This window comes from Cibotium barometz, chromosome 12, assembly GCF_041138505.1.
Source record: "Cibotium barometz isolate CiBa-2024 chromosome 12, ASM4113850v1, whole genome shotgun sequence".
NCBI lineage: Eukaryota > Viridiplantae > Streptophyta > Polypodiopsida > Cyatheales > Cibotiaceae > Cibotium > Cibotium barometz.
The window spans coordinates 48,101,076-48,173,164 of record NC_141057.1 but is presented as its reverse complement, the minus strand read 5'-3'; the positions used below and the strand labels follow the sequence as shown (position 1 = coordinate 48,173,164).

At 43.0% G+C, this 72,089-nt stretch overlaps 2 protein-coding genes across 4 annotated transcripts; both read left to right on the top strand.

Moving 5' to 3' along the window:
- The first annotated feature begins 7,351 nt into the window (after nucleotides 1-7,351).
- On the top strand, nucleotides 7,352-11,836 carry LOC147633516 (pentatricopeptide repeat-containing protein At2g33680-like). The gene is made up of 3 exons (XM_086806602.1): nucleotides 7,352-7,807; nucleotides 7,912-11,235; nucleotides 11,464-11,836. The coding sequence occupies exons 1-2, from the start codon at nucleotides 7,721-7,723 to the stop codon at nucleotides 10,654-10,656; spliced, it is 2,832 nt and encodes a 943-aa protein (XP_086662728.1). The 5' UTR covers nucleotides 7,352-7,720; the 3' UTR covers nucleotides 10,657-11,235; nucleotides 11,464-11,836.
- A 36,772-nt stretch (nucleotides 11,837-48,608) lies between these two features.
- On the top strand, nucleotides 48,609-68,798 carry LOC147633515 (pentatricopeptide repeat-containing protein At5g39350-like). 3 transcript variants are annotated; one of them, XR_015267135.1, is made up of 4 exons: nucleotides 48,609-49,152; nucleotides 49,244-52,684; nucleotides 58,320-58,452; nucleotides 68,574-68,798. XR_015267135.1 is itself a non-coding variant. In XM_086806601.1 (3 exons), exons 2-3 carry the CDS (start codon nucleotides 49,434-49,436, stop codon nucleotides 58,324-58,326), a joined length of 3,258 nt encoding a protein of 1,085 aa, XP_086662727.1. In that variant the 5' UTR covers nucleotides 48,609-49,152; nucleotides 49,244-49,433; the 3' UTR covers nucleotides 58,327-58,526. The 3 variants fall into 3 exon arrangements, 1 of the variants encoding a protein (XP_086662727.1); XR_015267134.1 differs by having other exon boundaries at nucleotides 67,962-68,798; XM_086806601.1 differs by lacking the exon at nucleotides 68,574-68,798 and having other exon boundaries at nucleotides 58,320-58,526.
- Nucleotides 68,799-72,089: the final 3,291 nt, after the last annotated feature.

Genomic DNA, 72,089 nt, shown 5'->3' with positions numbered 1-72,089 from the left:
AGTACGGCCCAAAAGAAGTTCTTTATCTATTGGGGAGTTTAAGAAGTTATCCCCCAGATATTGTGAGCCTTATCTGAATTCAAAGAAAGTAAGCGACTTAGCTTACAAGCTTCTTTTATCTCCTCATCTCAAAGTTCTTAATGTATTTCATAGAAATATGTGCCAAACCCAAATCATGGAAAGACGGTAAAACTTCAGTGGCAAGTTACCGTTGGCTTCTAAGTTACGCTAGCTCCTTCCTTTATATAAGTCGTAACTTTTACTTGTCGTTCACAGTAATCTTACTTCCATCGATCTTCTTTCTTTCTTAATCTCCTTCATGGCTTGGCAACAAGAATTAGTTTTATCCATGATGATTTCTCACCTTCAAGACGCAAGGGAGTCTGTGAAGAAAGATTTTATAGAGCAGTATGAGCGCTCACTTTTCCCTCACTTGGGAACTTCTGTAGCGCAGACAAAATGGCGGACCTATCAAGACATAACTAGGGTAACACCCTGGGGTCAGCAGCACTTTCGTAACAATGTTCGCTTGGCCATGGTTATTGAAGCTTTGGGTTTGGGTCCCCGATACTACTGCGTCATGAGATCAAGGCATCTTGGGTTTTCTGAGCGGGTCTTCTTACTGGCGTGTTTTCTTCCTCATGAGAAGATATGCCTTTACCCCGTTTTTGGCTTGCCTCTCAGAGGTCCTTTTGTTAGAACACCTCATACCACTGAGATAGGCGCAGCAATAACCCACAGAATCATTCCCATAGATGAGTTACCTTATACTTGTGCAGCTTGTGAGGACTGCTTTTGTGACCATATGATGGACGGGCTTATGGAAGTGTAAAGAGTTCCTCTATCTTTACTGTATAAGTTCCGAGAATGAATAAAGTTTAAATCTTGTTCGTATTTTGAATCTTGCTCTCTTTAAGACTTATCTTGGTGGTTAATCTGATTAAAATTTTTCCTAAGTCTCATATTCGTGAATCTTGCGAAATTATCACAAGTTGCGAGATGAGGACATCTCGCGTTTTTTAAGTGGGGTAGAATGTAAGATTCCTCCCTCAACCCCTTTTTGATGTCTAGTATCTTCCCCTGTGATCAACCCTCTTCAGAAATATACAGACCCTGTTGCTAACTATTTTAGCCTAGAGAGAGAAAAATTATTCTAGAGAGAGAATATTCAGATTTTGAATATTTTTGGATAGAAAAATATCTCTTATAATTCAGATGAGTTCCCCTGAAACAGAAATTCAAAAAGAATTTTCCAATGTGCAATTGGAATTATATGGAAATAGGTATAAAGAACCTTAGTCTAAGGGTCTAGATTTTCAGAAATCTTTAGACTATGGTCCAATTAAGGTTCCTATGGGCCAATAGCATCAATCCATGTGTAGGGAAGAGATAAATCCATATTTGTAAAAAGAAGATACCCAAAAATGAGTAAATGCTCACATAAGGTGAAGAGTTAAAAATGTACAAGGTTTATTAGTAAAAAACTATGAGCAATATTAAAAATATGAGATATTTTGGGTATCCAAAAATGAGTAAATGCTCACATAAGATGAAGAGTTGAAAATGTACAAGGTTTATTAGTAAAAAACTATGAGCAATATTAAAATGATTCTATTATGACACATATGTAAGGAAGGGGAATTCTTTAAAGGAGGTGCATATTTCACATAAGATGAAGAGTTGAAAATGTACAAGGTTTATTAGTAAAAAAACTATGAGCAATATTAAAATGATTCCATTATGACACATATGTAAGGAAGGGGAGTTCTTTAAAGGAGGTGCATATTTCACATGCTTGAATGAGTTTTAAACTCATAAAAATTGAGATATTTCATCTCTCCTCTCTCCTCATTCAAGTCTAGTTCCAAAAAGTTAGCTTAACTGACCTAAAAATGGTTAAATATTGACCAAACTGATTTAGAAAATTCTAGAATCAGTTTGTTTGGTTAGAAGCTCAATTTTTCCTATAAATAGAAGCCTCCCCCTTGTTGAAAAATAGTTAGTGTTTATGCATCGTTACTCTACTCCACCTAAGCCAAGAACTGTGACTTCATTTAATAATTCACTAGTTTTTGGAGCTTCCCTCTTTCTTCAATCTCCATTAGTGGCTCCATCAACATACTTAACCAATTGATTGGTTGGGGGCCTCTACCGTGAACAAAGAATCAAGCAAGTTGTAAGGTAATTAGTGAATATTGATCTTTCTATAAATTCTCAATGTTTCTCTCTTCTCAACCCCTCTCAAGCTTGAGAAGTTTAATTGGTATGGTTTTTTTTAAATGCTATTGAAGTTTGAATAGTAGTGAAGAGTTACATAATGCTATTGAAGTTAATTTTCATTTATGTTTAAATTCTAATGATTTTTATGTAAATTCTCTCTCTCACTCAAGAAATGGTCATACTCATGACCCGTTCTCAATCCAAATCAAGCTTTTCATAAAGTTTTTCCTTAACCCAAGATTAAGCTATGCTTGAGGCCAAATTAATGGCTTTTTTCTATGCTTTTAGTTTATGTATATTAATGATTCAATCCATTATGGATTAATAATCCAATTAGAGATTATTTTAATTATTTCCTTAATGATAAGCATTATCCCTTAGAAAAATTGAGATTTATCAGTCATAGCAGCGGAGCTATGGCAAAATTTTTATAAAAATTATGCATAAAATAATCTCATTCAAAGCATAAAAAGAGGACTTCCTACCATATTCTAGGAATTATCATCCTAGATTAATTGAAAGAATTTCATTATAATCATAGAGAAATTGAATTTTTATCATGCATAAAGGATAAGTTTTTATATCAAAAGTGTTATTTTTACCATTTTTATTTCATGCATAGAAGTATGCATAATGCTTAAATTTTTATATCAAAAGTGTTACTTTTATTATTTTTATTTTCATGCATAGAAGTATGCATAATGGATAAATTTTTATATCAAAAGTGTTACTTTTATTATTTTTATTTTCATGCATAGAAGTATGCATAAAGGATAAATTTTTATATCAAAAGTGTTACTTTTATCATTTTTATTTCATGCATAGAAGTATACATAATGGATAAATTTTTATATCAAAAGTGTTACTTTTATCAAATTTGAATTTCATGCATAGAGGTATGCATAAAAAGTTGATTATTTTATTGTAAGGGTGTTACTTTTATCATATTGGATTTCATGCATAGAGGTATGCATAAAAGATATTCTTTTTATACTAAAAGTGTGATTTTCCTCATAAATGGATTTTATGCATAACTTAGATGCATAAGAGAAATTCTTTTATTCTAAAAGTGTAATTCCTACTAAATTGAATTTATGCATAAGAAGATGCATTAAAAAATTGATTTTTAATTCAAAAGTGTCATTCTCATCTAAATTGAATTTATGCATAGGAAGATGCATAAAAGATTGAATTTTAATTCAAAAGTGTCATTTTCATTTAAAATGAATTTATGCATAGGAAGATGCATAAAAGATTGATTTTACTTCGGAAGTATTAATCTCCTTAAATAGAAATTTATGGATAAGTAAATGTGTAAAGAAATCTTATATCAAATATAAGAATTCTCTTGTATTCTATAAATAGATATGAGATGTGATAGGATGTGATAAGAGGTGTATAAGAGGTGATAAGATGAATTAAGATGTGATAGGATGTGATAAGAGGTGTATAAGAGGTGATAAGAGGTAATAAGATGAATTAAGATGTGATAAGATGTGTATGGGATGAGGTAAGAAGTGTATGTGATAGGATAAGATGTATATGGGTTGTGATAGGGCAAGAATGGATGTGATGTAAAAGATTAGATGTGAAGGCATATGGGGTTATATGAATGGGAATGTGGAAATGGATGTATGTATATGGATGTGTGGATGTGGAGATGGGAGTATGGATGTATGAATGTGAAAATAGATGTGTATACATGAAGATGTATATGCAGAGATGTGAATGTGGATGTAGATGTGGATGTATAGATGTGAATGGGAATGTGGATGTGAATGTGGATGTAGATGTGGATGTATAGATGTGAATGGGAATGTGGATATGGATGTATGGATGTATGGATGCGAATGTGGATGTAGATGTGGATGTAGATGTGGATGTATAGATGTGAATGGGAATGTGGATGTGAATGTGGATGTAGATGTGGATGAATAGATGTGAATGGGAATGTGGATGTGGATGTATGTATGTATGTATGTGGATGTATGTATGTATGTGGATGTAGATGTGGATGTATAGATGTGAATGGGAATGTGGATGTGGATGTATGTGAATGTGGATGTAGATGTGGATGTATAGATGTGAATGGGAATGTGGATGTGGATGTATGTATGTATGTGGATGTGGATGTATGAATGAGGACGTGATAATGAATGTATGCATGTGGATGTGGATATGGATGTGTATGTATGAATGCGGATATGGATGTGGATATGGATGTGTATGTATGAATGTGGATATGGGATGTGGATGTATAAATGAGGATGTGAAAATGGAGATAAGCATGTAGATGTGGATGTATGGATGTGAATGTGGATGTGGATGTGGATGTATGGATGTGGATATGGATGTGAATATATGATATGTGACGTGAAGGAATCTGAAGTAAAGAGATGGAAAATGATGTGATTGGATGAGTACACATATAAATGAAATGTGGAATAAGTAATGTGGATTGTATGAGGGATAATGTGGAAAAATGAGAGTTAACATAGAAATTGTATTTGTAAACTGTTTGTAAATGCTGTTTGTAAATGGCTGTTTTACGTCAAGAATGCTGGGAAAGCATTTTGACCGTCTTGTGATTAAGGTCGTGGAGACCTAACTGATAAAGTTGCAACTGCTGACGGAGAGTCAATGGAGGACGTCTCACGTAGCAAGGTCGGCCGAGGTCTTGACCAGCCTCGGTTCGATTAAAATGGTGAGCTTCCGGTACGGTGGATGAGGGACCAAGGAAGCGGCCTATGAGTGAAGCGCTAGGTCACCTGCGAAGGATCCTAGAGGGTGCTGACCATACGGTGCTCGGGCTCTGGGTCGCCTAGGATACCCACGCGTGCGTCGAGGAAGATATTGGAACAAGGAGTAAGAGTTGTTTTCTGGAACCGGGCATGGATCTGGTTGACTGACCTTGCTGGTCCTCAACGGATGAGTCCATGGCTCTTTTATATGGATCTGTTGGTTGATCTTGCTGATCTTCAACGAGAGTCCATCTTGATAAGTGATTATATTGTTGAGTATTATGGGCTAGGAACTATTGAAACGGCCCCTGTGTGGACAGGTGGTGAGCGTTCTAGTTGCCAATGATGCCATAGATACTCTGATGAAGGAATGATGGGAAATCATGAATCAACTGGATAAATTGGGAGATTGTGATCAGTGGTACTATGGTTTCATTAAAGGATTGTTTTAAAGTTAGCTGATGCTAAGAAAAAGGCAATTTTCATATTGGGTGTGTAAGTGGTGTGGCTAGTTTTATGTTTGCATGAAATTCCGGCTAGGGGGCCTTGGAACTCTTTTCCTTGGTACCCGGGACAAAACCCATCCAAATTCCAAATTGGATCCCATCACTACAGTGGTTGGGCGGTTGGCTAACCCATGGGATTGGATGGGGTTAGGCTGGACTGATGGATCCGTAAATCGAGACTCAAACTTTTGTTTTTACGATAGTAAAAAAAAAAAAATAAATCCCGGACAGAAACTGTTCTATGGATAGGAATCAACGGCTGTGCCTCTTGAATGGGGAAAAAAGCGTTGATCCTAATGATCCAAGTGCAAGTTTCTTCCTTGAACTGACAAGTATCTTATAGATGTAATCGGATCATCTCGATCAGAAATGATCTTGACTACGTTAGAGTAAAAAGTTATCCTGGTGGAATCGCCCGTGCTTTCCGGTAGAGGAAGTTTTTCTGGGTTCGGTTTTGGAACAACCGACGGATTAGTCTCTTATCCGGATATCCGTGGGCGAGGCCCCGAGTGTGGGACCCCTGTCCCGCGCGAGAAGCGCTACTTCCGCTGCCAGTACCCTGAATCCGTTGCTCGGTGGGAACAGGGATCTTACATGGTTCACATTACTTCATGTATGACACTTTCCTAAAGTTTAGGGGCAAGGCCCAAAGTGGAGTGTAAAAGTCATTTTTGACTCACAAAATAATATATCTAAATACACTTGCTTGAAAGCATGAGCCATCAAGTAAGTGGGAGATTGTACCCAATGTGTGTGTTGTGCATCTTCTCTTCTTTCATGTTTATGTAAGTGTATTTCTCAATAAGCTATGGTGTTTGGAGAGAGGTAGAGTGAGATTTGCCCATTATTTTATTGAATTTGTGCATGAGGACCACAACCCTCTTGCAACAATTGGATAGTGGCCAAGTGTGGCCAAATGGTTTGGAGATGCCTTATGTAGACTTGGCACTCTACCAAGTAGGATGTATGCTTGTGCGGGATACGTGACAGCACTAGTGAGTGGACAGCAAACCGAGGACACACTGTTCTTGTGCAGGCTATGTGATTGCACTAGTGAGTGCTCCGCAAACTGAGGACACAATGTTCTTGGGTTACGGGGCCCGTTTGAGGGTCTTGATGATCTCCGATGGCCATGGGAGCTGCACAAAGTTCTTATGAATTACAACGTAGTCTAATATCATTTTAGTCAAATGATAAGGTTAGTTGGTCATTTTGGACCAAGTCGTGGGTTAGCTGATGTGGCTGACCTATGTCCATGTCGACCCTAGGTACTATATATAGACTAGTTCCGTAGCCTTATTTCATCATCGAGTTCATTGTGTTCAAGCACTCTTGTAAACAAGACATCATCCATTTAGATCACCATCAAAGCTCCTTACTCGGAGTACCCAGGTGGGCGGATGCCATCACTTCGCTTTGGAGTCACAAGGAAGCTCAAAGATACTAATTCTACCCGAGCTCTTGTGTGAACCCTTACCAAAAGCCACATAAATGGACTCTTGAACAATGACAATCTCATAAATGGACTCTTAGACAAGGGCAATCTCTAGATTATGATTTTTGGCGAGAAAGCTTGCGAGCTCTCCATCACTTTTGCGTGGCCTTGTTTGATTGAGAAGTTTCTTGAGTGGAACATAAAATTGCTAGGGAATAGTATTATTGATTATGTGTGGAATAAAGCAAACACAATTTAAAAAAAGTCATATTGACTATCAACAACCATTATTATCAACGATTGAGTATTAACAACTATAAATTATTAACCATTATCATTAGCAAAAAAATATGAGGGCCATTGTAGCCTCACCCTGTCCGAGCGAAAAGACACAAGACTTAACAAAATCCAATGATGGATGGGGAGTGGCAGGGCATTCTTCTCCTCCCATCTCTAACACTCTCGCCACCCATGACGGGGAGTTTGTAAAGCCTGAGCAAGGTTCTGGTCGCTTTATCTTGAAGCACGCTCAACTTATGGAAAATCCGTCTCATTTTGAGAGGAGAAGGAAAGTTACTTCATCCAAATTTTTCTTTAAAAAATAATAATTGCGCAACGAATTCCTAGTTAATGAGAGGACTCATGTCAGGGATTTTACTATAACAAGACACCCATGGGCAACATTACAAGGTAGCATCATTTAGGGAATTGAGGAGGGTTTAAACCCATAACCTTAACAGCCTCCAATTCTTTCAAAAAAATCATGGTAAATTTCCAGAACATTAACTTGGGTAGTTGTGCTTGTTCAGGTACCGGAGATGCAGGCATCGCGAGCACGGGCTGAACGTTTGTGGAAGGACTTCATGAGGGAGCCCTCTCTGTGGTTGGACAACCGAAGGCGCAAAGTATGTGTCTGTCTCCCCTTTCTTTAAGTAAGTGGTGACGCTCTCTTATTTAGCTAGATCGGGGCTCACCCACGATCAGTCTTTTTCCTGCGTGCGTGCTGCAGACACACCCAAGTGCCCCAGATTTCAAGCATAAACTTACCGAGGAGTCTCTGTGGATGGACGGCTGCTACAATCCAAGTTGGGTTAAAGACAGGCTTAGGCTCGATGAAACAAAAGAGCCTTGTGCGATTGCCAGAATGCACACGGAACAAGAAGAAGTGAAGAGCAGTACTGGCAGCTCTTGGAAGATGCTTAGCTTAGAGGAGGCCCTGCCTTTCCTGGAAGAAGGGGTGCTGCCCCAGCCTTCCGTTGAGGACATTGCATGCATCTTACACAGATGCAGGAAGGAGAGAGACCGAGCATATGCACTGCGCTTGCATGCTTACATGCAGGAAAATGGGCTTGAAGCTCATACATCACTGGGGAACTACCTCGTCTCGTTGTTGGTGGAAGTTGGAAGCATGCACGATGCCCAGCAGGTTTTTGACAGGTTGATGTATCGGAATGAGTGGTCCTGGAATTCCCTCATCACAGGTTATATTAAATGTAGGAAACCGCAGCATGCTTTCACCCTGTACCAGAAAATGCAAAAGGATGATTCTGTACACCCCACTGGGTATACTTTTGTAGCCTTATTGAAGGCTTGTGCGGAGCTGAAAGATCTGGAAAGAGGCCGTGAAATACATGCCGTGGTTGCCAGAACAGGGTTATTGGAAAGAGACCTTTTTGTTGGCAGCACCTTGGTGGATATGTATGCCAAATGTGGCTTGCTTGCCAAAGCGCATCAAGTGTTTGACAACCTTCCAGTTCAAAATGTAGTCTCATGGAATGCACTCATCACAGCATATGCCAAACACGGGCGTGGCCAGGAAGCCCTCAAGTGTTTTGAACAGATGCAACTTGAGGGTGTCTCTCCTGATCCTGTCACATTTGCTTGCAGTTTGAAAGCTTGTGGCAGCTTAGGAGCCACACACAAGGGCCAAGAAATACATGCTGAGATTGAAAGAAAGGGGTTATTGGAAACAGACTTTGTTGTTGGCAGTGCGTTGGTTGATATGTATGCCAAATGTGGCTTACTTGCCAAAGCACAACAAGTGTTTGACAAGCTTCCAGTTCGAGATGCTGTCTCATGGACTGCACTAATCGCAGGATATGCTGAACATGGGCAAGGTGAGGAGGCACTGAGGTGTTTCGAACAGATGCAACTTGAAGGTGTCTCTCCAGATGCTGTCACCCTTGTTTGCAGCTTGAAAGCTTGTGGCAGCATAGGAGCCACAGACAAAGGTCGACAAATACATGCTGAGATTGCCAGAAAGGGGTTACTGGAAAGGGACCTTGTTGTTGGCAACATGTTGGTTAACATGTATGTCAAATGTGGTTTGCTTGCCTTGGCACATCAAGTGTTTGACAAGCTTCCAGCTCGAGACATAGTCTCGTGGAATTCACTAATTGCAGGATATGCTGAACATGGGCATAGTGAGGAAGTACTCAAGTGTTTTGAAGAGATGCAACTCGAGGGTGTCTCTCCAAATGCAGTCACGTTTGTTTGCAGCTTGAAGGCTTGTGGCTGCATAGGAGCCACAGACAAGGGCCAAGAAATACATGCTGAGATTGAAAGAAAGGGTTTGTTGGAAAGAGACCTTCTGGTAGGCAACACCTTGGTTGATCTATATGCGAAATGTGGCTTGCTCGCCAAAGCACAACAGGTTTTTGACAAGCTTCCAGTTCGAAACGTAGTCTCGTGGACCTCACTCATTGCAGGATATGTTGAACATGGGCATGGTGAGGAAGCACTCAAGTGTTTTGAACAGATGCTACTTGAGGGTGTCTCTCCAGATGCTGTCACGTTTGTTTGTAGCTTGAAAGCTTGTGGCAGCATAGGAGCCACAGACAAGGGCCAAGAAATACATGCTGAGATTGAAAGAAAGGGTTTGTTAGAGAGAGATCTTCTTGTTGGCAGCACCTTGGTTGATATGTATGCTAAATGTGGTTCGCTTGCAAAAGCACATGAAGTGTTTGACAAACTTCCAGTTCGAAACGTTTTTTCATGGACTGCACTAATTGCAGGATATGCTGAACAAGGGCATGGTGAGGAAGCACTCAAGTGTTTTGAACAGATGTCACTGGAGGGTGTCTCTCCAGATGATGTCACGTTTGTTTGCAGCTTGAAAGCTTGTGGCAACATAGGAGCCACAGACAAGGGCCGAGAAATACATGCTGAGATTGCCAGGAAGGGGTTACTGGAAAGAGACCCTGTTGTTGGCAACACATTGGTTGACATGTATGCCAAATGTGGCTCACTTGCCTTAGCAAAACAAGTGTTTGACAAGCTTGCAGTCCAGGACGTAGTCTCATGGAATTCACTAATTGCAGGGTATGCCCAGATTGGAGAAAGCGAAAATGTTTTCCATATCTTTGACAGAATGCTAAAAGAAGGTATAAAGCCAGATCCAGTCACTTTCATTATTGTTCTTAATGCATGCAGTCGCACAGGTCTATTTGATAAGAGCTTGACGTACCTTGAGGCCATGAGTAAAGATTATGGTATTGTTCCAACCCTTGAGCACCACACGTGCATAGTTGATCTTCTTGGCCGGGCAGGCCAATTAGACCAGGCAATAGCAATGATCAAGAAGATGCCATTCTGCCCTGATCTTACGGCATGGCATACCGTGTTAAGTGCTTGCAGAAATTGGGGAAACGTGGAGCTTGGAAAACAGGCTTTTGAACATGCAGTGTGTGTGGATAAAAAGCATGCTGCAGCTTATGTCTTAATGTCTCACATCTATATGCAGGTCATGTCTTAATATATCACATCTATGCAGGTGCTGACATGTAGGTTGTAGCGAACAAGAGACAATGAGATTGGAAGAACAGGCACAAAGAGGCCAGGACATTGTTGGGGTACGGATGCTGCGGCAGGAATTGTGCATTCATTTTTTATTGGAGATACGTATTCTAAAAGCAAATGTACCGATGCCAGGCTAGAAGATCTTTCCCTCAAAATTAGGAAGGAAGGGCATGCCCCAAGTTTGCATTGGGTGCTACAGGACATTTCTGATGCTGCAAAGAAAGATGTGTTATGCAGGCAGAGTGGGAGGTTAGGGTTTATTAACACCCAAGCTGATACCAATAGATGTTCAAAATCTCCGGGTTCGTAAAGACTGGCATTTGGCTACAGCAATTATATCCAAGGTAGAGCAGCAAAGGATGCTAGAATGATGGAGAGGGCTCTTTCCCTGCCTTGTCAGGTTGGTAATGATACCTCCAATTTGAGGAGTTTGATCCTGTTGTGCTTCCTGGGTGGCTTGGGAGTTGGCTTCTGCTCTGCTCCAGAATTGATGGTTCTCCCTGTTCATGTTCGAGTTGGCATCCATTGTTTTCAGGTTTGCTTGCCAGAAAATATTACATTAGGTAGTAAGGAATAAGGAACATCAGGAACAACTAAAATTAGTGTGTGTGTGTATGTGTGACTCCCAACTCTTAACTAGATTATAACAGTCATTTAGAACTAAGGCTAGACTCGCTGATTATACTTAACTGCAAGTGCTCAACCTACACAAATGGGAGTCCTCATACTTTATGTTGATAAGGTCACATTTTATTTTGAGCAGGTTTTTAATCAGCAACAGTATGCCATGGGTGGTGATAACATGCTTTGAAAGGGCTGGAGTCAAGTATCATGCTGAGCTGGCTAAGGCTGCTAGTCATCAGCAAAAGGAATTCTCTAAAAACAAGAAAATGGCAGTAGCGTATCTGAGAGAGGCAGCTAACCTTTTCTTCTCGCTGGGTAGGGCTGAGATGGCTTCAAAGTGTTGTGTAAAAGTTGGAGACCTTCATTAAGCAGTAAAACACCATGACTAATTCCAGGAGCTTTTCCATTCTTTGGCTCTGCATCTGGAACTTTTTTCTATTCCGAGTCGTTTTTTGTCATTAATCCAAGGTCATCAGATGTGGGTTCCTCTTCCCATTGTCTGTTGAAGAAAAGTCCTTCCTCCAAGTGTTTTCCCAGGAGGCATGCATTCAAGCATTTCTTGACACATTTTGAAGTATGGATTTGCAGCTTCCATCCAGCTCTTTGCTTCCAGAAAGCAATCAGCTGCATCTGTATACCTCGGAAGTGATTCAAATTCCACAAACGTAAGAATTAAGCAGACAAATAAAAACATCCGGTTATCATATAAAGGGAGTCTGTTAGCTAAAGGGTGCAAGGGATTTTGCTGCTATAGTGAGCAGGTGGCCACCTTACCACGAAACATGCAATGAGATAAATCACATGAACACACTCAACTGTAGAGTGCATATTCACAAAATAATGTATCTTGCATAACTCTATGTTAATATGGTTTTTGTGCTGGCTGCATGAAGTGGATACAAATGTGACAAAGTGACTTTAGAGCGGTTATGTGATTAATCATCACCTCCAGCTGCACTCTAAAGTTTGGGGATCCTCTGCTTTTACATCTTTGAGTACTATTCCTCGAGCACCTTGCCCTCATATATATATATATGACTTGGAGCCATATTTACCCCACACGCCTGTAGGGGCTATTCAGTGGTGCTTTCTTGGCAGCAAGTGGCCCCTATGGCCACCTGCTCCTCATATAAGCAGCATCACGCACGTCTTCAAAGCCAAGCGTGCACATGTCGTCATTGTCAAGCGTGCATTTTCCATACAACATAGAAGCAACTAAGAAGATTTGCAGTAAACGAGATTGGGTCCAACATCATATTTGCAAAGCCATCTCATTTTCCCAGCCAATTACTATAGGGCTACTGATTGGTGAGTTGCCATACCATGTCTAAACGCACTACCCATGTCCTCATGTCTGCAGATATATGCCCACATAGCCATACATGTAGCTAAGGATGTACTTGAAGCTAAGGCCGTTCATGAAGCTAGTGCCACTCATCTATATCAATGTCTTTGAGGGCTCACACAAACCCATTGCAATCATGCCAAACATCATAATTGTGTCCCACAATTTTTCCATTCATATCCATGCCTACTCATTGGGCCATCAAACCTACAGAAATATGCCTTTAGGGGTACATGCCTTTAGGTTGTATTTGGTGGTGAGATCCCCTCGTGATCAACCTTACATACATTCCATGCACTCCTTAGTTGTTGCCATATGTACTTACACAGATTCTATCCTTGTACACTTCTCATACAGTTCCCATACACCAAACTTATGTAGATTTCGTCCTTGTACTCTTTCCACGTACCTTGCTTACCACAAATGCCTATAGGGGATACTTGACTGCAAGTAGCGCCCTTGCTTCTAGCCCATGCATGCCCACAAGCCACACACACATGCTATAGCCATACATTATGTCTATCATGTTTGTTGCCATAGGTTAGTGTATTGTTGATGGAATTGTGGATGATGCAAAGGGGAGGCATACAAGCATACACGCATATGTTGAAATGGCTAGTATAGACATTGTGGGATAGCAAATTAGCTACTCCTTTGCCTAGCAAGACGTGTATATTCTCATCATGTATCTTATTCTTATGTGGATCATGCTCTCATTACCAATATATGCAATGAAGAGGAGCATGTTTCTTTAAGGAAGCACATAAAAATGATAATCGGATGCAAGCCATGTAGTATGCACACTACTCAATCTTAAAAAATGACACGTGGTATTTGGTAAGTTTACCTAATGGTAAAAAGATCTTTAGTATGAAGTGAGGTTCATAAGCTTAAACATAAATCTGATGTCAACATCGACCACTACAAGGCAAGGCTTGTTACAAAGGGTCATGCTAAAAAAAGAGCATAAGTTATGATGAGACCTTTGTTCCCACATCTTGTATGACTATAATCAGGTGTAGTATTACATTAGTAGCATAACATGGATGGAATGCACATATCAAGACTTCCTTCTTGAATGGTGATTTGTATGAGGAGGTTTATGTATCCCAACCTCATGGTTTTGTTTAAAAGAGGAAAAGAGTCTAAAGTATGTAGGATAAGAGAAGATTTATATGACTTTAAGTAGGCTCTTAGAGCATGATATGAGAAGATATATGCATACTTGGTTGCAAGTGGTTTTTGTAATAGTCCAAGTAAAAGTACCCAAATGAAAGGACCCTCTGTATGTAAAGAGGAGTAAGAATTTTCTATTGGTCATCATTTAATATATTGATGAGATGCTGCTCACACAGAGCCTAATGAGGAGAAAATTTCAACCTTTAAGGCTAAATTACATGTGTCACTTAAGATGAGAGATTTGGGCTCATTGTATTATTATTTGGGCATATAGTTTATGCAGCAAGCCGATGGTATTGTGTTGTTGTAGTCAAAGTACTTAGAAAGTCTGGTTATACAGTTTGTTCTTAAAGATTGTAAGCATGTTACTACTACACCAGTGGAGATAGGTGATACGCTCAGTCTCTAGGATGTAGGTGAAGTATTTGATGCATCACTTTATCAGGCAAGTTGTTGGGTGTCTCATTTATCTATGCAATACAAGGCCAGGCATTTAGTTTGATGTCTTCCAATTGAGCAAGTTTATACATAGTCCCGAAAGTAAGCATTGAGAGGCTGCCGCCGCAAGTATTCTAATACTTACAAGTCCCTATGCTAAGGGGGAGGGAGGGGTGATATTCAATTGCATGCTTTCATAGTGACTTTGATTGAGCTAGATGTTATAACACGCGAGTGTCTGCTAGTGGATTTCATCTTGGTGATTCACGTATATCATGGCATAACAAGAAGAAGTGGCAGATGGTTGCCACTTTGAGCTATGAAGCTGAGTATAGGGTAACTTTTACAATAATTGTGGAGTACTTATGGCTTATATACCTTTTGGTAGATCTTGGTGTTGGTCCACTACCTCTCTCTTATTGAGACAACCAAAGTGCATTGGCAGTTGGGTGTTTCATGCTTGCATAAAGCGCATTAAGGTGCATTATCCTTATGTAAGGCTTATGTGTCTACACACATCAATGTGACATATATGTTAATGAAGGCTCTCTCACGAGAGAAGTTAGAATATTTTTGCAAAGATTTGGGCTTATTGCCATTTGGGAATTGTTCAGCCACATAATCCTTCTACATGTTCATATCTTCACTATAAGAGGGGTTTGTAGCCATGCATATGGTAGTGATGTGTGGATGTGTAGGCATTATAATGGGTGAGGGAACTAGTTGCCTCTTTATAGGAGGTTTTGCCTCCCAACAGTGTGTACATACTCTTATGAGTGAGTGTGTAAGTGACCTTATCATATCACTTCACTTGTCCCTTACTCATTCTTATCAATCTACTTTGAGTGTTATGCTTCTCTATATCTTTGCTTGCTTGTTGTATACGTGGGTGTGTGTGTGTGTGTGTGTGTGTGTGTGTGTGTGTTGCTACCTTTGTCTCCACTTCAACAGTGAGATGAGTTCCTCAATAATCCATATCTTTGTACCCTCAAGTTTATTCGATTGTTTTGGGACTCTAATCTTATCATTTTTGTTATGATAAGTGATTATTACATGATTATCCTATCTTAAAATTAAGCTGAATACTAGCTCCTAATCATTGGCTATGCCTCACATAGTTTCTCACCTAAGTATCAAAATGCCCACATGGATTGGAAGGGCCTTTTACTAGCTTAGTTCTTTTTTCTTTTCAACTTTGATTGTGACTTTTGATTTGATGTGTTCTCTTAAATATTCCTTGGCGATTATCTTGATATGCTATTGACGATCTTGTGCAAATCTTGCCTCATCTCTTCTTTCACCTCAGCACAATTTTGGCTCTGAGAGGTGCCCTAGCTATAAAGCTTTCTAGAGTCATGAATTGATCTTCTACCTCATAAAGTTGCCCTTAGATTTTTTTAAGTAGGTAAATTGAGACACAATTTGGGCTCTGTGGTATCCCAACTATAGGGCTTGGATTGTTTTCTAGAGTAATGAATCAATATTCTATCTCATAAAGTTGTACTTTGTTTTATTTAAGTAGGTAAATTGAGAGAGAGAGAGAGAGAGAGAGAGAGAGAGAGAGAGAGAGAGAGAGAGAGTCACTCTAAAATAAAAACAAAGAGTTTACTTTTACAACAAGATAATGATTAGAGAGTTTACTTTTACTTCAGAGAGTCACCCATGACATGATATTTGGAAAAATATCCACCTCTATTTGTTTATATGAGATAACTCACTGGACCAAAAAGGGTAAGATAATTTAAAAAAGGAGTAATAAAAATAATCTATTAGATTAGTAGTAATTTTTAAAGCTCTTTAATTAAGCTAGCACATTTCTATAAATTTGAGGTAATAGTCAAAATTTCAAATATGTGTATATGATAGAAATATACAAAAATTACTTGAAAGTTTATCTTGTATTTGGTTTGATATTTTTTAAAATTAATTAAAATTTATAGTTAAAACATACTAGAAGTAATTTGGCATCATGTGTTAGGCTTGCTTCACACTTGTCAAGTTGCTTTAGGATAGATTAGAAGTATTTTGGCATGTGATGAAAGATTGCTTCTACCATGCTTGTCAAGTTACTTAACACTAGTTTGGTAGCTTAGTAGGACATAAATATGCCTTTTCAAGGGTTTGCTAAAAAATTCATATTTTGTTAATAGAAGCAGTATTTTAGTATTTCTCTTCTAAGGCATGTCTTTATGAATGTGAAAACCTTAGAAAACTATTAAAATAATAAAAATAACCTTAAATAAAATTGAGAAATCACCATAAGTAGAGGTATATCTTGCACTATAATTCAAACAAGTTACAAAATTACAAAGTAGGTTCATACACACAAGAAACCAATGATCTTGACTCATTATAAATTTCTCCTAAACCTTACATAGTATTTAAGAGATGAGAGATAGATTTTTCATGATTAAAAGAATTATTACATTAATAATTAATTATTACATTAATAATTAATCTCTTTTTAGCTATTGAGTCTTTGACACCCGAAACACTACAATAGTGTGAGCTTATATGGTGATTTACTTTGGTTATACTAATAAATCAATGTCTCCACTAAAGTAATTGGTCAACAAATCATATCTAAACATTTAATTTAGTTAAAAAACAAAGTGATGTTCTCAACTTTTAAAATTGCATTGATAACAAAATAGCATATATGAACCCTTGCTTATATTTGGATTATCTAGTGAGAAACTTATGAAAATAGTATTTATTATATATTAAATTACTAGATATTCCACTTAAAGCCTTATGAGGTGTTTAAAAATACGTGAAGTAGTCTCTTATTCTATAGTAATGAATATGGTTCAAAATTTCTAAACTTTCATCTCAAACAAAGTGCCTAAAAAAGGATATGTGTATATGTGATTAGCTCTCGTAAAATGCACCAGCAAAGCATAACATTGTATAGAAAATGTGTGTAAGATTTGGTCCTAATTGATTAGCTATAAAATCCTCAAAGTTGTTTTTTTAAAAGACTTTAGAAATTTCATTAAAACCTAGATTGCGGATGTTCTTATTGATTTTTAAGCCTACAAGGGATTGTATTATACCATAGATATGTTTGTGAAGCAATACACATCCAAAAATTTTGGAAAGCAATGAGAAATTATCTAATTAAAGCCTTTGATCCAAATATAGCCTAAATAGCTTTGCGTTATGACTGTAATTAGGTCTATGAATTCTTATGGAATTGAAATCCTAGATCTAACCAAGATCCCAAAAAGTCTCAATTTTCCTTTCCTATATACCTGATGATATGAAAAAAGGAAACTTTTGATGTGCACTATGCACCTACCACACCACCCTCACATTTTGAGGGTGGTGATGATCATGTTTATGCATGTTAAACACCTGCGTCGCATATGCACCTACCACACCACCTATAGTACTATATATATGCACATAGTTATCAGAAGCTAAGGAATCCAATGCTTGTGAGTATCCCCACCCTCTACAATCCAATGCTTGTGAGTATCCCCTCTACAATTCATACATCCTCTATCTAGAGTTTGTTTAGATTGCCATCTAAGCTCTACTTATTGTGAGAGCGCACGGGTGGGTGCAACACCATCACATTGTACCAATCTTAGAATTCTAAATTCTCTCCATTCTCTATCCATTGCACTTTGTTTTACTATCTATCTTTTTGCTGTGCTATATTCTTGTATGGTATCATAGCATAGGTGCTTTAGTAGAAATTTGGCGTACATTCTAGTGTTTCTTTGCATAGATTACTAGGAGCATAGGTGCTTTCCATTCTGTGCTATATTCTTGAATGGTATTAGAACATAGGTTCTTTTAGTAGAAATAGTGTATACAATCTACTCTTTCTTTACATAGAATACTAGGATAAATGGTTTCTACCTCGTTACTATTGTGCTGTTGTTGCTACTGCATCACTCATGTGCATTCATCAAACAGACTTCACAGAAGGAAAGCTTGATGGGACAAACTACACTCTTTAGAAATTCAAAAATCAACGCTACTCTAGACTCTTATGAGCTTCTAGAAACCGCTCTACGAACAGATGCAAATCCAATGGGAATCCCCAACCCCCCCGACAGTGCAAACACACTTCCACCAACAAATGCTACACTTCTTTGGTAATGGAAGAGACACAATGCTGATGCATCGTCACTAGCATAAGTGATTTTGTCCTTACTCTGATTTACAGATAACTAAGGCATCAGTAGAGGCCAGGCCATAATGAGGAATCAATATGAGACTCGAATTCAGACTAGGATTCAGAATGTGGAAAATCAGCTTACTATTGAGAAGTTTACTAAAGGAGAAGCTACTTAAGCATTTATCACGTGGATTAAAAATCTATGGGATCAAATGGCTTCTATGGGGATTACAAAGACCAGTGTGAGGAACTAGCCCGTAGGTGCATCCGAGTCCTTCTGATAGAAGTACAATAGCTTGGTAACCTCACTAAACACTTAAGTAAGGGTATCACCTCTAGCATTTAAAGAATTTAGTATTATGTTGCTTAAGAGGAGATGCAATTGAAGACCCATGATGGCGATGATGCCACATTTTTAGCCAATGCTAAAGGCAAAGGTGTGGCTTCTGAATGACGAGTTAAAGAAGAAGAAGCTTCAAGGGCACTGCTATTACTGTGACAAGAAGGGTTATGCTATCAAAGACTACAAAAAGAAGTAGGCTGATGAAAGGCACCCTAAAGTCTTCATAGAAGGGAAAGGAGTTAGTTAACAATGCCAAGACCGAGCTTGAACTTTGGGTTGCCATTGAAGAGGTATGCTTATCTGCTCAGGCTCTAGTTGTTAATGATTCATGGATTTTAGATAGTGGAGCATCTCGACATATGACGTGTAAAAAGGGCTAGTATAGTTCTTGGAAGCCTCTACAGGAACCTGTTGATGTTGATGTTAGGAATAATGCTAAAATGTTTAGCTAAAGGTTCTCGAACCATCTCCTTTGTGGTAGTTGTTTAGATGTCAAGCTCAACATGAGCTGACACTCATGAGACGCCTATATGACCATTTGACATTTATATCACTCGCGGGTTTGGTAATTGGCACCGACATATCTTCACCAGAGATTCTACACCTTGACTACACCGACTAGTCCACATCTACGCACTCTTCTTAGCGTGTTCACATTCTGGACCGCTTGTATATACTCTATTATGTGTGTTAGTCACTTTATCTTCTTTGTAGACCTCTTTTGTTGTGTGAAGAAGAAGAAGATTTTCAGCCTCTCACCTTGTGTGCTCTCTTCTAAGGTTTGTGTGAGTGTGTGTGTGTGTGTTTGTGCAAGAGCTCAAGCTATCTTCTCTCCCTACATCTTTTCATGGTATTAGAGCCTGGTTCATGCTAAGGGCTGAGTAGCAAGCAAGAGAAGCACAGGAAGCGGTACGAGGGTAAGAGCTTCATCTACTCTTCCCCCTTCGTGTTGGCTACTACACCCTTGTCGTCGGGAGCTCTTCGGGAGGCATCGGCAAAACGAACTCTGATTGAGGAGATTTCTTCGCGGGAGGAAAGCTACAGGGAAACTATATTGTCTTGTTGGACAAAGTTTTTCAAGCTGAAAACACGTTTCGAGCGCATGTGGATCTTTGCTTTTCAGTTCGTAAAGTGTTCACCAGCACTACGTCGGGTAAGTTTTGATTCTCTGCAGAACTCTATTTTTAGAACTGCAGGAAGGGTGATTGGTTGTGTAGACACTGTTGTGCTGCAAAGAGGTCTCAAAGTTGCCATTGGGTGTATGTACACAAAGGAAGGTCACAGGTTGTGACAATTTGGGTGTAGTATAGTACCACTGCAGAGAATACAATAGTTTGTGCAGGTCAAGCAAGAGTGCTGTTGCTTCTAAATTTGTGTTGCAAAAAAGATATCAAATCATAGAATAAACTAGATTGTTGCAGATAAGCTTGACAAAAACAACTTCCATGCTTGGAGGTTTAGATGGACAAATTTCTTGATCGGAAAAGATTATTTTGGACTACATTGAAGGTGAACATGAGGAGGCATCGGAGATACCAGAGATTAATCCAACTGTTGTAGATATAAAGAGTTCAAGGATTGGAATCAAGGAGTAAGGAAAGTCATGTATTGGCTTTCTATCAGCATACATGACACTATGATTAGGACTACATTGAAGGTGAACATGAGGAGACATCGGAGATACCGGAGATTAATCTAACTGCTATAGATATAAAGAGTTCAAGGATTGGAATCAAGGAGCAAGGAAAGTCATATATTGGCTTTCTATCAGCATACATGACACTATGATTGGGAATATACAGGATACCAAGTCACCTAAGGAGGGCATGGGACACCTTGGTGAAGCTGTATGAAACCAACACCAAGGCACAAAAAATTCAATTGAAGAATGAGCTTCATAATGTGGAAAAGAAGAATATGTCTGTGAATGATTATGCTTTGAAGATCAAGGGCATTGTGGAATCCCTTATACATTAATTGGTGTTTCTATTGATGATGATGATAAGGTGGAAGTGTGTCTGTGTGGTCTCGAGCCATGATAAAAGGCATTCAAGACATCTATTCAGACTCGGGAGAACATTCCCAACTTCACAGATTTGGTGTCAATGTTGATCATTGAAGAGAAGAGCTTGGGTGAAGATCAACAGTCTTCACAAAACAGAAATAGTTCAGAGCAGCATGCCTTCTACACAAGTGCGGGTAGAGGTCGTGGACGTGGCCAAGGTGGTGGTTGAACAAGTAATCATAATTATGGTCAGCCCAGCAGCAGCAATAGTCATTGGATTCACAACAACATACATGTGGAAGAGGCCAGTTTAGAGGCAGGGAGAGTCAACGAGATCGTGGTAATTGGCAAAGGCATCATAATGATACATGAGGCTATTTTTACTGTGGTAAGCTTGGGCATGTGTAGGCAGATTAGATCATGGGAGATATGCGGCCAGTGGGATGACAGGCTGTGTGACAGCCATTCTAGAGACTGGCATAGTTATAGCGCCAGCTCATTAAAGTCGGGTTCACACTATAGAGAACCCGTGTATGTATTTGGTTGAGTACCTTTCATATTGTGTGTACTCTTATTCTTGTATATGGTGTGTTGAGTGTTGAGTAGAGAAGAAGAAGATTTCAGCCTCTCACCTTGTGTGTTCTCTATTAGGGTTTTGTGAGTGTGTGTGTGTGCTTGCAAGAGCTCAAGCTCTCCTCCCCCCCTGCATCTTTTCATGGTATCAGAGCCTAGTTCGTGCTAAGGAGTTGCAAGCAAGAGAACCACAGGAAGCGGTACGAGGGTAAGAGCTTCAACTACTCTTCCCTATTTGTGTTGGTGACTACACCCTTGTCGGGAGCTCTACGGGAGGCACCGGCAAACGATCTCTGATTGAGGAGCTTTCTTCGCGGGAGTAATGCTATAGGGCAACTATACAATCCTATCGGACTAATATTTTCGGGCCGAAAACGCGTTTCGGGTGCGTCTGGACCTCCGTTTTTCAGAAAGCAGGCAATTTCGAGCACTGCGGGTAAGTCATCGATTCTCTGCAGAACTCTGTTTTAAGAACTGCAGGAAGACAGATTGACTGTGTAGACACTGTGGGTGCTGCAAAGAGGTCTACAGTTGCCATTAGGTGTATGTATACACATTGAAGTCACTGGTTGTGACATTTGAGAGTACTACAGTACCGCTGTGCAGAAAATCCAGCAGTTTGTGCAAAAAAACCAGAGTGCAGTTTCTGGTAAAATTGTGTGTTTGGCAAGATGTTAAATGATGGGATAACTCAGATTGTGGCTGAGAAGCTTGATAAGAATAACTTCCATGCTTGGAGGTTCAGGTTGACGAATTTCCTGATGGGAAAAGGCTATTGGGACTACATAGAAGGTGAGCATGAAGAGGCACCGGAGATACCGGATATAAATCCGACTACTGCAGATGTGAAAGAGTTTAAATACTGGAACCAAGGAGCCAGGAAGGTTATGTATTGGCTATCCATTAGTATACAGGACACCATGATTGGGCACATTCAGGATGCCAAGTCCCCCAAGGAGGCGTGGGACACCTTGGTAAAGCTCTATGAAACAAATACCAAGGCACATAAGATACAGTTGAAGAATGAACTTCATACTATGGAGAAAAAGAGCATGTCTGTGAATGACTATGCGTTGAAGATAAAGGGTATTGTGGAATCCCTTGCATCTATTGGTGTGTCAGTAGATGATGATGACAAGGTGGAAGTCTGTCTACGTGGTCTCGGGCCACAATACAAGGCGTTCAAGACGTCTATTCAGACTCGGGAAAACATTCCCAACTTTACAGATTTGGTGTCTATGCTGATTATCGAAGAGAAGAACTTGGGTGAAGACTAACAGTCTTCACAAAGCAAAAACAGTTCAGAGCAACAGGCCTTCTACACGAGTTCAGGAAGAGGACGAGGTAGAGGAGGCCGTGGACGTGGTCAAGGAGGTGGCCGAATAGGTAATCAGAATTATGGCCAGCAGCAGCAGCAACAACAACAGTCCCAGAATCAACAACAACAACACGCAGGTGGAAGAGGCAAATTCAGAGGCAGGGGGAGTCAAAGAGGCCGTGGAAATTGGCAAAGGCAATATAATGATGCACGTGAATGCTATTATTGTGGTAAGCCTAGACATGTGCAGGCAGAATGTTATAAGAAGCAGGCTGACATGCAAAATGGAAAAGTGCAACAAAACAACTATGCATCCTCCTCAAGCAGAAATAATGAGGATAATGAAAGGTTGTTTGTTATGCAGCATGTCGTGAATGCCATGTCTGAAAATGTTGATGCAGCACAAAAAGATAATGTATGGTATGTGGATTCAGGCACTTCGAACCACATGACGAGTCATGGGGAGTGGTTCAAGGAGATGAAAAACCCAGAAAGACCAGGTTTTATGGAAACAGGGGATGACACTGCTCATCCAATTGCCCATGTTGGAGATGTGCCATTGTCTATGCAAGATGGCAAAGTGAAGTACCTTGCAGATGTACTTCATGTACCGAACATAACAAAGAATCTGGTTTCAGTTGGCCAGATGATTGAGCAGGGTTTGCAGGTTCGGTTTAGCCCTGATGGATGTTATGTTGAAGATTTTAAAGACAAGTGCAGGTTGGTTGCAAAAGGCAACAGAGTGGGCAGAATGTTTACATTGAATGTAGACATGCCTGAAATGAGTGCTGCGTGGGTTTAGGAGTTGTTGCAAACACAGACATATGGCATAAAAGAATTGGACATGTAAATGTGCAGAGATTGAAGTCTATGCAGACAAAAGGAATTGTGACAGGGCTGCCAAAATTTAAAGTGGAAGGTATGCAGAAAATATTTGAAGCATGCCAATTTGGGAAGCAAACAAAGCATGTGTTTCCACGTAACAGATATGTGAGCAGAAATGCACTAGATGTTGTGCATTCAGATGTATGGGGTCCTACGAAGACCATATCTATGGGAGGCTGCAAGTATTATGTGACTTTCATTGATGACCACACAAGGAAAGTGTGGGTATATTTCATGAAAGAGAAGAGTGAGGTGTTCACTCACTTTCAGAATTTCAGAGTTTTGGTTGAAAAGCAAACAGGGAAATATGTCAAGTGCCTAAGGTCAGATGGAGGGGGAGAATACTTCTCCAATGAGTTCTCTGAATTTTTGAAGAAGAATGGTATTCGGAGACAGTTTACATGCAGATACACTCCGCAGCAAAATGGAGTTGCTGAGCGGAAAAACAGGCACATTGCTGAGATTGCGCGAGCATTGATGGAAGAGAAGAATATGCCGCATTGCTATTGGGCTGAGGCTGTTTCTACAGCAATATACATCATGAATAGGACTCCAACTGCAGCCATACATGATGTAACTCCAGAGGAGAGGTTTACTGACAGAAAACCAGATTTGTCTCATCTGAAAGTTTTTGGATGCATTGCATATGTGCATGTGCCAGATGAGCTGAGAACTAACCTGGATCCAAAAGCTGAAAAATGTGTGTTTATTGGATACTCCCTTGTGAGCAAAAGGGATACAGGTGTTATAACCCTGCTACATGTGATTTGAGGGTAAGCAGGGATGTTGTCTTTGATGAGATGAGCAGCTGGTATGCTGCTGAAAAAGAAGCTATTGGGGCTGATGTGAGTAGAAGTGTGGTTGCACAGAATGCAGGTCAGCAATCACAGTCTTTGAGTGGACCAGGAGAGTTCTCATCTCTAGTGGGTCTATTGATAGACCATGGAGTGGCAGGCTGCTTCATAATACCAGTCCTGCAAATGTGATTACTACATCACATAAAGGAAAAGAAAAAGTGGTTGAGCCCCTTGGTATGCCTGACATTTCTGCAGGGCATTCTCATGTTGATGGAGAGTTTAGTGGCTCAGATATGAGCCTTGATGAGGAGCTTGGGATCCCAGCTATGAGAACACCTGGTGTAAAGAAGGCTATGGAAGCCATGAATGAAAAGTTGCGAAGATCAGGGAGAGTGAAGAACCCTGTGCAGAGATTTACATATGATGGTTATGTGGCACATCACTATGCATATATGGCAAAGGTTGTGCAGGTTGTTAAGCCCACATGCATTGATGAGGCTGTTGGAAATGTGTGTTGGGAGAAAGCTATGGATGAGGAGATGGATGCACTATATGGAAATGAAACTTGGGATTTAGTGCAATTGCCAGAAGGCAAGAAAGCCATTGGATGCAAGTGGGTGTACAAAGTTAAACATAACAGTGATGGAAGCATAAACAGGTACAAGGCTAGATTGGTAGCCAAAGGATATGCGTAGACATATGGGATTGATTATGAGGAAACTTTCAGCCCAGTTGCCAAGATGGCAACGGTGAGAGTTGTGATAGCAGTGGTGGCTGCGTCAAAGCAATGGTCTTTACATCAAATGGATGTAAAGAATACATTCTTGCATGGGGATTTGCAAGAAGAGGTGTATATGTTGCAGCCACCTGGTTATGAGGATGTGGGTCACCCCGAGCATGTTTGCAGGTTGAAGAAAGCCTTGTATGGCTTAAAGCAAGCACCAAGAGCATGGTCTGACAAGATTTTTGAATATCTTGTCACTATTGGCTTTCATGTAGCCAATGCAGATTTCTCATTGTATGTGAGACATGGTGATAGAGGGGTTGTGCTTATCGTCATCTATGTAGATGACTTGATCATTACGGGGGACCATGATGCAGAGATCTTTGATGTAAAGATCTTGCTTAGACAGAAGTTCAAGATGAAGGATCTGGGGGAGCTCAGATATTTCTTGGGCATTGAGGTGATTAGGTCACCACATGGTATTGGATTACTGCAGAGACAGTATGGCTTGGACATGTTGTCCAAGTATGGTATGACAGGCTGTAAGCCTATTTCTGTGCCATTAGATCAGAATGGCAAGTTGAGTGCAGATTCAAGAGAGATCTTGGAGGATCCTACTATGTACAAGCGCATAGTAGGAAGTTTGATCTACATGACAATCACCAGACCAGATTTGAGCTATGCTGTTGGGTTGGTGAGTCAGTTTATGCAGGTTCCACAGAAACCGCATTTGGATGCAGTGAGACGCATACTGAGGTATGTGAGGTCTACTTTGCATTGTGGACTATTCTATGAGACTGGGACAGAGATATGTGTACACAGATGCTGATTGGGCTGGTAGTATCTCAGATAGAAGATCTACCAGTGGCTTCATGTTTTCTTTGGGGAGTGCTGCTGTGGGGCACAAATATCCGCTAGATAGCGCAAGTATCTACAGTGCCATTTAATCTGACCCAAAAACCTCATTAACTCTTTCAGATTCTGTGGAGGTTGAGCTTCTTGAACTGCTCGGATCTTGTCAGAATCAACCAGCATTCCTTCTACTAAGATAATATGTCCTAACAGCTTTCCTCTGCGGACTGCTATTGCGCATTTGAATGGATTCAGGGACATTCTAAACAGCATGCATATTTGCAAACATTTCCTCAAATGCTCCAAATGCAATGACTATTTCCCAAACACTAAGAAATCATCCATGAAAATCCTCATGAAATCTGTAAGATATGGCTCAAATGTTTTGAATGCTGCTTTGGAGAAAGACGGGGGGCCATTCTTTAACCCAAAGCTCATCCATTGTATACACAAATGCTCCCCACTCTGTTATGAATGCAGTTTTCTCCATGTCTTGGTCTGCCATGCTAATCTGATTATACCCTGAGAATCCGTCCAGAAAATTATACATTTCATGGCCAGCAACATCATCAAGCAATGTGTCTACAAATGGCAGGGGAAATGGATCAGTTATTGTAGCTGCATTCAGCTTCCTATAATCCACACAAACCCTCAGCTTTCCTGATTTTTTCGGAACTACTACAATGGGGGAAGCCATGCTGCCTGATCCACTGGCTTAATAAACCCTGCTTTTAGGAGCTTATCCAATTCCTCCTTCACTTGTCAGGCATAATTCGGATTCATGCGGTAACGCTGTTGCACCACTGGTACAGCATCCTCTTTAAGATTAATTTGATGCTGATAAATCTGTGGATCCATCCCTTTCATATCAGTGTAGTCCCAAGCAAACACATCAATAAATTCCTGTAGCAACTTCTTCAACGACTCCTTAAAATCGGAATCCAGGTGCACACTAACCTTGACAATCCTTGGATTGTCCACTGTACCTAGATCTAAATCTTGCAATTCATCTTCTTTTACTCTAGAACTCTTTCCCAGAGTATGTTCATACAATGCCTCTGCCTGCTTGGCTTCTCCAGCATCCTTTTCTAAGTCCTTGCTCTGAACATCCAAAATCTGAGAAATTGTTTACTCCCTTGAGATTTCCTTCAGATCGGACCCTTTTGGGCCCTCAAACTCCACCTGAGCACACTGAAGATCAGATTTCCCTGTGAACCAGTACCTATCCATAATGTCAATGACATCCACTTCAAAAACAGGCACTACTGTCGGATTTGCTTTAAGATAATCCTCTTCCTCATCATCTGTGACTTCCGATGCCAAGTTGATTGCTTGAGCATATAAAGGCTTAATTTCCTTTGCTAAAACTGCTTTATCAGTCATGCTAACCTTCACTGTTTTGGAGCCTTTCTTAAGAGCAATTTCATCCTTCTCCCAATCTTGCTTAAGTTTTGCTGTGTGCGGAACCAAGGTCTCCCCAATAGCATTGGGTAAGCTCCTCGTGTGTCTTCCAATTTTAAGACCACAAAATTTACTTGGAATGACAAACCAGGAATCAGTACCTCTTGGTGTCGTAACATCCCAATAGGCTAGACTTTTCTCTGATCCGCCATCCGCACTTGGAAAGGAGCTGGTTGCAACTCCATCATCTGCTTCAATTTTAGAAACTCCCCTTCAGGTAAGATGTTCACTCCGGAGCCTCCATCTAATAAAACCTTAGTAAAGTCCTTCCCCTGAAACTTCAGATTTATGGTAGGAACTCTCCAATCCACATCTCCAGGTGACATATTGCATACTTCTACCTCTAACACTTCCTTGCAGTTATCACTTTGTCTTTAAATATTGAGACTATGCTGAGCAATTGATCTAAAGTGATATTTAAAGGAGTATGCAATAATTCTTCAAAGAGTGAAATTGAACCAACCTCATCCTTCTTCTTTTCATCTTCCCAAGCTACTTGTTTCTTCTTCTGTATCTTCTTCAACTGTTCCGATGACTGCTCTCGGACATCCTTTTGTTCCTCCCAATCCAATGGAGACTTCAACTTCTGAGATCTGGTTTACTGCCATCACATCAACATTATCTTCTTTCTCTACACAATTGGAACAGTCACATGCCATTTGCATTGCTGACACTGATTTCTCTTGTAGACACTTCCTTCCTTCACTCTCTGAGATATCCGATGGCGGACTCACCACCCACAGGGTGAATTTTCGTTAACACAAGGTTAACCTGTGGAGTAGGATTCTCTTCCTTTCTAGGCTGTTGATGTAGAGCCTGATTTTGATTATCATACTCATTCCAATTATTCCTCCATTCATTCCGCTAAGGAACTCTTCCTCTTCCTCTATTCCATTGTCTATTTGGAGGTCTCCATTGATTTCTGTAATCCTGAGTTGGAGGATACCAATTTTGATTTCCTCTCTGTTGGACTTCTAGGGCAACTTGCACCACTGCTGCCTGAGTCTCCTGTCTTTGCTTCTAAATCCGATCTGGAACTGGACCTCTATACCGTGGATTATACCAACAGTTTGATGTTAGATGACCATCCCTCTCACAAATATGACAGTGAGGTTTATCAGATGATGAAATCCCCATTTCTTTTATCTTTTGGGATACTAACTTATCCAATTCCTGAGTCCCTTTGTCTTGCTTCTTCCTCTTTGTCTTGCTCTTTTCCTCCTCTTTTTTTCCTCTTCTTGTCTTTCTTCCTCTTTGTCTTTTTATGCTTCTTTTTAGATTTCTTTTTCTTTGATTTTCTCTTTTCATCATCAGAGCTATCTGAATCTGAATCAGAATCCTCAGAATCATCCGAATCAGAATCCGACTCGGACTCTGAATCACTGTCCAAATCACTGTCGGACTCATCCTTCAATGTACCATATCTCTTCTCCACTCTAGCAATTGTTTCTACTAGATCATCCATTCCTGCAGCCACATCCACACTAGCTACTGCAGACCTTATGGTTTTCCTCAAACCCTTCAAAAAGTATCCAGCTAACATTTTTGGGGTTGGTCTTTCTGCCACCTCCAATCTTGATAGAAACAAATACTCATAATGAGCATTCAGGACATACTGCAAACCCCTAGACATAATTCTCCGTCTACCTATCAAATCCCTAGATATAATTCTCCTTCTGCCTATCAAATCCCGAACCTCATGAATCCAGACCTTCTTCCTGATGATGGAGATAATATCTCTAGGAAGGTCAGAGAAATTCTGATTGAAGAATATTTTTGCATAAGCATTTACTTCCTCCTCATCTGTTACCCAGTTTCGGAAATCCTATAGCAACCCATCCATATAGAGAAAATCCTTTGATCCCTGAAAAACTCTGGGTTTGTTCCTAATCTACCCTTTTCAAAGTAGAAACCCGCAAGATTGCCAGTGTACATTCCTGACTCAAATCAGACTTTCACTAAACCTAATTCGGATACATGGAAGTAAGACTGAAATCAGAAATACACATGTGGATGACAGAAATGAGTCCGAATGCCATTGCAGAGCACAAACAAAACTCCTTAATTCATCATATCCAAAACACAATAGTGCAGCTGATTAAAAGCCCGCATCAGTTACCAGTGGTTATAACCGTATTCCTTCATCGGAATTCCCCAAGACATAATGAAAGTCCGACTAAGGTATTTTACAAAAAGACTTACAAAAGGAATTGCTAAACTTGAAAACTAACAACAAAGTAAAGTAATTTATGATACTGTAAGTAGATCCCTAACATAACACCACAAAATTCATTTCAAATACTAATCCCTCAAAAGTGATTGGAACTTGCTTGACTAGTTCCAAGGACATCACTTCCCTCTGATTTGCCACTTTGATGGCGAATGGAGCTAGCTCCATAATTCGAAGTCCCAAGGCTTTCCTAGTAGCTTCAGGCATGATGTTAACACTAGAACCACCATCCATAATGGCCCTTGTAATTTGAGTTCCTCCCATAGAGACTATCACCCTCGGGCTTTGGTGATCAGCCACTCCTGGGGCAGTGAGGCATACCCTTGCTTGTTGAATGGGCTATCGCCACCCACTACTACTAGATGGGGCTTCACCCTGAGTTTCCTTCGAATCCACCAAATGTTGGACCACACCTAGCAATTGGTCTCCTATTAACACAAACACAATTGACCCAGTTGCTCCCTCTTACACACACCTGAAACGCAAGAGAGCTACAGCGAAAGAAAACATACCATGGTGGCGAGGTGGAGATGGCGCCTGCAATTCCTCCTCCTCGCTCTGCTACAACCAATCCTCTTACTTCATTTAGGTTTACAGCCTGAGTATACAACATGTACATATTTACTAAACACTCATGTATTATGTATGCTATAACAAAATGTGTATGTGTCAATATAAAAATAAACACTCATGTACATATATATCTATATATACATATATATATATATATCTATATCTATATATACATATATACATATATATATATATATATATATATATATATATATATATATATACATATATGTATATACATACATACATACATACATACATACATACATACATATATATATATATATATATATATATATATATATATATATATATATATATACATACATACATATATGTATATATATACATATGTATATATACATATGTATATATATACATATATATACATATATGTATATATATACATATACATATGTATATATATATATATGTATAATCAAACCGCATAATTGAGGAAGGGTGATTTCCACCTTTGCCCCTACCAACACTGCCTCTCCCAACATAAATTACTAACCTTGGGTTGGGTAGACCCCTCACCTGTCGCCTTTGAAGGTATGGTGGTTTTGGGGGAATGACCAGGGTAGGGTCCGCTTCCATCTCCATGGGTGGTGTTTGAGCGAATTCCTCCATGACCTCCTTATAAGCTTATTCCATAATGGATGGGTGGACTGCACCATCGGGGGGAGGAGTTGGTGTCTTTGGGGTCCCTTGGGACCGGGTGACTACCGCCACTATTGGAGTGTCATCCTTGGGAGATGGCACCACTACTTCCACCATGTTAACCAGTGGGGTTTTAGGACAATCCCAGGTGTAGTGGTCTCGGCTCTCTGACGTAGGCATGGGGGGCGAGCTCTCTGCTGGCACAGTGTATTGAGCTTGCATGTGGCTGCTCTCCCCACAATGGTAGCATATAAGGGGCCGGTTGGGGTTGTTAGGAGGATGACAATTAGGAAATCTTTGGTTAGGCCGGGCCTCATACATGTTGTTAGTGCCGGGAGGTACTGGAGGAGCTGCCACATAGACCACCGGGGGTGGGTATTGATAGGCTTGGGATGTTTGTGGGACTGGCACAAGTGGAAGGTATAGCTAATAGATTGGGAGAGTGCCTGCTTTTCATGGGATTTGGATAGGCAAGGGGTTTTATGCTAATGTTGCTCCGGGGTGAAGGGTATTGGTGTATGCTATTGTGCCTACTTACTCCTTGCTAACATGATGTGGCTTGGGGCAGTTGAGGAGTTGGTACATAAGTAGCCATGGGGGAGGAAAGTGTATGTGGGAGAGCTAAGTAGGTGGGGCCAGTGGTGATAGGGTTAATATAAGCTTGGGGCAGTTGAGGAGTTGGTACATAAGTAGCCATGGGGGAGGAAAGTGTATGTGGGAGAGCTAAGTAGGTGGGGCCAGTGGTGATAGGGTTAATATAAGCTTGGGATTGGGGGGTAGCTATTCCTGTCAATTGATGGTTCAAGAAGGGTGTTGGGTTTGGTTGGTGGTTAGGGCCTGGGCAGAAGTCGAAGCACTACTAGTTGGGATCACCATGTAGTCTTCGGTGAAGGGATTAAGCAGGGTGGTCTCTTGCTTAAGTTGTTGCATAAGTCAAAGGCCCTTGAGGTAGTAACACTCCTTGTCCTCTCATGGCCCGCCTTTGAGCAAAATGAGAAATATTTCTTGGTGGGAAAATCACTTGGAAGATGGCCTTGCGAGCTACATATCAGGCACCATGAACTCATCTTGGGATCTTTGGCCTTGAGCTGCTCGATCTCCTTCCTTAGCGCTGCCACCACGGCTGCATCCTCTTGCTGTGACCTTTTGAAATCTTCAAGCTCCTTCTTGAGCTTGGCGAGCTCATCCAAGGAAGCGGATGTAGAAGCTACCGCCGGGGCTAGTGGAATCATTGGAGGAGATGAAAAAACCAAGAGGTACTGCACTCCATCGTGAGGCGAGAATTCTCGAGCTGTTGTGTAGCTCTTCTTGAAATTCTTGCAACGTGCCTTGGGATGGAAGGTCTCTCTCATCTTCATCGCCGTTTGAGTAGGGAGTGCGCGAAGCACCCACTGTTTGTAGCATGTAGTTTCTAAGATCTTGGAATAACTGAGCGACTAAAACTTTAGCTCTTATGACAAGTTAGACCACTGACTCCCTCACCTTCATGGATAGTTGGTTGAGCTCTTGAGTAATGAGATCAAAGTAGTTCCTAGGACAAAAGGTAACCAAGAACTATAGTCAATCCAAGAAGTGATTAGCGAAGAATTGACTATACCACCGGTCTGCACTTTCTTCCAATGTTGTAGGGAACAAGACCAAGCGTGCATCATCTCAGTCGAGCCCTCTTGAGGCACACATAGTGTGAGGAAGTGCCGCACATGGTCTTCTGCATCTTCAATGAAGGTTGGTAGTTTAACTTGCATGCTGTTAAGAACAGTAGCTCCAACCCTAGTGGAGCGGCCAATGGCTCCAGCCCTAGTGGAGCTGCTAGAGGGTTAGAAGAGGAAGATTCTAAGGAAAGAGTAAGGAAACAAGGAAGAACCCTACGCGATGACCAATTTGAAGAGGAGAACGAAGGGGTGAATTACCTCTAGAAGCTCTAGTCTTTGAGAGCATACACAACACTCCTCTCTACGACCAGATAAAAAATCACAAAAAAAAAAGAAAAGAAAAAATTTTGAGACTATACTTGACCTCTAGGAGAGTCCCACCGTGATCGCCAAATTTTGTCTTAGCTGTGATGACTTTGCCGGTCCTCATTAAGGAACTCATGGGCTACCTAAACAACCACTATGGTTAGGGAAAGGGGAGGTGGATCCTCTTAGGTAAGTATACCCGCTATGGCTTGGTCGACCTCAATGGTGGCTAGACATGCAAGACTTATGCTCCACACCGTCTACCATGCTCTCTAACCACCTCCGTATCCCCACAGGCCACTCATTCACACCGCACCCACCATAGACCACTCACTCTCACCACACCCATAGACCACTCACTTATACCACACCCATAGATAGGAAATACCACAAGAGAGTAACACTGTATATCAAAAATGTAGAGAGAATGATATAAGAGAGTCTAATGCACTATCAAGGCGAGAGACTGCTCTCTTTATCTCCTCCTTGGGTGTCCTTCTCCTCGAAGTACCAACCCTTCATCATGTTGTGTAGAGAGAAATCTTCCGTTAGGAAAAGGTAGATGGTGCTCGAAGAGGATCTCACCCTGTCTTGGGAAAGCTATAAGAGCATCAACGCATGAGCATTCAGCCCTTCATCAATAAAACGCAACAGTACACAGCATTCAATCTTCAAGGAACCTTGTGTTTTCTGCATACAACCAATTTTCAGCATTCATCTCTTCATCATTTTGCTATAGAAGGTAAAACACATGATTCATTCATTGACATCAATCATACATAGCCTAGAAACAGTCCCAAACAACCCATATCTCAACCTCAGATTTGCAACCTTCCTACATTCCATTGGGAAGAGTGCATAGGCTTGAGATTGGTCATTATTGGTGCTTCTACTACAACCGTGTACAGTTCAACCCGACTCTTGGTCTTCAGAGATCTTGTGTTTGGTTTATCTACAGTCCAAAGTCATTCTCTTCAAATGAATAAAAGCAAATACTCCTAGCAATAGGAGGGGGCCCTTCAATGGGTAATTTGGGACTCAATCTGGTGTACAATTCTCTCTCTCTCTCTCTCTCTCTCTCTCTCTCTCTCTCTTAAAGTTTGAAGTGATAAAAGTGGATTACTAAACTCACAAAACTCAGGAAAAAGAAGGCAGTGTGAGACTTGTGTGACAAGATCCTTAATTACGAATACTTCCGCTACATGTTACATTGGTATCAGATTCAGCTTGCCCACACACTGCATCCTAGCATGAGGGCATCGTTGGATTGTTAGACTTTACTCTGGCTCAACCACCGACTTTAGTAACGTCTACAGAGGAGAGTACACATCAGCAGGAAGACATCTCCCTCAAAGGAGACCTTACTCTTCCACCTACCGCACATACCATAGCTCTACTTCGAGCTCAGAACCAACTTCTTATGGAGAGTCTCCAACTCTTTGAGGCAACAACAACAAAACCCACTTCTCTAGTTAACCCCAACTTCGTCACTCTCTTCTTTCAGATGGAACAACAAAGACGAGAAGATGAAGCTAGACGGCGGGGAAAAAAGCAGACGAACAAGACTATGAGGAAGCCCAATGCAGGATCGACAAAGATCGACGTCAAGCTGAACTCATTGCTCGAGAGTACCAATGAGAGCTCCATTGAGAGTGCATGTTACTCGAACACCAAAGGGAAAAGGAGGCCATACATCTGAGGTATCAACACCTCTCCTTCAATTTCCCCACCCATAGGTGCCACTAGCTCCAACATCCCGCGACATTGACTACCGTCATCCGAACTCAACAAAACTTTAGTAAGTATGATGGTGGTAAGTGTGATCATTAAGCAGTTAATCAATTTATTCATCAATTTAATGCTCATTTTCCTTTAGCTAGGATCACAGACCCTCAAGATAGAGTCCATGTAGCAGCTCCCCACCTTACGGGTGAGGCAGTAACTTGGTGGCAGCATTGGTCTAGTCTTCATATAGACGAGACCCACAGGTGTCACAGCTTTTAACTGGGATACATTTGTCCATGACCTAAAGACCAGATTTCTTCCTCCCCAGTATTTGACCAACCTAGTAGATGAGTTCTATGGACTCAGACAGAATGGGTCACCCGTACTTCAGCTTTTCAGCAAGGTGATGACTTTAGCACCATAGTTAGGGTTATCTAAGTAGGCTAAGATGAATCAATTCATTCATGGATTAGATCCTAACATCCGGTTCACAGTTCGTATCTTTGAACCCAATACATATGATCGAACTTTGACTTTGGTTCAAAATAAAGAAATGAAGATGAACGGAGGCAAGCCTAAGCGATCGTCATCGCAGTCTAGTGCTAAACCCCATCCAATACTGTGCAACCAGAGAAAGATAGTGCATCTTCTAAAGATGCTAAGAAGGATGACAGTAATAGCTCTAGTTTAGGGGATATGAAGGATAAGGAATCCAAGCCTAAGAAAACCCCTGAGGAAAAGGCTAAAGCATGCATCAGTGGAGGTTATCTTCCTCCAAAGGAGTAAAGGAAATACCAGTCAGAAAATTGATGTTTTTTCTGTCATACCATCGGGCATGGTAAGAAGGGTTGCCAGAAATGGCAAGCGAAGCAAGTCTCCAAAGCCCCTTCTTTCATAGTTGCCACATCATCTCTTGCTCCTCTAGCCTTGCCTACTACCACAAATGCAATTCAGCTTTTGCCTTCTAAGCATCATATGCCATCCGTGGTATTTGATGCTAAGCAGGAGGTTGAGAGCGATGCTGCACAGAAAAGCCTCATCCAAGCATATGGCTCTACCAAAGGGCCGATAGTTTGTAGTTCTATTTGACATGGGCAGTTTTGAGGATGCCATCTCTCCCTAATTGGCTAATAAAATGAGCTATACATTAGTTCCATATCATTTGGATGTGGACAGGTTCACACCTGGTCTCCACACCTACATATCTCTCAGAAGGACACCTACATATCTCTCAGAAGGCATAAAAATTTACATTTTTAATTTAAAAGGCCTCATTCCAATGGATTTCATTGTCTTGCCTCTTTTGGGGTGGTGCAACATGATCTTAGGAATCCAATGGTTTTGTCAGTATAAGCCTATTCCCGATTGGGGGCAAGACACTTTTACTATCTATAAAGGTTTTCCTGAGCTCTTCATGATTCATGGGGGGATAGAATCATTCTTGGCATCCCATTGATTTCTCATATCGAGGCTCTACGAGCTATTTGTAAGGGAGCGGAAGGAGCATTGCTTTATGTTCACGCTCAGATAGCCTCTACCTCATCGGTATAGCAGCTACCTTATCTTCATCCCCAGTCCCATAGTTAGCAGACCTCCTATCTAGACATGAGGACATTATGCTTAGGGACGATCTCCCGCCTAGTCTTCCCCCATCCCCTCTTGAGGACCATCATATTGATTTGGTCCCTGGATCAATACATCATACACTCCTCCTTAAAATTCTCTAAGGCCTCTAAGTTTGTGGGGCTTGGATGGTTTTCCCCAATCCATCTATTTGTATTTATGTTCTCTAAGTTTTCTCCACAACCCACCCCAACAATGTTCATTTTGCAAGAAATTACAAATTGAAAAAATTGATAATGTCTTGGGTATTGGATGGAATATTGTGGAGAGGTTACACAAAGGTGACATCTACTCGTGTAAAGTGGTGCCTTCAAGTGTGACCTTTTGATACTTGAAGACTCGTCAGAGCTTATCCATTCGATTCTTCTATGAACGATGGATGAAGAAGAATGGGGAGTGGGCTCCCTTGCAATCAAGTGAGGATGTAGATACACCCATAGATTTATCTGTAACTCTTCGTAATGGTTCAATTGAGGTGGTGAATGCAAGCATTGAATGGAGCTTAGGAGATGTTCGGGAGCATTTTCTCATTATGGGATTTCAAGATGTCCAAGAAGCAAGCATCAACATTGGCCGATGAAAGGTGAGCTTTGATATTTGTAAATTTGTGTTGCTTTGTGTTTTTTTAATATGTTATTTTATTTATTACACTTGTGTTTCCTTGTTTAGGTTGGAAGATGATTAGAGAAGAGCTTAAAGGTTTGCAAAGACTGGAGTAATGGTGGATGCAAATTTCAACTTCAAAATTAGTGTCGCAAGTCGTCGAGAGGCTATTTATCTTTTTTTTAAAAATTAAGATGGTTTTGTAATACACCTATTATAAAATGATGGTTCCTTTTGTGAATGACCATTTGTGTTATGTCTTGTCAATTTAATTTATATCTTTATATAAATTTGGGGTTATTTACTGGTCACTTATGTTATAGTCTAAAATTCCCAATGTTTAATTTTGCAGTCTATAAATATAGGACCTCTCTCATTTTCTAACACTTTGTTTTGACATTCCTCTCTCTTTCAGCACTCATCACTCCATTTCTAGCATTCGTCACTCCCTTCCAGCGCATGGACCCAAACATGGCATATGAGAGGTTTCTCGAGTTCTTGAAGAGAACCGAGTGACCTGACAGAGAGGAACTTTTCTTTATCTTCTCCCGCGAGATTCACTTTGGAACAACCATCCTCTTGGCAGAAGAGGACTACAGAGGTCCTCTTGACTACATGGAGGAGTACATGAGGTCTAGACTGTCAACAGCTACCACAGGAGGACGGCGATTGGGTGCCATACAATATCCTATGATATATCAACGAGAATGCCCTCAGGAGGTTGCAAAAATTCCAAGTTATTGTGCTCCTTAATGGTCAATACAAGCAGATCACCAAGGAGGAGATACTTGCACTTCATAGGGGGAAGATTGGCCTTGATTTCCTCTCTTGGGTTGCCACCTTCATATACCTTTGTGGTGAGCAAGATGCTGATGAAGAGGTAGAGGTGGAGGATGTCTAATTGGAGGCATGGTACAAGGCAAGGAGGAGGATCCTAAACCTGAGGTCCTTAACCAGCTTGTTGAGGCCATTATGGCCAAAGATCTCCTCCTACAAATTGAGGCACCTCAATCTGGTGAAGCATCCTCATCAAAGGCATTGGTGCCATACTCTAGAGAGGAAAGTGCCTCAGCCACAACAGAGGGTGGAGAAGAGGTGGGGGAGGGTCCTATAGAGGGTACCCTAGATGTACCAGATGTAGTGGGCAAGGGAAAGGAGGTTACACATGAGATGCCGGAGCTTGAGCTTAGTAAGCTCAGCTTTGTGGTGATTGAGGGGAAGGAATTCATCTTTTTACATGACCTAGAAAAGGTCTACAAGCTCAACCAAGCTGAGTGCCTCTCCTTGTTAGCTATGAATGATGAATTTTCCATCGACAACAAGGGCTCGGAGGCTTTGCACAACAAGGGCTTCTTCCGATGCAGAATGGTGTGCATGAGTTGGTGATGATCTTGAAATTAGCAATTGCAGAGGCTGGTCAAAGCCTTGTGACTGAGGAGGAGTTTAGAAAAGCTCAAGAACAATTGCCACTGACTAGAGAGTCTGAGGATGCTACATTAGTGTTGTTGGAGGAACACAAGTCCTCCATTGACATTTGCAAGCTTGAGGTGGTTGGCTCTCATTTCAAACACATGGTAAGATAAATTATGTATGAATCTAATAAATATAATTGATAATACTACTAGAATTCCACTAATCCTCTTTCTTGTGTGCAACATATAGTCTCTGTAGATGCTTGGGCTCAACGTAAAGGTGGCATACATGAGCTTTTTGGAAGAGATGCTGCGTTAGCCCATTACATGGGTCGTATTGCACCTCAACACCTTGTTGTGGTGCAAAATGCATTCACCCCCATGGCAAGCTTCTACATGTTAACCCTCAAAGTACTAGCAAAGTCTTATGCTTGTCAACGATTCCAAGAAATGCTAACAAGATAGTGCTCATCAACAAGGCTGCAGCGTACGCTACCTCTTCCAAGGGGGTTTCACTTCTAAAGTGCTCGCACACACTGCATTTGCAAAGAGTATTGGTCAGAAGGACCCAGATTGTGTCGTCAATGCCATATTGTCAGGGACCCTTCCACTTAGCAAAGAAGAGGCACAAGACTGTAGCTAGGCGTCTCAAGAACATTATGAGTTAGCCTAGAAAATTATCATAGATACTGTGTTCGACACTACTACTTTGTTAAAGACAATCAATGTAACTCCTTTTTATTAATACAAGTGGGTTTTTCTATACATAATGTCTACATAAAGTTTGAATAATGTAAGTTTCCATGATATGAGAGAGAGAGAGAGAGAGAGAGAGAGAGAGAGAGAGAGAGAGAGAGCCATTGTGGATAACAATGGATTGCATGCATGTTTAGTTTGTGGTATCAGTAGTGATTAATTTGGGCCAACTTCCCATGATGTCCCCTGTCCTCTCTAACCACAATGGGTGTGTAGTTTTGTCCTATCCAGCCATGATATGAGAGAGAGAGAGAGAGAGAGAGAGCCATTGTGGATAACACTCGCGATTGCATGCATGTTTATTATGTGGTATCAGTAGTGATTAATTTAGGCCAACTTCCCATGATGTCCCCCCCTTTCCTCTCTGACCACAGTGAGTGTGTAGTTCTTTCTAATTTAGCCAACACCCAGCTCTAATTGATAGCAAGGCCTATGTGTATGTGAATGTGAATGCTTGTGAATACTTGTACATGACAATTGGAGGCCACCAAATACAAAAATAGCCCCAACCTGAACAGGGCAACTTTTGCCCAAACATGCTTATTATCTGGGCAAAAGTCGCCCTGTTTAGGTTGGGGCTCCTTTTGCATTTTCTAGCCTTCAATTGTCATGTATAAGCATTCATATAGGCCTTGCTATAAACTAGGTGCTTAAAATTAAAGATATATAGTGCCCTACTACAAAGTAGTATTAAGATCATAAAAGATACCCTTTTACATGATGAGAGTTTTTACACATGGAAGGAGAGAGTTTGATTAATGTGAACCATAGATAAATAAATTTTTCCCATGATGAGCTACTGATAAAATGGAAAATGTTGTGCTTTCACACTGGCCCTGACATCACCTAGTTATTTAGAGTTCAAAGTAAAATGGTAAAATGTTGCACTGTCCCTAATGCTGACATTGGAAGCATATTTTGAGAACTATCTATATCATACATTGCAAGCATGTATCACTTGAAGGCCTAAAAAAGCAAAAAAGCCCCAACCTAAATAGGGCGACTTTTGCCCGAAGCCTATCTGGGCAAAATTCACCCTGTTCAGGTTGTTCAGGTTGGGGCTTTTTTGCTTTTCTAGGCCTTCAAATGATACATGCTTGCAATGTATGATATAGATAGTTCTCAAAAAGACTTTATATTCTTGCAATGTATGATACAAATAGGGCTCACTTTGACAATTTAATTCTATAAGATTTAAATCACCAAACTGTACATGGATTAGTAATATGAATGAGTAGCTGTACAATGGTACAGTGAACACCAACATGAAGTGGCCTTTATGATCCTCCATATATCATCCATGCTCAACACATGCCTATATCTCTACTTTGCCTTCATAGACACCTCTAATCACCCATGCTCACTCCATGCCTAAATCTATGATTTGAGTACATGGACACCATGTAAAATTGTGAACTAACACTTCAATATCTGTATGTATCCAAGGTGCTTTAAAAATACTTTGAAAAAATGAACCCCATTTTATGAATTGAATCCCATTTCATGGTGAAAATTTACACCACAGAGGAGGAGGTTCAGGCTCTAAGCCTTGCTATGACCCTTCAGAAACTGATCCCCTTAGACATAAATTAAAAATATTCATTCTTTTACATTCAAAAATTGATCCCAACAAATTCTAAGTGAGTTTCTACACTGACAAGGGGAATTGGATGAGGTTTTTTGACAATAGCCTTGCTATCACCAAGCAATTTACAACTAAATAATATTAAAATAAAAAATATTGATACATATGGTTGAGAGGAATGTTTACAAAGGCAAAAAGTCCCCCACTGGTGGGGGTGACTTTTGCCTAGACAGGGTTCCTGTTTGAGCAAAAGTCGCCCTGTTCAGGTTGGGGTTTTTTTACTTTTCTAAGCCTTCAAACTATACATACTAGCAAGTGAAATATACAAATCACCCTTGCAAATGAAATATACAAATCAAATACATTTAGATTTTTTTGATACAATTTTGATACAGATACACATGCAATAAAAGCCTTGATGGATTACAAATCAAATACATTTAGATTTTTTTGATACAATTTTGATACAGATACACATGCAATAAAGGCCTTGATGGATTACTTGAGAAGCACCAAAAAAAGAATATATCAAGTGAAGTTTTATATTATCCAATCATGTACATCATAAGGGGGAATATTCAGACATTATCACATCGAATGGTGCATGCCAGCTTCACGTCTTTACACATGATTGTGACCCGCTTTGCATGTATTACACACAGGTTAGAATCCTCAAACATGATGACAAAAAATGCCTTCGGTGCTTCTTGTATTGTAGCCAAGGCAAGGCTTTGCATCCTCTTATCTTGGCCCCCAAAATTGTATAGTATCTCTTTGACAAAACGTGCAAAAGGATCTCTCTGGATGAGGAGGTTGACACTCTTCTGGAACCTCTGAATCTTCTTTAGAGGAGCTGCCATGCCATTGGGTTGTTTCCTCCTAGGGGCACGAGAGGAGGAGGGTTTCTTGTCAGGTGGTCGAGGAGGATGTGCATGAGCACTTGTGCACATTTACGCCGAGAGGATGATCAAGCTCCTTCAGCTCTGCTGCTGCTAATGCTTCCATTACTGCTGCCTATGCCACTGCCACCTCTTCTCGTGTTGGTAAAACAGACCCATGCCTCGATGATGCAAGGTCTTCCCCCCAGTTGTGGAACATATTTGGGGGATAGGAATATCACCCCATGGCACTTGATCAGGGTCAACATCACTCCATGTCTCTCAATCACGGGGTTAGTGGTGGTGGCTGGGTCAGTGGTGTCCAGATGAGGGGGAGAGGGAGGTGGAGGTGGTGGTGGAGGACGATGAGGTGATGGTGGATGCTTACGTTCAATGTTTTTTGTGTGAGCCATGGCAAAAAGTGAAGTCAAAATATAGAAATAAGAATGAATGAGGCTATTACACCTTTATATAAAGTCATTTATAATGTGTTCGGATAGTCTGAAACCGGCCAAAAATTACAAAACCACCAAATTAGACACGTTTAACTCAACGTCTGCCATGTCTTGCCATTGTGGCATGCCATGCGACATGGCCTGATCTTGAACTTCCATTCCACTTCTCTATGATTGCCTCCTTCCTTTTGAGTCATGCGGCTTTAGCAATTGCTGACATTTGAGCCTTTTCCCTAGTAACATTTCTTGCAAGATTGTTGTGATAGAACCAATTAAACATCTCCACAAGATAATTGCTATGTGTCTTCCCTCCACCATGTCGAGTATTCTTGAAGTACACTCCTTTGGCTACGTAATGTGATTTTCCATGCCTTGGATGCTGAACATATCCAAGGATCTGTATTTTTGTAGAAAATACGGTCCATGTGCATATACAATGTGCTAGGAAAAAATGTCCAAGTAAGAAATTATGATGAAGACAAATGTTTAATTTATGGAATTTCAGTAGCAAGAAATTGTAATGTTAATTAATGAATGGCGATAATTAAGATGAGAATATCGTACAGTGTAATATGTAATAGAGGTATCTCTCCAACTCTCACTAACAAGCTTGTTAAATTCTGTCACATCTATTTTGAACACACTTTGTTCTTCTTGAGTTGTTATTCTCTTTAACATAGTTGTCACAACCTTGTCAAAGTAAGCCCACACCTTCTTTCACTTGTTTTGTAGAGTTGGATCCTTGTCGAGACCTGTGGTGCACAAAGATCCTTCCAATGCTCCCATCGCAGGCTCCTCCCTTGATCGTTCATAGGATGCAAGAATCACCTCGCCTTTGCAGTGCTCATTGACACTTGTTGAGCAACAATATGATGTGCCCATTCCCGCCATGCACTCCTAGAGAGTTGAGGAGCTCCTCCACTTGCTTTATTGCTGCTGAAGGTTGGTTGCATAGTGAATGCATAGTCAATGTGAAGCTTAAGCAACCTATCAAAAAACCTTATTATGGCATGCAATGTGCAAAAGTGTATACTTTCCATTGGGAAAGGAATAATTGGTGCCCAATTTTGATCCTTTGTGTCCCTATTGGGTGTTGCATCTAAATTGGAAGACAAGATCCCCTCCACCCATCGGAGCTCATCCTCGCTCTTTGGCTTGAGAATTGACCGCTTCATGCACAATGGACATGGATGGAGGCATTGTGCACTATTCTCACAATTACACATACATTTTATGGTCCTCAAATCACCACCTAGATGCCAATCCACACAAAAGGAGCCCACACCATCCACTTCAAGCTCCTCCCCATTCATTTGTTGTTTGATGACTTCTAGAATGTGAGGGCATCGTTGAAGCATCCAATTCAACACCTCAGTGTTCTCCTTTGGAACCTCAAAGGCTCCAAGCCACCAATTATCCTTCTTAGATTGAACACTGAAAGAAGGGATTTTATCCGTATCCTTTTCGTATGCCATTGCTTCATTCATATATGTGACTCCCATTTGCTCCAATCTTTTCCCTTTTACTAGTTGAGCCTCATCCAACTTCAGTATAAGTGATAGGACTCCCTCCGATTCTATATATCACATAAACCAAGCCAAACAACACGAGTAATTCATGTCATTGATAAGGCAGTCGCATTAATGCAAAAAATGACCCAATAGTGGAGAATAGGCCGAGGCAGTGACCAAGTTAGGCAACCCCATCTTTACCCCAAGAAAGAACTAGTATGGTGCCTGATTTGTTGAGCAAACCACACTAGTACAAAGTGTCTGCATTTAGACATTGACCGACTCTCTATTGTGCTTTACTGAAGGTGGGGCAATCATGAAACCTCCAACTACTACCACCAAAGAGCTGCTCAAGCAAGGGCTCTACCATAAGACTTGCCACCACCAAACCCTAGACACAACCACTCGCCTTGCCAACTCCAACACAACACAATGTATTCTTAGGGTGCCCGAAGTACCCTTACCACCCCCAATTTTTCCACTCCAACCACCATTACCTCAAGTGACCCCTGTTCCACCAGTTAACCTTGATGAAGATCTTTAAAGAAGGCGAGGAGGGAGAAATTATTAACAACACCACCTTTAAACCCACTGAGTCAGGCAGCCCACCCTCGCAAATCCTAAGTCATTACATGATGGAGGGTGAGCATATGTACCACATGACCCCGTGGGGACGAGACTTGAATAGCATGGCTAAACAGCTGCCTATGCAATGTTATCATTGTGCTAGACCCCATCAAATAGCTAAGTGTCCAGTCAAGAAAGGGATGGCTAGTACTCCTGTGAGTACTCCAGGCTATGGGATAGACAACATGTACAAGGATTTTCTATTGAAAACAGGTACAATCAGGAAAGGGAATGAAGCTAAACCTAGCACTAGCATTAATGTGATGAGTTTACGAGATGGCTTTGTACACACGGTGCCTCTAAATGCAGTCACTAGAATGCAAAGTAGAAGGAGAGCCATAGCTCACGCTACCATCAAAGTGTTTACTTCACAAAACCAGGAAACCCCAAGACATGTACGGATTTTATCCCCTAAAGAGGTCCTTAAACAAGCACATGCAACTAGGCACTCATGAAAGAAAAAGTCCACAAAGATTGACAAAGGGGATAGCCATGTGGTTATAAAGAGTGGGTCTGACAAGAAGACAACCACCAATGTGTCATCTTCCTCATTTGATGAGGAAAAGATGCTACCTTCCATCCCCCCAACAAGAGAGCAAATAGAAAACAATCGACTACCCCAAAATTTAGCCAAATACCCAAACCCCATCGAGGAGAAGGGAAAGCTAAAGGCCGCTCAAGAGTTTTTCATGGAGTGTCAAGATTGATTAGAGGAGAAACCTCAAGCAACACATGATGCAAGAAGTTCTTGGATGCCGAACTTACAACCAAATGAAACCCAAGAGCTTGACAAGGGTCCCAACAACCAAGCACTCCCTAAGAATCTTCCTCAAAAGATAGACCAAAAGCCATGACAATACCTCACCAAATGGATACTATTGCCACATATCTCAAAAATTTGAGGGACGATCACCCAAGACAAACTAACACGGAAGTTCATATCCTGATATCCTACACCCTAAAAAGCCTAAGCACGAATAGGATAATCTAATTCATGAACCCGCACCCATTCTGAGAGACATTGTAGGCCTTTCTCCTTTTTGTCTTCACAAGTCCAGATTCCCATCCTTATTTTAAGGCAGCCCGAGTCTATGGAAAGATTTGAAAGATTAGATGGAAGGATGGCTTGGAGCAGGAATGGAAGAATAGGTGGAACTAGGGAGTTCCAATGAGACTGATGAGGATAGATTCATAGAACTAGACAAATTACCAGCGTACCCACGATCCAACTAAACAAGTTAGGAAAATATTTTCAAGGAGGCAAACTCAAAACCATTGCCCTTAACTTTTGACCTTCAATTCACCGCTATCCTAGATGATGATAGGGAAGGAGTAAGCATTGTTACCAAATAATGCTAGAAAAAATGGGGAAAATCTCCTATTTGGATGACACCACATTAATCGTGAAACTAACTAACAGAGCCACTGCAAAACCCATAGATCTTCTCTGTGAGATTTGAGGATTAAGATTCTTGGAACCAATTTCTAACACACCTTCATGGTGATGAAATTTGGCAGCAGCAATTGGTTTCTTATGATTGCATTCTAGTACGTCCCTTCATGAGAGAAAGCAAAATGATCCATGCTCTGGGACACAGATCATATTCACATCCAAAAGAAAGATTGAACGCGAAAGGTCAATGTACGCACTTGGAAGATCCATCCTATGAGTGAGGGACCCTTTGCAGCATATTCACTAACGTGACAGCCAGATTCACTAACAGACAGCCAGATCCATGGAAACCCACTTGTGCCAAATATGCCATAATCCATTGGATCATGTCTGGGATAGTGAGAAATTTGCACCTCTCCCATAGCTGAAAGACTCTGATGAGAACTGAATGAGCATCCTTTGACACCACGGACATACTTCCAAAATGTACTGGTACAAGATTCGCCTGCTGTCTGCAGATGAAGGGTAGGAGATCACATCCCTCTACATGCTCAGTGCCACATGTATGCCTGATACTGTAATCCATGAACCTTTGAGCATCAGAGAGGAAAGACCATTTACAAGAAAAAATTCCCACAAAACCCATAAAGCCAATGACTTCACATGAAAGGAGACATACATCTTCCGGATAGAATGCAAGGAACATTTTTAGCTGAGATATGTGAAAGCTGTTAACATAGATTCCTACTTTTGCCAAGTCTGGCAAAAGGAGCTTGACGAGTTCCCCATTCCGATTAACATCGTTGGCCACAAAAATGGAAGAATCAACTGATTCCTAGCCCAAATCCCAAAAGCTTTGCTACTTTGCATGCAAAACATAAAACAAAAAAATGGCTCTAGCTGACAAAAAACTAATGGAGGAGGAAGCGATAAAGCTAAGGAGACCAAACAAGTCCCCAAACACTTCAAGGCTTGCAAGGTAGGAGACCATTTTGTACAATACAAGAAGGCCCAAAGAAGCCATGATGGAAAGGCAGGAACATCTGACGATGATCCAGCCAAAGTCAAGGAAATTAACCTGGCAGACCCAGGGGAGGATCCAAAACCCATCTACATAGGGGAGTACCTCTCTACAAAAGAAGAGAAAGACCTTATTGCCCTCCTCAAAGAATTCTAGGATTGCTTTGCCTGGAAGTATACGAATATGAAGGGTGTACCTCCTGAAGTGGTCAAACACACCATCCCCATGGTTGAGGGAGTAAGACCAGTAAAGTAGAGAGCATACCCTATGAACCCCAAATACTCCAAGATGGTCCGAGAAGAAATATATCGACTCATAGATGCCACATTTATCTATGAGATAGAGCACATAGAATGGGATTCACCCATAGTGATAGTTCACACATCAATGTCATGTGCACGTGCACGATGCTTTCTAGGGGCCCACCACCAAGGGTGGAGTAGAGTGGTAGAACATCACTCGCCACCCAACCGCTGGGTAGACAGGTTCAACAAATGCAACCTCTTGACTCTTGCCCGAGTCCACCAAGGTATCACAGTCAATTGGGCAAAGTACTTACACAAAGAGCTCCACGCCATCTGCTCAAACCCCTAAGGCAAGCTTGTGACCTCCTCGTTGTGATAACCAAAGAACTATACCATGCTGCTGGTTGGGAGGATCTTCCATACCCCATCCGCCTCCAAAGCAGCACCTCCACCCACCCCCTATTCAAGAACCCCAGTCCTCCCCAACCTCGCCTCCCTCCAAACACCACCAACCTCTCCCCCTCCATACAGATTATCAAGCAGAGGAGGAGGCCCATCGCAAGTCCATAGAGGAGGAGGAACTTCACTACATCGCCTAGTTCCTCGAGGAGAAACTTCTCTAAATACCCAACCTAGGGAGTGAGCCCCTCCCTTCACCGCCTGTGGCTTATCTAGAAGAAGGTCCCTTTGTATCCCCATCTACTTCACAATGGCATACAATGGACACTCTCCCACTGGGTCCAACATAGGTGTTTCTGCTCCCACTGGGCCTATTCGTCGAAAGGCCTCCAATCCTCCCATGATGCCCTTCTCAACTTTGCAGAGGGATTTTTGAACCTTGCCAAGGAGCATGTCACATCGATACAGACTACATGTAGCGGCAACACAAACAAGTTACAGCCACCCAACAGGCCATGCTTCTAGCTAGAGCATATCAGCTGCTACAAACCCAACAATATCTCCAGGTAGCCCCCCTTGCCCACACCCACTTGTAGACAACCTTGGAGGATCACAAGCACTCGCCACTACCCTCACTACTATCACACCCACCAGCTCAAAGCAACAACTCTAGGTGAAACCTCCACATTAATCCAGCTTACCTCCCCATCCACCGCTAGGCCTGGGACTCATTCCACACTGAGCAAAAGAACCCCAAGCTCCAATTCAACTTACCTTAGTTTGCCCCTTCTACGTCCCAAAGCCCATGCATGGAGGAAAACATGCTCACTAAAATGCATGCTTTTATTGGTAGATATGATCTGGTGCCAAATCCCGCAATTGTAGCCACCATACGCTTCTTCAACCTCATCATCACTCTTCTGGAGACATTTCCATAGTGGCACCATTATCATGAAGGAGCTCAAGGCCTTGCCTTCGACCTGAACAAAGGCCCCACCCTGAAGCAGCTCTTCAGCTACCATTATCATGAAGGAGCTCAAGGCCTTGCCTTCGACCTCAACAAGTTCCCCACCCTAAAGCAGCTCTTTGGCTACTATGAGTGCATCTACCTGGCATCTCCAAACATCAAAGATATGATGGAGAGGGCATTATGAATGAACTACAAGGCCTTTCACCAATCTCCCCACCAATACCCAAAGTTGCGGTACGATTTTTTCCACACATATACTCCCTCTACTATGCTGATTCTTCTTGCCAACTCCGAGGATGGCTCTGAATTAGGGAGGCGGCTAAACCACACTAGTCAACACTATTTTAAAGCATGGTTACTCTTTATGTAACTCTTTTTTATGTAAATGCTTCATGTAAAAGATATATGGGATAACCGAGCTTACAACTTGTGTAAAGCTAGCCATGAGCATAAGCCTAGGTGTACACAGAGCTACAAGAACGAGTTTTGGGCCCCCAATTGTTAAATGGGCAGCTGGCCATTGTAAAAGAGAGCTCATGCATATAAGTGAAAGGGGACAATCCCATTATCACAATTGACTAATGAAATATGAAAAGGGACACTCTCCAAATATGCGGAGTAGAGATAGGGTTAGGAGTTACCACCCAGCCATAGAGTAAGGCCTGTTACACATACCCCACCGCCCATGTATGGGCGGGGGAGATTGGCTGCCCATGAATTATGGGCGGTGGATACCCCCACCACATCAACATGGGCAGGCAGGGGTATGGCGATGTGTGCCCCATCCCACCGGGCTATATGTAGGGGCTTGCCTACCCTGGATGCCCGTGGTACTCGGGGTCTATGGCATCCCGCCTCGTAGTCCAATTGAACCCACGTACACGCTCCACGTGTCAAGCTACGTGTGTGTGTGAGAGAGAAATGATCTTGACTCCTGATCTATATATGAGCTTGCCGCCCATGACACAGATAGACGAGAGAGAAAGAGAGAAACGATCTCGAGTGCTGATTTTTTTTACCCTGCCAGTTTAGGTGCTCCATATGGTAATGTGTACCAGTAGCGTGGCGAAGATGCAGACTTCACGAGCACGGGCCGAGCGCCTGTGGAAGGACTACTTGAGGGATCTCATCCGCAACCGAAGGAGCAAAGTAAGTGGTCTTCTTCCTTCTGTGCTTTAGGTGAGTGATGATGCTCTCTTGATTTGTTAGAATGGGGCTCTGTCCTTTGTGTGTGTGACAGACAAACCCAAGGGCTCCAGATTTAAAGCATAAACTTAACGAGGGCTGCTACAATCCAAGATGGGTTAAAGACAGGCTTAGGCTCGCGGAATCAGAAGAGCTTTGTGCGTTTGAGAGAATCCACAAAGCGCAAGAAGTGTGGCTGTGGTTGGAGGACGCTTAGCTTACTCCTTCCTTCCTCCAAGGAAGGGATGCTGCCCCAGCTTTCCATTGAGGACATTGCACGCATCTTGCACAAGTGCAGGGAGGAGAGAGATCGAACACATGCTCTCCGCTTGCATGTCTACATGCGCAGAAGTGGGCTGGAAGCTCATACATCACTGGGGAACTACCTAGTCTTGATATTGGTGGAAATCGGAAGCATGTGTGATGCCCAACAGGTTTTTGACAGGTTGGTGTATCGGAATGAGTGGTCCTGGAATTCCCTCATCACAGGTTATACCAAATGTGGGAAGCCACAGCATGCTATCACCCTGTACCAGACAATGCAAAAGGATGCTTTTGTTCATCTTACTGGGCATACTTTTGTGGCCTTACTGAAGGCTTGTGCCACGCTGAAAAACCTTGAGAGGGGCCTCGAAATACATGCTGCAGTTTCCAGAATGGGGTTTCTCAAAAGAGACCTTTTCGTTGGCAGTACCTTGGTTGATATGTATGCAAAATGTGGCTTGCTTGCCAAAGCACAGCAAGTATTTGACAAACTTCCAGTTCGAAATGTAGTCTCGTGGAATGCACTTATAGCAGCATATGCCAAACATGGGCATGGTGAGGAAGCACTCAAGTGTTTTGAACGGATGCAACTTGAGGGTGTCTCTCCGAATGGTGTCACATTCGTTTGCAGCTTGAAAGCTTGTGGTAGCATAAGAGCCACAGACAAGGGGCAAGAATTACATGCTGAGATTGAAAGAAAGGGGTTGTTGGAACAAGACCTTCTTGTTGGCAGCACCCTGGTCGATATGTATTTCAAATGTGGCTTGCTTGCCATAGCACAGCAAGTGTTTGACAATCTTCCAGTTCGAAACGTTGTCTCGTGGACCATATTAATGGCAGGATATGCTGAACAAGGGCATGGCGAGGTAGCACTCAAGTGTTTTGAACAGATGCTACTCGAGGGTGTATGCCCAAATGTTGTTACGTATGTTTGCAGCTTGAAAGCTTGTGGCTGCATAGGAGCCATAGACAAGGGCCAAGAAATACATGCTGAGATTGAAAGACAGGGTTTGTTGGAAAGATACCTTGTAGTTGGCAACACCTTGGTCGATATGTATGCCAAATGTGGCTGGCTTGCCAAAGCACAGCAAGTGTTTGACAAGCTTCCAATTCGAGATGTTGTCTCTTGGACTGCACTAATTGCAGGTTATGCTGAACATGGGCGTGGTGAAGAAGCACTTAAGGTTTTCACAGAGATGCAATTCCAAGATGTCTCCCCGAATGCTGTTACATTTGTTTGCAGCTTGAAAGCTTGTGGTGGCATAGGAGCCATAGATAAGGGTCTACATATACATGCTGAGGTTGAAAGAAATGGTTTGCTGGAAAGAAACGTTTTTATTGGCAGTGCCTTGGTCGATATGTATTCTAAATGTGGCTTTCTTGCAAAAGCACAAGAAGTTTTTGACAAACTTCCAGTACGAAACATAGTCTTGTGGAATACATTAATTGCAGGATATGCCAAACATGGGCACAACGAGGAAGCACTGAAGTGCTTTGAACAGATGCAATGTGAGGGGATATCTCCAGATGCCGTGACGTATGTTTGCAGCTTGAAAGCTTGCAGCAGCATAGGGGCCACAGACAAGGGCCACGAACTACATGTTGAGATTGAAAGAAAGGCTTGGTTGGAAAGAGACCTTGTTATTGGCAATACCTTGGTGGATATGTATGCCAAATGGGGTTGGCTTGCCAAAGCCCATGCAGTGTTTGACAAGCTTCCAGCTCGAGACATGGTCTCATGGACAACACTTATCTCTGGATATGCTGCTCATGGGCATAATGAGGAAGCACTTACATGTTTTGAACAGATGCAACTCGAGGGTGTCTCTCCAGATGCTGTCACATTTGCTTGCTGCGTGAAAGTTTGTGGCAGCATAGGAGCCACAGACAAGGGGCAACAAATACATTCTGAGATTGAAAGAAAGGGGTTGCTGGAAAGAAACCTTTTTGTTGGCAGCAGCTTGGTTGATATGTATGCTAAATGTGGGTTGCTTGTTAAAGCACAACAAGTGTTTGACAAGCTTCCAGTTCGAGACTTCGCCTCGTGGACGGCACTGATAGCTGGATATGCTGAGCATGGGCAAGGTGAGGAAGCTCTGAAGTGTTTTGAACAGATGCTACTTGAGGGTGTCTCTCCAGATGCTGTTACATATGTTTGTGTCTTGAAAGCTTGTGGCAGCATAGGAGCCTTAGACAAGGGCCGAGAAATACATGCTGAGATTGACGGGAAGGGGCTGTTGGAAAGGGACCTTGTTGTTGGCAACACCTTGGTCAATATGTATGGCAAATGTGGCTTGCTTGCCAAAGCACAGCAAGTGTTTGACAAGCTTCCAGTTCGAGACGTAGTCTCTTGGAATGCACTTATTGCAGGATATGCTGAATATGGCCATGATGAGGAAGCACTCAAATGTTTTGAACACATGCAACGTGAGGGTCTCCCTCCAGATGCTGTCACATTTGTTTGCAGCTTGAAAGCTTGTGGCAGCATAGGAGTCATGGACCAAGGTCGAAACATACATGCTGAGATTATTAAGAAGGGGTTTTTGGAAAGAGACGCTGCTGTTGGCAACACCTTGGTCGATATGTATGCCAAATGTGGCTCACTTGCCATAGCACAGCAAGTGTTTGACAAGCTCCCAGTTCGAGATGTAGTCTCGTGGAATTCGCTAATTGCAGGATATGCCCAGCTTGGGGAAAGTGAAAATGTTTTCCAAAATTTTGATAGAATGCTAGGAGAAGGTATAAAGCCAGATCCGGTCACCTTCCTCATTGTTCTCAATGCATGCAGTCGCACTTGTCTTTTCTATAAGAGCCAGTTGTACTTTCAGGCCATGAGTGAAGACTACGACATCGTTCCATCTCTTGAGCACCACAGCTGCATGGTTGATCTCCTTGGCCGTGCAGGCCAGTTAGACAAGGCAGTAGAAATGATCAATAAGATGCCGTTCTGTGCTAATCTTACAGTGTGGCTTACTCTGTTGGGTGTTTGTAAAAATTGGGGGAATATGGAGCTTGGAAAACAGGCCTTTGAAAATGCAGTGCATTTGGATGAAAAGGATGCTGCAGCTTATGTCTTAATGTCTCACATCTATGCAGGTGCTGATACACAAGAGGAAGCAAGGAAGGTTGAGGCAACGAGGGGGGGAAAACAAGCACGGAAGAGGCAAGGACATTGCTGGTGGACTGACAACACTGCCAGAAGTGTAAAACAGGTTCATTGTTTTTTAAGAAGGTACAATGTTTGATTTGTTTTCTAGTCTATCAACAAGATTTTAAATTTCGGTCAAGCCTATATTTTTGTTCCAACAGCTTCTTTTTCTCTCGATTACAATTGGATTTAAGATGACTATTGAAAGACTGTGCCACATTGTTTTTTTTTTTCGAGAAAAGGTCCTTTCATTAGTTATAAAAAAACGCCCACTGGGCTACAAAAAACCTCTCCTGCTCATAAGAAGGCAGAGCAGAGATCCAATCAAGGCAGCTAGGGAGACTCTCCCTAGGTGCAAAAAAGTACAATAAAGGTACAAATAACTAAGAGGCTATATCATACAATAGGAGGGGGGAAAATCCACACAGGTGGCCTGTAGTGCCAACGGGGGGTACCCGCGTGTAGAGTATAGAAAGGGCCGCTGCGCCAAGTGGTGTGGAAGGCCTGGCGCTGCAAGATCGCTCGATCCGAGTCGTCCCGGATGCGGTCATACTGTCCTCTCGCAGGGTGTGAATCAACTCCTACCAGATAGCCCGAACAGTCTCTGCTGGTGGCACCAGTCTCCCCTCAAAGGCCCTGAAACAACGGGCTCTCCAGGTGAACCATATGGTGAGGCTGCTGAGGAGCTCCCATCGTAGATCCCTCTCCTGTGTCCAGCCGACGAACGAGAAATCCGGTGAAGGAACAAGGTGAGGCTGGCCCCTAATGAATTTGGCTGTCCTGTTCCGTCTCGTATCCCAGAGCAGGCCCTGATGAAGTCGACCATGCCGGGCCAAGGGGCGCGCAGCATATGCCCATATGCGCCAATCAGAGTCCACATCTGCAGGGTCTAGATCAATATGCCACTTCCGAGAAGCGGCGGCCACTACCCGAATCCTCTGAAAGATGCACTTTGCAACCAAAGGCGACTCCGCCTCCACTCTCTGAAGTCTGCCCTCCTCCTGTATCTCATAGTAGAGGCATCTGCCATCCTCAGTGCAAGCTCTGACAGCAATCGGGATCTCCAACTGTGTAAAGGCTCCCATCCACCGTGGGGCCGCTGGCTCGAAAGGCGTGAACCACTCCTCAGTGAGTGCCTCCTGAATGTCATCCCTCATAATCAGCCCCCCTCCGAAGTTACAGCCTCTCCACCTGGATCTCCTCTGGGAGACTGCAAAAGGCCTGCCAGTCTCCAAAACTGCGTGCTGGGCTCCGAGAGCCCAGCATATGACCTTGCTCTGTGCGTACCGCGGGGCTCCAAATGAGCGGTTGTCTGGCCCGCTTCTCATCACAAGTAGGAGGTCTCTGAGAAAGCCCCCGTCTCAGAAGCTCCCACGCTCGCAGGATGCTCAAGGCAAATCTGTCCTCCCATCCTCTACTGAGGCCTGTCCTCCTCATCTCTATGAAGATCCACCGTATCTCTGGTGCCCAAGTGCCCCCTGCTGGGGGAGCTCTAGCCTGCAGCCGCTGAAATAAAAACTCCTTCCAAGGCTCAGCGCCTGGAAGCAGCCCTCGAACAATAAGCTTCCTCAGCAAGGCTCTACTCTGATCAGTTGGATCTATAATGCCCAAGCCTCTCTGGCCCCGCGGAAGAGTAATAACTGCCCAAGCAACCTTAGCCTGGGCCGGCTGACCATCTTGCCCAGACCAAAGAAAGTTCCTGATCAGTCTCTGTATCTGGCTGATGCAAGAGCTCGAGAAGATCCAGCAAGACGTGATGTACCACATAGTTGCTAAAAGCACCTGATTTGTCACCACCACCCTCCCAGCCAATGATAGCCGAGCTGTACTCCAATATAAAAGCTTCTTCCGAATGCTCAGAAGAAGCGGGGCGATCTGGTGCTCAGGTGACAAATCAAGTCCAATCTGGCAACCCAGATACCGCACTACTGTACCAAGAGGAATCCATCTAAAACCCGGGTCTGGGCTCCATGCCGGAGTGGGAGCGCTACTGATCCAAAAGGCCACTGTCTTGCGCTAATTGATCAATGCTCTCAAAGCCACACCAAAAACCTGTAGTAGCGACTACTCTGCCCTCTGTAGGTTGGCCTCTTGGCCATGCAAAAACAATCCCGTGTCATTAGCACACTCAGAATCGAGCAGGTCCTCACCCCGGACTGGGAGCTGGAGTCCTCTCAAACCAACCTCCTCTGCTGTCAGATACATGCTCATAGCCTCTGCGAAGAAGAGAAAAAGGAACGGGGCGAGCGGGCATCCCTGGCGGACTGATCTGGTCAGCTCAAAACCCGGCCCCCGCCCTCCTGCCATCAACACCTGGCTACGAGCTGTGGAATATAGAGCCGCCACTCCTTGAATCTAGTCTGGCTCAAAACCCAGGCGAAGCATAGTCACTAGTGCCCTCTAAGAAACCCCAATCGACTCTATCATATGCCTTCTCAAAATCAAGAAGTATCACGACCAAGTCCTCACCGAGAAATCTAGCTCGGACCGTTGCCTCCCAGAAGGTGAAAATGTTGTCAAGGATACTGCGCTCCTTGAACCCTGTCTGGGTAGCATGAATCAACTCCCCAAGGAAGGGCTGGATCCTCAAACTCAAGGCCTTTGCTAAGACCTTGTAGACAGTATTGAGGATCGTAATAGGCATCCAATGCCGAATATCATCTGACACTCCCTCCCCCTTGGGGATAAGAAAGATCAAGTCCTCTGAAAAGCTTTGTGGCATCACCCCAGTGTCCAAAACATATTGAAAGCCCTTGCGGAGGCCTGGCCCCAAAAGCGCTGAAAGCAAGTCTCTATAGAACTCAGTGGCAATGGCTCTAATCTCCCCGGGCTCAGTGGCTAACGATCCGTCCTGCCTCCTGAGCTGGCGTACTCCTGCTCGAGCATGGCGGGGTCCGGTAATCTCAAAAAACTCCCCAGTCACTCTATCCCCAAGCTGCGTCCACTGAGAGGCGTGGCGATGATAGAACTCATGTCTCTGCTCCTCTGTCTCTCTAACCTCCTGGCGTGCCTGGCTCAGCTGGGACGCCACCCACTCACATGTAGGCAGCTGCTCCTGAAGTCGCTGGAGCGAAGCAAGGCTACGTCTCAAGCGACGCTCCCGCTCTTGTGTCTCTCCTAGCCGTGTGAAGGCTAAGTGCCTCCTCCCCTCGGGCCGGAGGTATCACCACATGAACTCTGATGGGTGCTGGCTCATGGGGGACCTCCGCTCCAAAAAGGCGTGTGAAGGAGTAGTCGAAAGCCTCCGAGCGCTGTCTAGTGTCGAGACTACTCAGCCGACTGCGGATAGAGGATATTCGTGAAGCACGAATCGGCATGGTAGGTCTCCTTTGTAGCAAGGTCGGTGCTTAGTGCCCGCCGCCGGACTGCAGGTGATCGCCAGGGTACTGGCAGTGCCTCCCAGGGAGCTGAGGCGAGCGGAGGGGGAGGAGGGGGAGGAGAAGGGGGGGAGGGGGGAGGAGCCGCTGAAAAAGCGGGAGTGGGAACGGGAGGAGGCGAAGGTGGAAGCGAGGCGGGAGGGGGGGACGGGGGAGGGGGGGTGGGGGCAAAGGGGGGGGGTGCTGGCATCTCTTGATCCTCAGGCTGCGTTGGGGTCTCCTCCTGGAGGGGAGCAAAACTGTTCCTCACGGGAACCCAATGATGCTGAGGCTGGGACGACTGCTGCATCGGTCTCTCTGGGCATGCTGCTGTGGCTGCCTCCCTCTACGGCGCCCTTGTCAAGGCTGCCAATCCGAGGTCTTTGTGGGCTGAGCAGGTGTCCCGGAGGCTGCCTCTGCCGAGCCGCATCTGTGGGTGGGCCATCGGTGGTCTGCTGCTGCGGTGAGGGTTGGGGTCTCCTGCGAGGGCAGGCCTTGGCCAGGTGGCCGACTTGCCTGCATATGAAACACTGGTTCGGGAGCCCCGAAAACTCCACTCTCTGATCTATCCATCCCCCCCTCCCCCTATCCTAGGTAACTGAATGACCTTCGGAAGGGAGGAGATGTCAGGAACCAAAACTCTGACCGAAGGCAGGCCAGCTGCTCTAGCCACCACTGAAGTTGCTGTGGGGCCAGTCTCAAGCACCGAGCCCACCAACGATCCTATCCTAGAAAGGAGCAGAAGGTACTCGCAGCGGAGTCCAGGAAAGCAAACTGTGACATGGAAAAGGCGCTCTCCCTGCTCGGCCGCTGCTGGGTCGAAACCATGCTGCCAAGGTCTGAAGAAGGCCCGAGCGCCCCTGATGTCGAGGGGACTCCTGGCTAGGACATGGGCCACGCTTTGGGCTGTCTCGAACTCGATCCGGTAGTGTCCGCAGCCCAGTAAACTGAATGTCCAGGATCTTGCCCACATCTGCAAGAAGGCGGGCTTGGAGAAGATTCCGGATCTCCCCTCTGCTGGGGCGAGTGCCAACTATACGGCGGCAGATGGTGGAATGTGCCTGGAGGCGTTCCACCTCTGCGGCGAGGCTCGCTTCCTCTTCTGGCGAAAGAAAGAGCCTGATGGGGGTGTCCTCAGGGGCGGGCGAGGGGGCTGCGGAAGAGTCCCTCTGAGGTGGGGCGGGAGGAGCCTCCATCAGAGTCTGAAGCTGAGTCGAGGGCGAAGCGAAACGGAGGGTCCTGCAAGAACTGAGCTGCACAAAAAAGGCGGAGCGGGGAGGGAAAAGGGGGGAGAGGCGGAAGACAGAGGGGGAAAGGAGGAAGACAGAGGGGGCGGAAAAAAAGGGGCGGGAGGCAGAGGCGGAGAAGAGAGGGGGAGAACGCAAAGGGGGGGGGCGGGGGGGAGGGGCAAGTGCGAAAGGGGGGGAGGAGGGCGGGGGCAGGCAGGGGCGGCGGGACGCGGAGGAAGGGGAGAGGGGGGGGCGCGAAGGTGACAGGGCAGGTGGGCAGGTGGGCAGGGGGCGACGGGCGCGAATGGGTAAGGGGCGGGGGATGCGAGAAGCACAGGGCGCGGAGAGAGGGGGGGTGCGAGCAGGCAGGGAAAGCAGTCACGAAGGCGGGGAGGGGGGGTGCGAGCAGGTGACAGCTCGAGCAGGGACGGGGGCGACAGCTTCAGCGAGCGACCTGGATCGTGTCTCGACCTATTACTGTGCCACATTGTTCTCAATTGATTCATTTATTTTGCTTTTCCACCACTTGATTTATAAGTTTGATGTTGCACACGTTTACACTGGCATTCGCACTAGAAGACTGAACCATCTTCTATCAAGTTTACAAAGTAATGTTAATTCTCTTGCCCAACTGTCAGTACAAGTCTTCTTCCTTGTGCTTGCAAGGTTGCAAACACACCCCTCTAGGAAAAGTTCTTGAAATAATACTCTCTAGGGTATGCCTCAAGTGAGAAAGTGCACTTACGCAAGAATAGTAGAGGTAGATCAACAGTGAGTGTTGAGCTGCGCACCTCCTGCTGTGCGTCGTTGCGGGCGTCTTCCCCCTCCCCGTTTTTCTGTTGCCTGCACTCCCTCCTTCTCCCCCCCCCCCCCCCCTCCCCCCCCCCCCCCATTTTTTCGCTTGCTTCGTTGATGCCTCCTCCCCCCTCTTTTCGCCTGCAATCCTTCCCCTTTTGCCGCCAGCGGCCTCCCCCTTGTTTTGCCTGCGCCCGCCCCCCCTGCTCTTTCTGCCTGCAGCCCTCCCTCCTTTCACTGCGAGACCAACCACCGCCCCCCCCCCCCCCCCCCAAAATGCAGTGCGTTTGGATGAAAAGGATGCTGCAGCTTATGTCTTAATGTCTCACATCTATGCAGGTGCTGACACACAAGAGGAAGCAAGGAAGGTTGAGGCAACGAGGGGGGAAAAACAAGCACGGAAGAGGCAAGGACATTGCTGGACTGACAACACTGCCAGAAGTGTAAAACAGGTTCATTGTTTTTTAAGAAGGTACAATGTTTAATTTGTTTTCTAGTCTATCAACAAGATTTTAAATTTCGGTCAAGCCTATATTTTTGTTCCAACAGCTTCTTTTTCTCTCGATTACAATTGGATTTAAGATGACTACTGAGAGACTGTACCACATTGTTCTCAATTGATTCATTTATTTTGCTTTTCCACCACTTGATATATAAGTTTGATGTTGCACACGTTTACACTGGCATTCGCACTAGAGGACTGAACCATCTTCTATCAAGTTTACAAAGTATTGTTAACTCTCTTGCCCAACTGTCAGAACAAGTCTTCTTCCTTGTGCTTGCAAGGTTGCAAACACACCCCTCTAGGAAAAGTTCTTGAAATAATACTCTCTAGGGTATGCCTCAAGTGAGAAAGTGCACTTACGCAAGAATAGTAGAGGTAGATCAACAGTGATTGTTGAGCTGCGCACCTCCTGCTATGCGTTGTTGCGGGCGTCCTCCCCCTCCCCCCCCCCCCCCCCCCCCTTTTTCGCATGCTTCGTTGATGCCTCCTCCCCCCACTTTTCGCCTGCAATCCTTCCCCTTTTGCCGCCAGCTGCCTCTCCCTTGTTTTGCCTGCGCCCGCCCCCCTGCTCTTTCCGCCTGCAGGACGCCCCCCCCCCTTTTGTCCATCCTGCACACGCCTGCCTCACCCCCCGCCCCTCCGTTTGTCTCTATGCTCTCCCCTCCACGCCCTCTCCCCCTGCCTCTTTCCCTTTGCCGCCTCACCCTCCCACCCCTTCTCTCCTTCTGTCAGCGTTGCCCCCCCCTCTTCAGTCTTGGAAAACACATTGATGTCGTCAAAGAAAGTGTCTACGTACTTTCAATGTGGCATGTAGTTGAAGGGCGCCCCCCCCCCCCCCCCCCCCCCCGCGCGGCGGGTCTTGCGCCCTTCCGCCTCCCTTTTTCGCCTCTTCCTTGTTCCTCTGGCAACGCCCTCAGGCTAGTGGGCTGTTTTCTTTTTTCGGCAAGTCTCGGCCTGTGTCACCCCTAGGAGGACTCCACGGCAACCGCTCTATCATCCTTGACCGAGGCCGCCGTTACTTGCTTATCTTTTTCTGAAGCTTCTCGCTACGACTGTTGCATCCCTAGAGGCCTCCACTCTGGTATGCAAGATTGTCGGTACTCAAGAGATCTTCTTTAGGCTAGCCTGCTTGGTGGACCTACAAAGATCACAGACATTCATCCTCTGGGGTGTGGCTACTACCAGGTTGAGTTCGACTAGCCAACGGCGTCAGATGATAGATCTTGTCATGCAGCTGAGCCCCGTTGCATTGCATACGGTTTGTGAGGGCAAAAGGACGAAAGGACCAGATTTACGAAAGAGCAGAGCAAATCGACATAGCATGAAATGGGTGAGTGAGTGTATATATAATGGAGAGTGAAAACATACTTAGAGGCCCTCTGATGTGAGGAGACTTTGAGTAGAAGACCGGTGGAGAAGCAAAGATGATGTCAGATCAGCGGAGGGTGAAGTGGTGTAGGTGCTGCGGTATCTGAGGGGTGATGAAGAGCAGAGAGGGCTGCTGTCCTGAGTGGTGGTGAAGAGCAGAGAGGGTGTCGTCCCTGAGTGGTGCAGGCTTTGGTGACAAGGGTGTTGCAATACTTGAGTGGTGGTGAGGAGCAGAGAGGGCTGCCGTTCCGATGTCGAATGAAGATAAGCAGAGAGGGCTGCTGTCCCAACAATGTGAGATGGTGAGCAGAGAGGGCTGCTATCCCAAACGATGGAGGGTAATGAGTGGAGAGTGGGCTGCTGTCCCGAGGTGAAGTGCAAGAGAAAAACGCTGATGTGATGGAGCAGAGAGTGGGCTGCTCTCCTAAGATATGCTGCAGTAGAGAAACGCTGAAGTGCAGAGAGTGGGTTGCTGTCCCCAGGTAAGATCTGCAACAGGAGAAAACGCTGGAGCTGACCGGACAATGATGATGATATGCTGATGAAGAGCAGGTGTTGGCAGCAGCAGCTGGTGGTATCTCTATGATGTGGTCACTGATGCTGATGAAGCCATGTCTATATATATGAGATGGGCTGCTGGTCGGCCCAGTAAAGGGGCTGTCGGCCATCAGCACAAGACCTAAAAAACCAATAATAACCAAATAAATCCAAAAAAATCTCCTTTTTAGGGCTGGGAAAAATGCCATTTTCACACACCCCTCTCAAGCCAAAAAAGGAACCATGAGAGAAGATGAAGGATACCAGGGTCCCATGCTGACACACTGGCAAAAGGAATGTATCCCCCTCTGGAAGCAAAGTCTGATAAGTTTAGAGAGGGAGATCGTGATGGCAAAGGTTGGAGAAGGTGAGGCGATGTAGATGGGTTGATCGTCTCCCAGTGTGAGATCTTGAACGGGGCTCTCCATCAAGTAAGAAGTCCCATTCCCTATGTGGTCCAGATCAGAGTAAGGAGAATCAACTTCTCGTGAGAAAAATTGGTCCTCCAGGAATGCGGGTAGACTATCCATGCTTTGTGCTCTCGAGGTCTTCAATCCCTTTGCTCACGATAGCTCTGATACCATGTGGGGGCAAAAGGACGAAAGGACTAGATGTACGAGAGATCAGAGCAAATCAACACAGCATGAAATGGGTGAGTGAGTGTATATATGATGAAGAGTGAAAACATGTACAAGAGGCCCTCTGATGTGAGGAGACTTTGAGTAGACTCAAGTGTGTGATCCCAAGATGTATATAGGCATGTGAAACACGACGTGTGAACAAGCCCAACAATCACTCACATCCTCTACAAGTGTACGTATGAACAAGCTGTGTGAAAATACTTTTTTACAATGCTAGTGTAGGGGAGGTGTGAAAGGAAGAAAATGGGATGGGTTAATGGTGAAGATAAAGGGCTTGGGAAAATGATTATAGTTTGTGGAATAGTAGAAGGCTTGAGTGGACAAGTGGGGGCACCAACTTTGGCAAGGGTGTGATGTTGGGGTAAAGGCATTATGTCCACCCTTATAGTGTGTACAAGCCCATAAGTTTTATAGTACATAGTACACTTAGTACTTTTAATGTACTAAGTACACTATGTGCACTAGAGCAAATATACATGTGATAGGGGAGTCACACACTCATACTTTGTGAGTTGACTTATCCCCACATGTCTCTCTCCCTCTCTCTCTCCCTTCTTCTCTGTGTGTGTCTCCCACATGAAACCCTAACTGTTTCAGCTGAGCTTCTTTAGCTCCCTTCAACTGGTACCAGAGCTTTGGTTTTAGGTTACATTTTTTTTAAGGGTTTTTTATCTCAGCAGTGTCCGTCGCTACTATTTTGTCAACTGTGAAATATCGTCAACATCAGCTGCCGTTTGCACCTCTGACGCTTTCGAGTGCCACTCTCAGCACTGCGACACCTGAGTGCTAACATTCGGTTGCTCGAGCTGAGGTGGCACAAGGTGTGCGCGTGAACACAAGTGCGGTGCGCCCGCAGGTGTGCATGAAGGACAATCAAAGTCGGCCTCTCTACAACTGATTCAGCTCCTATCGGATGATGCTCCCGCTGCTCTCTGAGCAGCCTCCACCGACGTTGCCACACCATTGCTGTTGCCAGAGCTGCAAGTACTGCGCCACCAAATCCACCTTTGCCGGTGAACTCGGCTACACGAGTCAGCAAATACGACGCCCCCCCTCCCTTTTCTGCAACAGAAATCAGAAATTTCAGAGGTATTTGCTTCAATTTTGGGATTTGCATGTCCATTATCATCAATTGAACAGGTACAGGTCTTAATGGCTCAGATTGAGCACAATTGGCAACATTGGGTGACATTGGTCACATTCCGGGTCAATTGGCAGGAAATTGGGTGTTAACATTTGGGGCTTTTGATGTAATTGTGCCATTGGGCATTCATACATGCTGTATGATGTGAGCAATCTCACATTCGGGGCTAAATTGTAGGAAATTGGAGTGCAAATCAAAGGGCTTTTGTGCCAATTGGGTTGATTTGCATGCAGGCACTGGCATTTGATGCTTTGGGCAATGTGTTGATGCCTGTCAAGCACTCAATGTGCCAGTAAATCAAGGGGTTTTTATGTTATTGGATGTATATGTGGCCAGGGGGAAGCATTGTGAAGACTCTGGATGCCTTTCATGTGCATTAATGTACCATTCATGATCAAAAAATTGATCTTGAATCAAGGGGCTTTTCAAGATTCTATGCTTGTTGAGCTTGGCAAAGCAGCAGGGAAGACTTTTATGCCTTGAACCCTCAGAAATCCACTTGCAGTCAAGGGGCGTTTTCCCAATTTCTGTCCGGGACTGTTGTATGCAATGGTGGGGACTGTCAAGGTCTGATTTTCACTCATTTGGACAGCCAGGAGAGCATTTATTGCTATTGTACTTGCCGGTACAGATTTGGTACATCATTGGTGAGCACTTAGTACTGTTGTACAGTATTTTGGAAAGGGAACAGAGCACATCTAAGGTGCTGTCATAAATCTGCAGCAACCAGATTTTGGTGATTTTACCACATTCAGTGGGAGGAGAGTTGCATTCGTGCTTCCGCAGTGGGAGATAAACTTTGGAAGAACAACTGTGAGCACTTTGTGTGCTTTGGTGCAGTGTTTGCACATCTTGCAGGGAGTCAGGCATTGACTGTGTCAAAGGTTGCATATTGCTATGGCAACCACAGGTGAGAGCTCTTCATTGCTTCACATCAAGAAGCTTGAAGGCTCACATAATTATGACATTTGGCAAACCCAGTGCTATAATGTGTTGCTCCAGAAGGATGCATTAGTGCATGGTTACACGGATTCGGATTATGCCGGTCATCCAGATAACCGGAAGTCTACTACAGGTTATGTGTTTACATTCACAGGAGGTCATGGATATCCAGGATGCAGAAGTGCACTGCCTTATCTACTTTATCTACTACAGAGGCCGAGTATATTGCAGCCACAAAGGCTTGCAAGGAGGCATTATGGCTATCTCGGTTAGTGGTTGATTTGGGTTATACAGGGGATATTCCATTGTTGCATTGTGACAGTCAGAGTGCCATCCAGTTGGCAAAGAACCCTGTCTTTCATGCAAAGACGAAGCATGTGGATGTGAAGTATCACTTCATCAGAGAGGTGATAGAGAACAAGCTGATTCAGCTTGTCAAGATTCATACGAATGACAACCCGGCTGATCTGTTGACAAAGAGCTTGCCTCCAGAGCGGTTCGCTCATTGCAGACACTTGTATATTATCATGTACATGCTGATTTTTTCTTTTCCTTCACTTAAGGGCACATTGCCTTTAAGTGGGAGGTTGTTGGGGTAAAGGCATTATGCCCACCCTTATAGTGTGTACAAGCCCATAAGTTTTATAGTACATAGTACACTTAGTACTTTTAATGTACTAAGTGTACTATGTGCAGTAAAGGCATTATGCCCACCCTTATAGTGTGTACAAGCCCATAAGTTTTATAGTACATAGTACACTTAGTACTTTTAATGTACTAGGTGCACTATGTGCACTAGAGCAAATATACATGTGTGATAGGGGAGTCACACACTCATACTTTGTGAGTTGACTTATCCCCACATGTCTCTCTCTCTCTCTCTCTCTCCCTTCTTCTCTGTGTGTGTCTCCCACATGAAACCCTAACTGTTTCAGCTGAGCTTCTTTAGCTCCCTTCATGTGAATGGTATCAATGGTCCAAAATGTGAAAAGACCCAAGTTTGAATCATGTGCACACCCGAAAGGTGTACAAGTGACATGGCATCATAAACATTAATCAAGAATTAATTGGGATTTATCAAGTATTTTCTAGCATTTTATCAGGCATTTAAGCATGGTATTCAGCATGTACCTCACGGTATAGGCTGAGTACATCATCTAAAGCAGCACATTAGACTTCATTAGGCTTCATAGGCATTTTTGGTGGCAGCCGACAAGTATTATGAGCATTTATGGCATTTATGGGTAGGTCATGAGCATCTAGGAGCTGGCCGACCAGCATCATTCACACATATATATAGAAGCACATCAGATTCTGTCCGACATCCAAGCTTCTCTTCAGTGTTTTCCTTCCCAGGAGACAAGGGAAGTCAACGGGACAACAGTTCACTCAGCATACAGTCATCATAGGCAGCATATTGAGTCCATGGTCTCATCTCTCCTCAGCGTTTCTCATCCATGGAGCAAGGGAGAAGCAGATCAGCAGTATAGCCAGCATATTCAGCACATAGTTCATCATTCCTATCATCCTACATAGAGGGAAGCTGGCATCGAAGGGTGGACCTCAGCATTGGAGCAAGGAACAGTCCTCATCATCAGCATTCATCATATCCCCCCTCATCTTGAGAAGGATCTTCATCTAGGACAGCAACATAGATCTATTTAGATCTCATTGTAGCCCATTCATCTAATATAGCTGCATTGACACTATTTGTCTATCTCTTAAGCATCATTAAGTGAACCTTTAGTTAGCCTAAGGTTGTGATTACTACGATCAATCCCTCACATGTCACATTGGTATCAGAGCGTTACAAGGTAACCAGCCTTAGATCATTTTCATTCCATCATTCATTCAGTCAGTCATCATGTTAATCCCTTCCGCACAGCTAGACCCAGTTCTCAAAATCTTGCAAGCCATCCTTAGGGGTTTCCCCTTAGGCATGCATTAGTAACCCATCCATCTGCATTCTTGCATAGCATATAGGGTTGCACATGGCTTGCATAGTAGTCATCCTAGCAGTCACTCTTGGTTGTGCAAGGCATACATGTTTTGCCCATGAGTTCTCTGGGGAAGAATGATATCCATCATCAAAGGAGTGAATGAAGTTTTGGGCTTCGACTGGCAACAGCAAGGGGTTCTCTTCCACATAAGAAGACGGAAGTTTGCTCCAACATCACCTCAGGAGGTTCAGAGGTTCAGGAACGACGGAGATGGTGTGTGAAAGGATTCCACAGAGAGGTCAGGGGTGACTCAGGTATTTCCAAGCAGTTTTAGCAGCATTTGCCATTGAGTTCCCCCAGTAGACAAGTCTTTGACTCAAAGGATTCAACTCCTACAGTCAACCTCAACCCCGGCAGAAGAAGTCAAAAGGGGGCAGTGGTTTCAGTGTGGAGAAGGATCACCAGAGGAGTCGAAAGGTTGCTAGGTATACCACCCAGCAACAGTTTAGTAGAGAGGAATGCCATGTGCACACCCGAAAGGTGTACAAGTGACATGGCATCCTAAACATTAATTAGGAATTAATTGAGATTTATTTGGTATTTTCCAGCATTTTATCAAGAATTTAAGCATGGTGTTCAGCATGTATCTCGCGGTATAGGCTGAGTACATCATCTAAAGCAGCACATTAGACTTCATTAGGCTTCATAGGCATTTTTGGTGGCAGCCGACAGCAAGTAGGTGGCAGCCGCCAAGTATTATGAGCATTTATGGCATTTATGGGCAGGTCATTAGCATCTAGGAGCTGGCCGACCAGCATCATTCACACATATATATAGAAGCGCATCAGATTCAGTCCAGCATCCAAGCTTCTCGTCAGCGTTTTCCTTACTAGGAGACAAGGGAAGTCAACAGGACAGCAGTTCACCAAGCATACAGTCATCATAGGCAGCATATTCAGTCCATGGTCTCATCTCTCCTCAGCGTTTCTCATCCATGAGCAAGGGAGAAGCAGATCAGCAGTATAGCCAGCATATTCAGCACATAGGTCATCATTCCTACCATCCTACATAGAGGGAAGCTGGCATTGAAGGGTGGACCTCAGCATTGGAGCAAGGAACAGTCCTCATCATCAACATTCATCATATCCCCCTCATCCCGAGAAGGATCTTCATCTAGGACAGCAACATAGATCTATTTAGATCTCATTGTAACCCATTCATCTAATATAGCTGCATTGCATTGCATTGACACTATTTGTCTATCTCTTAAGCATCATTAAGTGAAGTTTAGTTAGCCTAAGGTTGTGATTACTACGATCAATACCTCACATGTCACATTGAAAGAAGTGTGAAACCCTAAAAAATTAGAGGTTAAAAGTCTTCTTCTCTCTCACGCTGCTAGTAGCTAAATGTTGAATTGATTGTGAGCTCTCTTGAGTGCTTGAGGATGCTAGTGTTGATTGAGGCTTTGTCTTCCTCTGTGTTGAGCCTTCCTTAAGGCAATGATGCTGTGTGACTGTTATTGTGTTCATTTTTTAAAATTTATTAAAGAAAACTTTAAACTGAGCTGCACCAACTGCACTGGACTGCTGGTTCTAGATGTTGAGGGCAACAAGCTAAAACTTCATTCCACCTCTAAGTAGTCTACTAGCACTTCCCTATGAGCTGCACAACTGCACTCGAGTGCTGGTTCTAGATGTTGAGGGCAACAAGCTAAAACAAATCCTAGGGAATGTCCTTAATTCGCTTGTGAATTTCACTGAGCTGAATGCAGCCAAGAACACGTTTAGTGAACTTCCAGAGATAGTGGGATGTCTTATCACGTTTGATACGCTTGGATCTTCACCAAAATGCAATATCTGCACTGCCTCCATCAATTGCAGGCTGCACCTATTTGGCAGAGCTTTCTCTTGGAAACAACCGTCTCTCTTCTGTCCCTATAGAGTTGAGCTGTTTGATAGCCCTGGGGACGCTACATCTTCAAAAACTAACCAGATAAGAGAGTTCCCTATAGAAGCCTGCTCTCTCTGACTTTCTGTGCTGAATTTGTCCAATAACAATCTGGCAGGGTTCCCTGCAGAGCTGGGATCTATGACAACTTTATGTAAGCTTTTGTTGTTAGGTAATTCTCTACGCACTTTGAGAAGCTCATTAGTGATGTGATCAACACCTCCTTTATTGAAACATCTTCGTTGCCGCCTACCCTCAAATGAAGATGCCATTGCTATGCCTGTATCTTCTGGAAACGTTTTTGGAGTGAGTTCTGAAGATCAAGTCACCATGGCTTCTCCAGTAAGAGTTTATCACTATGCGGAATGGATCTAGAAAGCATTCCTACTGTAGTGTCGGAAATAGAAAACCTTAAAGTCTTGACCTGCTGTGTAACTGATTTCAGAAGCTGCGTATAGAGTTATCTGCTTACAGTTCTTTGGAGGTCTTGGTACTTTTGGATAATAAAATTGAGTGGCCTACTTCTGTCTTTGCTTGTTTTTTTTTCAGAAGGTGTTTTTGAATCTTAAGTCTACTGCCACCCCTAGATTGCCCAAGTTGGCTATGAAGACATATTTTTTGTCCTCTGCTAATAATTCATCCAGTTTCCCACTGTTCTGTAAGGAAGCAAAAACATCTTTGTGTTTTCATCCTAATGTGGATCAGCTTAGAAACATTTGCCTTGACATTCTGTAGGACAAGTGGTCTTCTGCCTATGATGTTAGAACTGTTCTTTTGTCAATCCAAAGTCTTTTGGAAGAGCCTAATAATGACAGCCCTTTGAACACCTATGCTGCTAGAATGTCTGTTTGCTGAACTTTCTTGCACAATGTCTTTTAGCTGTTTAATACTGAAGCAGTGATGTCCTGAGCTGTTAACTAAAGCTTTACACCTGCTGTGTCAATATTGGTGCAGAGGGAAAGGCTTGTGGAGCGTGTAGAAGCTGTAGTTTTCTGCTACCTTTGTAACTTGCCGTTTGCTCTCTCTCTCTCTCTCTCTCTCTCTCTCTCTGTCTGCTTAATCACTTGCAGCCCTTGTCTGGGACCTCTTTCCAGCCTCCGTCCCCACCCCACGCCACTTCTTGGGTTGAACCCAGTGCGTTGGATCACACTTGTCTTGTGTGCTTTGCTGAGAGCGTTTACAAAACTCAGTGATGCTTCAAAAGGACAAATCAATTTTGCACATGAGACCTTACCGTTTGCGCTCTCTCGCTCTCTCGCTCTCTCTCTCTCTCTCTCTCTCTCTCTGCTTAATCACTTGCAGCCCTTATCTGGAATCTCTTTCCAGCCTCCGTCCCCACCCCACGCCTCTTTTCGGGTTGAACCGTCAGCTCCACTACTGCAGTGCTTCGGATTGCACTTGTCTTGTGTGCTTTGCCGAGAGCGTTTATAAAACTCAGTGATGCTTCAAAAGGACAAATCAATTTTGCATGAGACCTCTCCACTTGTGAAGCCTGCGTTTATAAAACTTAGTGATGCTTCAAAAGGACAAATCAATTTTGCATGAGACCTTTCCACTTGTATGCAGGTCAAGTGACCTTGTGGTGTATGGAGTACATTGGCTTACACCAGTCGATCGGGTCCAATTCCTAGCAGGGCTGTACACTAAAATGTAAACTGTTTGTATTATGTTGTCTCTTCAATCTTTGCCAACTTTTCATCAAAGCTTTGCTAGATTTATCCTTAATCACTTTCTTGATCAATAAACGGTCCAAAGAGCTTCTAATTTGTCAAGTTTCATCAAGATTACTTAAATCACTTTCTTGATTAATAAACTGTCCCAAACTACCTCTAATTTGTCAAGTTTTATCAAGATTAGTACTAATCTTTGGCATTAGTCATGTTCTTGATCAAAAAGTTATCTTAATGGCACTTAATCAACAAACTGTTGGCATAAACTTGCATTGTTGTCATTAAGATTTAATAATCTTGCTTTCTTGCATAAATTCTCAACAATATAACTGTTTTCTAGAACTTTGTAACAATTTCTTTCAAAGAAACTAGAATCTTGTAAGAAATAACCAAGATTAATGAAAGGTTGATCAAGAATCACTGACTATCACCAAGATTTGATTTAGCATAATAATCTTTGTAAACTTTGAAAATTTTATATCAAGATTTTTGATTGCATAGTAAGCTTTGTATAAAACTATAATTAAACTGCAAATTGCACACTAGGACTGTGATTTGCATAAAATACCTCAATAGGATTGTAATCTGCACATTGAACTGCTCAAATTTGTTACAGAACTGTTAACTGCATTGAAATTTGCATAAAATCTTCAATTTGCACAAAATCTTCAATTTGCACACTTCTTGATGAAAATTGCACCAATATTTGCACATCAACCTTTAATATCTACCAAACTGTCAAGATTCCTTATAACCAAGCAAATATATAACCAAGCAAATATATAAGGAAACTAAGGATTATGAATAGATTTGATGAAATTTGTTACAGAATTGTTAATTGCACTGAAATTTGCATAAAATCTTTAATTTGCACACTTCTTGATGAAAATTGCATCAATATCTGTATACCAATCTTTAATATCTACCAAACTGTCAAGATTTCTTATAACCAAGCAAATATATAAGAAAACTAAGGATTATGAATAGATTTGATGAAAATAAAGACTAACAAGAGGATTTAGCAAGAAAGTTTCAAGAACATTACTTTGAAAATGGTTGGAAACTTTAATCTAAAACTTACGAAAATTAAGATTCTCTTAAATCTATGGAAGAATTAGGATTTTTTGAAATCTATGATGAGCATATATTAAAAAATGATTATTGTTAATTGCATTGCTAATCTTCTCAAAATAAAATTTAAAAAATTTAAAAACTATTATAGTATAATTAAAAAATAAATTAAGTATTAATCACTCTAATCAAAATATCAAAATCTAAGCTAAGAGCTCTGATACCAAATGTAATGGAGTGAGACTAATGTTGAGATATAGAAATTCGTTATGGATCAATGTAAGATTAAGGAGATAATCTCATACAAAAGCCATAATACCTAAGTGGTTTAATCTCACACCAAAGAGGATATAAATAGTCTTCCATAGGCCTATGGTAGCCAAAGGCTCCATTTAGGATAAATACCACCACTCCTCCTAGACTTAAGGTTTATGATCACCCAAATAAAAAGCATAGGATTTAAGATCAAATTATTTTCAACAAATTCAAGGAGAAGAGTGATAAACAAAAGTAGAAAAGGGATCAAGGAAGAGGTCAAGGGTAAGTTGAAGAGGAGGAGGATGAACTATTGACACCAAGTAGAATCATTGTTTCTTCTTAATAAAATATTATACGAGGGAATATGCACCTTACCAAACTTGTAGATGGAAAAGCTTTTGATCTTCCTATTGAAAAGCTACAAGGCCACCTATAGATCCTCAAACTGGTAGAAGCTAGGGCCCCTTATACATTGCATGTAAACAACTTGAAAGCTAAGGTGCAAGTGTTTTACCTTTTTATGATTATCGTGGGCCTATATAGAACCCTACCAAGGATGCATTTGATTGAGATGTACGATTAACATGTGCTTAGTGGTTGTCATTATGATGAAGTAATGAGGAAGTTAGTTTTTGAGCACCCAACAATTGTGTGCTTTAGGGACGTGGAATGCAAAGTTTATGCATAATGAATGAGGGGCTACAATTCTTGCTTGGGACCACAATATTATCTATTACATATTAACCATGGACAACCAAGGCACAAGGAGAGGAGATAAGAAAGAAATCTTGGATTTCTAAAAAATAAGAGGAAAAAATCCCTTCAATTGACCCTTTGTATTTCGGCTTCCATTCTTGCATTTCGTTTCTTAATGTCTTTTACATACCACAACAATGTGCGGGTTGAGTAAAGATTATTGGACTAAAAGAGTAGGCTTCTTCACAATGCGTTTGAGAATTACGTTGCCAAGCATGGACAAATTGCCCAATATATGTAGGAAAATTCATATCAAACCAAATAGGTTGGTTTTTGATAAGAATTCATACTTTCAACTTGCATTTAGAACTCGTCCTATTTGGGACTTAAAAACTATGCGAGAAAATAATATGCTAAAGAACCAAAGAATGTGGATGATGTGCTTTTTAAAATGGGAGCTCTCCTTAGAGAAGATTGGAACACATTTTTTAGGAGAGCACTTTTAGACGAGCGATGTGGCAAGCAATTTGATTAATGATGCATACATGCACGTGGCATCCATGCATGCATGCACATGTATACACGTGCATCCATGTATGCATTCACATGTATACATGCATACGTATGTGTACATACATACATGTTGGAATGCATACATGTATGCATGCATGCATATATTCTCTCTCTCTCTCTCTCTCTCTCTCCCCAATTCTCTCCTACCCTCTTTCTATGTCTCCCGCCCTCCCCCCCCCCCCTCTCTCTCTCTCTCTCTCTCTCTCTCGCAGGTGATGAGGTTTTAGTTTACGCATTAAGTTCCCACTCGAAAGAGCTAGGATCAAATCAGTTAGTCAAGGCAACATTCCCCTATATGCTTATTTCGAGGCATTTTTATAAAAAAGGGAGAGATGACATCGTAAGACTACTCTGTGTGTGAGAAGATGAGCACATTGATATTCTTGACAAAGCTCACACTTTGTTGTCAACATCTGGATCATACATGGTCCACTGGCTTGGCTATGACGTTAAAACTACTCCACCACCACCACTGTCACTGCCACTGCCACTGTGCACCGTCACCACCACCACCACCACCACCACCACCACCACCTCTCTCTCTCTCTCTCTCTCTCACACACACACACACACACACACACACACACACAATATATAAGTCTCTCTCTCTCTCTCGCTCTCTCTCTCTCTCTCTCTCTCTCTTGCCATGCAAGCTTTGGGATATATTTGAATTGGTGCCTCAAGAGACAATGGCCTAGGGTAACTCTAACTTTCTACATGGAGTAAGTTTATTACAATATAGGTGCATTTTCACCATGGTCAAATGATATAGACCTGTGGAGGGCCAAAATCCTCTATTCACTGTGTGCATGCT

Bases quoted from the DNA above. Each gene is read 5' to 3' on its own strand.
- LOC147633516 (XM_086806602.1), top strand. From the start codon at position 7,721: ATGCAGGCATCGCGAGCACGGGCTGAACGTTTGTGGAAGGACTTCATG. The intron at 7,808-7,911 runs GTATGTGTCTGT...TGCGTGCTGCAG, and splicing joins TGGACAACCGAAGGCGCAAA to ACACACCCAAGTGCCCCAGA.
- LOC147633515 (XM_086806601.1), top strand. From the start codon at position 49,434: ATGCTGCCCCAGCTTTCCATTGAGGACATTGCACGCATCTTGCACAAG.